Raw genomic sequence first — 72089 nt, 5'->3', positions numbered from 1 at the left:
TATGAAGCACAGAAATTGAATCGGTATTGTATACTACAGTCACCATGCGCACTTTCCTCCATAAAAGTAATGTCTCAAACAGTCTACGCTTTGATCGTTCCCTGGAAGACCAGTAGTAGTTTCCGATGCACATCTGTTGGCATTCTGTAATCTGTGGACTATCAGAGTGTTGATGAAACACAGAAATTGCATCGGGATTGAATACAACATTCACCATCCGCACTTTCCTCCATGGGAGTAATGTCTGAAACAGTCTACGCTTTGATCGTTCCCTGGAAGACCAGTAGTAGTTTCCAATGCACATCTGGTGGCATTCTGTAATCTGTGTACTATCAGAGTGTTGATGAAACACAGAAAATGCATCGGGATTGAATACAACAGTCACCATGCGCACTCTCCTCCATGGGAGTAATGTCTCAAAGAGTTTAAGCTTTGATCGTTCCCTGGAAGACCAGTTGTAGTTTCCGATGCACATCTGGAGGCATTCTGTAATCTGTGGATTATCAGAGTGTTGGTTAAACACAGAAATTGCATCGGGATAGAATTCAACAGTCACCATGCGCCATTTTCCTCCATAAAAGTAATGTCTCAAACAGTCTACGTTTTGATCGTTCCCTGTAAGACCAGTAGTAGTGTCCGATGCACATCTGGAGGCATTCTGTAATCTGTGGAGTATCAGAGTGTTGATGAAACTAAGAAATTGCATCGGGATTGAATACAACAGTCACCATGCGCACTTTCCCTCATGGGAGTAATGTCTCAAACAGTCTACGCTTTGATCGTTCCCTGGAAGGCCAGTAGTAGTTTCCGATGCACATCTGGTGCCATTATGTAATCTGTAGACTATCACAGTGTTGATGAAACACAGAATTTGCATCGGGATTGAATACAACAGTCTCCATGCCCACTTTCCTCCATGGGAGTAATGTCTCAAACAGTCTACGCTTTGATCGTTCCCTGGAAGACCAGTAGTAGTTTCCGATGCACATCTGGAGGCTTTCTTTAATCTGTGGACTAACTGAGTGTTGATGAAACACAGAAATTGCATCGGGATTGAATACAACAGTCACCATGCGCCCTTATCTCCATGGGTGTAATTCTCAATCAGTCTACGCTTCGATCGTTTCCTGGAAGACCAGTAGTAGATTCCGATGCACATCTGGTGGCATTCTGTAATCTGTGGACTATCAGAGTGTTGATGAAACGAAGAAAATGCATCTGGATTGAATACAACAGTCACCATGCACACTTTCCTCCATGGGAGTAATGTCTCAAAAAGTCTACGCTATGATCGTTCCCTGGAAGACCAGTACTAGTTTCCGATGAACATCTGGAGGCATTCTGTAATCTGTGGACTATCAAAGTGTTGATGAAACACAGAAATTGCATCGGGATTGAATACAACAGTCACCATGCGCACTTTTCTCCACGGGATGTATGTCTCAAACAGACTACGCTTTGATCGTTCAGTGGAAGACCAGTAGTAGTTTCCAATGCACATCTGGTGCATTCTGTAATCTGTGAACTATCAGAGTGTTGATGAAACACAGAAATAGCATTGGGATTGAATACCACAGTCACCATGAGCACTTTCCTCCATGTGGGTAATGTCAGAAACAGTCTACTCTTTCATCGTTCCCTGGAAGACCAGTAGTAGTTTCCGATTTACATCTCGTGGCATTCTATAATCTATGGACTATCAGAGTGTTGATGAAACACAGAAATTGCATCGGGATTGAATACAACAGTCACCATGAGCACTTTCCTCCATGGGAGGAATGTCTCTAAGAGTCTACGCTTTGATCGTTCCCTGGAAGACCAGTAGTAGTTTCCGATGCACATCTGGATGCTTTTGTAATCTGTGGACTATCAGTGTGTTGATGAAACACAGAAATTGCATCGGGATTGAATACAACAGTCACCATGCGCACTTTCCTCCATGGGAGTAATGTCTCAAACCGTCTACGCTTTGATCGATCCCTGGGAGACCAATAGTAGTTTCCGATGCATATCTGGTGGCATTCTGTAATCTGTAGACTATCAGAGTGTTGATAAAACAAAGATATTGCATCGGGATTGAATATAACAGTCACCATGCGCACTTTCCTCCATGGGAGTAATGTCTCTAACAGCCTACGCTTTGATCGTTCACTGGAAGACCAGTAGTAGTTTCCGATGCACATCTGGATGCTTTCTGTAATCTGTGGAATATCAGAGTGTTGATGAAACACAGAAATTGCATCGGGATTGAATACAACAGTCTCCATGAGCAGTTTCCTCCATGGGAGTAATGTCTCAAACAGTCTACGCTTTGATTGTTCCCTTGAACTCCAGTAGTAGTTTCCGATGCACATCTGGAGGCATTCTGTAATCTGTGGACTATCAGAGTGTTAATGAAACACAGAAATTGCATCGGGAATGAATACAACAATCACCATGCGCACTTTCCTCCATAAAAGTAATGTCTCAAACATTCTACGCTTTGATCGTTCCCTGGAAGACCAGTAGTAGTTTCCGATGCACATCTGGTAGCATTCTGTAATCTGTGGATTATCAGAGTGTTGATGAAACACAGAAATTGCATCGGGATTGAATACAACATTCACCATCCGCACTTTCCTCCATGGGAGTAATGTCTGAAGCAGTCTACGCTTTGATCGTTCCCTGGAAGACCAGTAGTAGTTTCCAATGCACATCCGGTGGCATTCTGTAATCTGTGGACTATCCGAGTGTTAATGAAACATAGAAAATGCATCGGGATTGAATACAACAGTCACCATGCGCACTTTCCTCCATGGGAGTAATGTCTCAAAGAGTTTACGCCTTGATCGTTCCCTGGAAGACCAGTAGTAGTTTCCGATGCACATCTGGAGGCATTCTGTAATCTGTGGACTATCATAGTGTTGATGAAACACAGAAATTGCATCGGGATTGAATACAACAGTCACCATGCGCACATTCCTCCATTAAACTAATGTCTCAAACAGTCTACGCTTTGATCGTTCCCTTGAAGACCAGTAGTAGTTTCCGATGCACATCTGGATACTTTCTGTAATCTGTGGACTATCAGAGTGTTGATGAAACACAAAAATTGCATCGGGATCGAATACAACAGTCACCTTGCGCACTTTCCTCCATAAAAGTAATGTATCAAACAGTCTACGCTTTGATCGTTCCCTGGAAGACCAGTAGTAGTTTCCGATGCACATCAGGTGGCATTCTGTAATATGAGGACTATCAGAGTGTCGATGAAACACAGAAATTGCATCGGGATTGAATACAACAGTCACCATCCACACTTTCCTCCATAGGAGTAATGTCTGAAACAGTCGACGCTTTGATCGTCCCTGGAAGACCAGTAGTAGTTTCCGACGCTCATCTGGTGGCATTCTGTAATGTGTGGACTATCAGAGTGTTGATGAAACACAGAATTTTTATCGGGATTGAATACAACAGTCACCATGCGCACTTTCCTCCACGGGAGTAATGTCTCAAACAGTCTACGCTTTGATCGTTCCCTTGAAGACCAGTAGTAGTTTCCGATGCACATCTGGATACTTTCTGTAATCTGTGGACCATCAGAGTGTTGATGAAACACAGAAATTGCATCGGGATTGAATAAAACAGTCACCATGCGCACTTTCCCTTATGGGAGTAATGTCTCAAACAGTCTACGCTTTGATCGTTCCCTGGAAGACCAGTTGTAGTTTCCGATGCACATCTGGAGGCATTCTGTAATCTGTGGACTATCAGAGTGTTGATGAAACACAGAAATTGCATCGGGATTGAATACAACAGTCACCAAGCACACATTCCTCCATAAAACTAATGTCTCAAACAGTCTACGCATTGATCGTTCCCTGGAAGACCAGTAGTAGTTTCCGATGAACATCTGGTTGCTTTCTGTAATCTGTGGACTATCAGAGTGTTGATGAAACACAAAAATTGCATCGGGATTGAATACAACAGTGTCCATGAACATTTTTATCCATGGGAGTAATGTCTCAAACAGTCTACGCTTTGATCGTTCCCTGGAAGACCAGTAGAAGTTTCCGATGCACAGCTGGAGGCATTTTGTAATCTGTGGACTATCAGAGTGTTGGTTAAACACAGAAATTGCATCGGGATAGAATTCAACAGTCACCATGCGCAATTTTCCTCCATAAAAGTAATGTCTCAAACAGTCTACGTTTTGATCGTTCCCTGTAAGACCAGTAGTAGTGTCCGATGCACATCTGGAGGCATTCTGTAATCTGTGGAGTATCAGAGTGTTGATGAAACTAAGAAATTGCATCGGGATTGAATACAACAGTCACCATGCGCACTTTCCCTCATGGGAGTAATGTCTCAAACAGTCTACGCTTTGATCGTTCCCTGGAAGGCCAGTAGTAGTTTCCGATGCACATCTGGTGCCATTATGTAATCTGTAGACTATCTCAGTGTTGATGAAACACAGAATTTGCATCGGGATTGAATACAACAGTCTCCATGCCCACTTTCCTCCATGGGAGTAATGTCTCAAACAGTCTACGCTTTGATCGTTCCCTGGAAGACCAGTAGTAGTTTCCGATGCACATCTGGAGGCTTTCTTTAATCTGTGGACTAACTGAGTGTTGATGAAACACAGAAATTGCATCGGGATTGAATACAACAGTCACCATGCGCCCTTATCTCCATGGGTGTAATTCTCAATCAGTCTACGCTTCGATCGTTTCCTGGAAGACCAGTAGTAGATTCCGATGCACATCTGGTGGCATTCTGTAATCTGTGGACTATCAGAGTGTTGATGAAACGAAGAAAATGCATCTGGATTGAATACAACAGTCACCATGCACACTTTCCTCCATGGGAGTAATGTCTCAAAAAGTCTACGCTATGATCGTTCCCTGGAAGACCAGTACTAGTTTCCGATGAACATCTGGAGGCATTCTGTAATCTGTGGACTATCAAAGTGTTGATGAAACACAGAAATTGCATCGGGATTGAATACAACAGTCACCATGCGCACTTTCCTCCATGGGAGTAATGTCTCTAACAGCCTACGCTTTGATCGTTCACTGGAAGACCAGTAGTAGTTTCCGATGCACATCTGGATGCTTTCTGTAATCTGTGGAATATCAGAGTGTTGATGAAACACAGAAATTGCATCGGGATTGAATACAACAGTCTCCATGAGCAGTTTCCTCCATGGGAGTAATGTCTCAAACAGTCTACGCTTTGATTGTTCCCTTGAACACCAGTAGTAGTTTCCGATGCACATCTGGAGGCAATCTGTAATCTGTGGACTATCAGAGTGTTAATGAAACACAGAAATTGCATCGGGAATTAATACAACAATCACCATGCGCACTTTCCTCCATAAAAGTAATGTCTCAAACAGTCTACGCTTTGATCGTTCCTTGGAAGACCAGTAGTAGTTTCCGATGCACATCTGGTAGCATTCTGTAATCTGTGGATTATCAGAGTGTTGATGAAACACAGAAATTGCATCGGGATTGAATACAACATTCACCATCCGCACTTTCCTCCATGGGAGTAATGTCTGAAGCAGTCTACGCTTTGATCGTTCCCTGGAAGACCAGTAGTAGTTTCCAATGCACATCCGGTGGCATTCTGTAATCTGTGGACTATCCGAGTGTTAATGAAACACAGAAAATGCATCGGGATTGAATACAACAGTCACCATGCGCACTTTCCTCCATCGGAGTAATGTCTCAAAGAGTTTACGCTTTGATCGTTCCCTGGAAGACCAGTAGTAGTTTCCGATGCACATCTGGAGGCATTCTGTAATCTGTGGACTATCATAGTGTTGATGAAACACAGAAATTGCATCGGGATTGAATACAACAGTCACCATGCGCACATTGCTCCATTAAACTAATGTCTCAAACAGTCTATGCTTTGATCGTTCTCTTGAAGACCAGTAGTAGTTTCCGATGCACATGTGGATACTTTCTGTAATCTGTGGACTATCAGAGTGTTGATGAAACACAAAAATTGCATCGGGATTGAATACAACAGTCACCTTGCGCACTTTCCTCCATAAAAGTAATGTATCAAACAGTCTACGCTTTGATCGTTCCCTGGAAGACCAGTAGTAGTTTCCGATGCACATCAGGTGGCATTCTGTAATATGAGGACTATCAGAGTGTTGATGAAACACAGAAATTGCATCGGGATTGAATACAACAGTCACCATCCACACTTTCCTCCATAGGAGTAATGTCTGAAACAGTCTACGCATTGATCGTCCCTGGAAGACCAGTAGTAGTTTCCGACGCTCATCTGGTGGCATTCTGTAATGTGTGGACTATCAGAGTGTTGATGAAACACAGAATTTTTATCGGGATTGAATACAACAGTCACCATGCGCACTTTCCTCCACGGGAGTAATGTCTCCAACAGTCTACGCTTTGATCGTTCCCTTGAAGACCAGTAGTAGTTTCCGATGCACATCTGGATACTTTCTGTAATCTGTGGACCATCAGAGTGTTGATGAAACACAGAAATTGCATCGGGATTGAATAAAACAGTCACCATGCGCACTTTCCCTTATGGGAGTAATGTCTCAAACAGTCTACGCTTTGATCGTTCCCTGGAAGGCCAGTAGTAGTTTCCGATGCACATCTGGTGACATTATGTAAACTGTAGACTATCAGAGTGTTGATGAAACACAGAATTTGCATCGGGAATGAATACAACAGTCTCCATGCGCACTTTCCTCCATGGGAGTAATGTCTCAAACAGTCTACGCTTTGATCGTTCCCTGGAAGACCAGTAGTAGTTTCCGATGCACATCTGGAAGCTTTCTTTAATCTGTGGACTAACTGAGTGTTGATGAAACACAGAAATTGCATCGGGATTGAATACAACAGTCACCATGCGCACTTATCTCCATGGGTGTAATTCTCAATCAGTCTACGCTTCGATCGTTTCCTGGAAGACCAGTAGTAGATTCCGATGCACATCTGGTGCATTCTGTAATCTGTGAACTATCAGAGTGTTGATGAAACACAGAAATTGCATTGGGATTGAATACAACAGTCACCATGAGCACTTTCCTCCATGTGGGTAATGTCAGAAACAGTCTACTCTTTCATCGTTCCCTGGAAGACCAGTAGTAGTTTCCGATTTACATCTCGTGGCATTCTATAATCTATGGACTATCAGAGTGTTGATGAAACACTGAAACTGCATCGGAATTGAATACAACAGTCACCATGAGCACTTTCCTCCATGGGAGTAATGTCTCTAAGAGTCTACGCTTTGATCGTTCCCTGGAAAACCAGTAGTAATTTCCGATGCACATCTGGATGCTTTTGTAATCTGTGGACTATCAGTGTGTTGATGAAACACAGAAATTGCATCGGGATTGAATACAACAGTCACCATGCGCACTTTCCTCCATGGGAGTAATGTCTCAAACCGTCTACGCTTTGATCGATCCCTGGGAGACCAATAGTAGTTTCCGATGCATATCTGGTGGCATTCTGTAATCTGTAGACTATCAGAGTGTTGATAAAACAAAGATATTGCATCGGGATTGAATATAACAGTCACCATGCGCACTTTCCTCCATGGGAGTAATGTCTCTAACAGCCTACGCTTTGATCGTTCCCTGGAAGACCAGTAGTAGTTTCCGATGCACATCTGGATGCTTTCTGTAATCTGTGGAATATCAAAGTGTTGATGAAACACAGAAATTGCATCGGGATTGAATACAACAGTCTCCATGAGCAGTTTCCTCCATGGGAGTAATGTCTCAAACAGTCTACGCTTTGATTGTTCCCTTGAACACCAGTAGTAGTTTCCGAAGCACATCTGGAGGCATTCTGTAATCTGTGGACTATCAGAGTGTTAATGAAACACAGAAATTGCATCGGGAATGAATACAACAATCACCATGCGCACTTTCCTCCATAAAAGTAATGTCTCAAACAGTCTACGCTTTGATCGTTCCCTGGAAGACCAGTAGTAGTTTCCGATGCACATCTGGTAGCATTCTGTAATCTGTGGATTATCAGAGTGTTGATGAAACACAGAAATTGCATCGGGATTGAATACAACATTCACCATCCGCACTTTCCTCCATGGGAGTAATGTCTGAAGCAGTCTACGCTTTGATCGTTCCCTGGAAGACCAGTAGTAGTTTCCAATACACATCCGGTGGCATTCTGTAATCTGTGGACTATCCGAGTGTTAATGAAACACATAAAATGCATCGGGATTGAATACAACAGTCACCATGCGCACTTTCCTCCATGGGAGTAATGTCTCAAAGAGTTTACGCTTTGATCGTTCCCTGGAAGACCAGTAGTAGTTTCCGATGCACATCTGGAGGCATTCTGTAACTGTGGACTATCATAGTGTTGATGAGACACAGAAATTGCATCGGGATTGAATACAACAGTCACCATGCGCTCATTCCTCCATTAAACTAATGTCTCAAACAGTCTACGCTTTGATCGTTCCCTTGAAGACCAGTAGTAGTTTCCGATGCACATCTGGATAATTTCTGTAATCTGTGGACTATCAGAGTGTTGATGAAACACAAAAATTGCATCGGGATTGAATACAACAGTCACCTTGCGCACTTTCCTCCATAAAAGTAATGTATCAAACAGTCTACGCTTTGATCGTTCCCTGGAAGACCAGTAGTAGTTTCCGATGCACATCAGGTGGCATTCTGTAATATGAGGACTATCAGAGTGTTGATGAAACACAGAAATTGCATCGGGATTGAATACAACAGTCACCATCCACACTTTCCTCCATAGGAGTAATGTCTGAAACAGTCTACGCTTTGATCGTCCCTGGAAGACCAGTAGTGGTTTCCGACGCTCATCTGGTGGCATTCTGTAATGTGTGGACTATCAGAGTGTTGATGAAACACAGAAATTTTTATCGGGATTGAATACAACAATCACCATGCGCACTTTCCTCCACGGGAGTAATGTCTCAAACAGTCTACGCTTTGATCGTTCCCTGGAAGACCAGTAGTAGTTTCCGTTGCACATCTGGTGGCATTCTGTAATCTGTAGACTATCAGAGTGTTGATGAAACACAGAAATTGCATCGGGATTGAATACAACAGTCACCATGCGCACTTATCTCCATGGGTGTAATTCTCAATCAGTCTACGCTTCGATCGTTTCCTGGAAGACCAGTAGTAGATTCCGGTGCACATCTGGTGGCATTCTGTAATCTGTGAACTATCAGAGTGTTGATGAAACACAGAAATTGCATTGGGATTGAATACAACAGTCACCATGAGCACTTTCCTCCATGTGGGTAATGTCAGAAACAGTCTACTCTTTCATCGTTCCCTGGAAGACCAGTAGTAGTTTCCGATTTACATCTCGTGGCATTCTATAATCTATGGACTATCAGAGTGTTGATGAAACACTGAAACTGCATCGGAATTGAATACAACAGTCTCCATGCACACTTTCCTCCATTGGAGTAATGTCTCAAACAGTCTACGCTTTGATCATTCTCTGGATGACCAGTAGTAGTTTCCGATGCACATCTGGTGGCATTCTGTAATCTGTAATCTATCAGAGTGTTGATGAAACACAGAAATTGCATCGGGATTGAATACAACAGTCACCATGCACACTTTCCTCCATTGGAGTAATGTCTCAAACAGTCTACGCTTTGATCGTTCCCTGGAAGACCAGTAGTAGTTTCCGTTGCACATCTGGTGGCTTTCTGTAATCTGTAGACTATCAGAGTGTTGATGAAACACAGAAATTGCATCGGGATTGAATACAACAGTCACCATGAGCACTTTCCTCCATGGGAGTAATGTCCCTAAGAGTCTACGCTTTGATCGTTCCCTGGAAGACCAGTAGTAGTTTCCGATGCACATCTGGATGCTTTTGTAATCTGTGGACTATCAGTGTGTTGATGAAACACAGAAATTGCATCGGGATTGAATACAACAGTCACCATGCGCACTTTCCTCCATGGGAGTAATGTCTCAAACAGTCTACGCTTTGATCGATCCCTGGGAGACCAATAGTAGTTTCCGATGCATATCTGGTGGCATTCTGTAATCTGTAGACTATCAGAGTGTTGATAAAACAAAGATATTGCATCGGGATTGAATATAACAGTCACCATGCGCACTTTCCTCCATGGGAGTAATGTCTCTAACAGCCTACGCTTTGATCGTTCCCTGGAAGACCAGTAGTAGTTTCCGATGCACATCTGGATGCTTTCTGTAATCTGTGGAATATCAGAGTGTTGATGTAACACAGAAATTGCATCGGGATTGAATACAACAGTCTCCATGAGCAGTTTCCTCCATGGGAGTAATGGCTCAAACAGTCTACGCTTTGATTGTTCCCTTGAACACCAGTAGTAGTTTCCGAAGCACATCTGGAGGCATTCTGTAATCTGTGGACTATCAGAGTGTTAATGAAACACAGAAATTGCATCGGGAATGAATACAACAATCACCATGCGCACTTTCCTCCATAAAAGTAATGTCTCAAACAGTCTACGCTTTGATCGTTCCCTGGAAGACCAGTAGTAGTTTCCGATGCACATCTGGTAGCATTCTGTAATCTGTGGATTATCAAAGTGTTGATGATACACAGAAATTGCATCGGGATTGAATACAACATTCACCATCCGCACTTTCCTCCAAGGGAGTAATGTCTGAAGCAGTCTACGCTTTGATCGTTCCCTGGAAGACCAGTAGTAGTTTCCAATGCACATCCGGTGGCATTCTGTAATCTGTGGACTATCCGAGTGTTAATGAAACACAGAAAATGCATCGGGATTGAATACAACAGTCTCCATGCACACTTTCCTCCATTGGAGTAATGTCTCAAACAGGCTACGCTTTGGTCATTCTCTGGAAGACCAGTAGTAGTTTCCGATGCACATCTGGTGGCATTCTGGAATCTGTAATCTATCAGAGTGTTGATGAAACACAGAAATTGCATCGGGATTGAATACAACAGTCACTATGCACACTTTCCTCCATTGGAGTAATGTCTCAAACAGTCTACGCTTTGATCGTTCCCTGGAAGACCAGTAGTAGTTTCCGTTGCACATCTGGTGGCATTCTGTAATCTGTAGACTATCAGAGTGTTGATGAAACACAGAAATTGCATCGGGATTGAATACAACAGTCACCATGAGCTCTTTCCTCCATGGGAGTAATGTCTCTAAGAGTCTACGCTTTGATCGTTCCCTGGAAGACCAGTAGTAGTTTCCGATGCACATCAGGTGGCATTCTGTAATATGAGGACTATCAGAGTGTTGATGAAACACAGAAATTGCATCGGGATTGAATACAACAGTCACCATCCACACTTTCCTCCATAGGAGAAATGTCTGAAACAGTCTACGCTTTGATCGTCCCTTGAAGACCAGTAGTAGTTTCCGACGCTCATCTGGTGGCATTCTGTAATGTGTGTCCATCAGAGTGTTGATGAAACACAGAAATTTTATCGGGATTGAATACAACAGTCACCATGCGCACTTTCCACCACGGGAGTAATGTCTCTAACAGTCTACGCTTTGATCGTTCCCTTGAAGACCAGTAGTAGTTTCCGATGCACATCTGGATACTTTCTGTAATCTGTGGACCATCAGAGTGTTGATGAAACACAGAAATTGCATTGGGATTGAATAAAACAGTCACCATGCGCACTTTCCCTCATGGGAGTAATGTCTCAAACAGTCTACGCTTTGATCGTTCCCTGGAAGGCCAGTAGTAGTTTCCGATGCACATCTGGTGACGTTATGTAAACTGTAGACTATCAGAGTGTTGATGAAACACAGACTTTGCATCGGGATTGAATACAACAGTCTCCATGCGCACTTTCCTCCATGGGAGTAATGTCTCAAACAGTCTACGCTTTGATCGTTCCCTGGAAGACCAGTAGTAGTTTCCGATGCACATCTGGAGGCTTTCTTTAATCTGTGGACTAACTGAGTGTTGATGAAACACAGAAATTGCATCGGGATTGAATACAACAGTCACCATGCGCACTTATCTCCATGGGTGTAATTCTCAATCAGTCTACGCTTTGATCGTTTGATGGAAGACCAGTAGTAGATTCCGATGCACATCTGGTGGCATTCTGTAATCTGTGGACTATCAGAGTGTTAATGAAACACAGAAATTGCATCGGGAATGAATACAACAATCACCATGCGCACTTTCCTCCATAAAACTAATGTCTCAAACAGTCTACGCTTTGATCGTTCCCTGGAAGACCAGTAGTAGTTTCCGATGCACATCTGGTAGCATTCTGTAATCTGTGGATTATCAAAGTGTTGATGAAACACAGAAATTGCATCGGGATTGAATACAACATTCACCATCCGCACTTTCCTCCAATTGAGTAATGTCTGAAGCAGTCTACGCTTTGATCGTTCCCTGGAAGACCAGTAGTAGTTTCCAATGCACATCCGGTGGCATTCTGTAATCTATGGACTATCCGAGTGTTAATGAAACACAGAAAATGCATCGGGATTGAATACAACAGTCTCCATGCACACTTTCCTCCATTGGAGTAATGTCTCAAACAGTCTACGCTTTGGTCATTCTCTGGAAGACCAGTAGTAGTTTCCGATGCACATCTGGTGGCATTCTGGAATCTGTAATCTATCAGAGTGTTGATGAAACACAGAAATTGCATCGGGATTGAATACAACAGTCACTATGCACACTTTCCTCCATTGGAGTAATGTCTCAAACAGTCTACGCTTTGATCGTTCCCTGGAAGACCAGTAGTAGTTTCCGTTGCACATCTGGTGGCATTCTGTAATCTGTAGACTATCAGAGTGTTGAAGAAACACAGAAATTGCATCGGGATTGAATACAACAGTCACCATGAGCTCTTTCCTCCATGGGAGTAATGTCTCTAAGAGTCTACGCTTTGATCGTTCCCTGGAAGACCAGTAGTAGTTTCCGATGCACATCAGGTGGCATTCTGTAATATGAGGACTATCAGAGTGTTGATGAAACACAGAAATTGCATCGGGATTGAATACAACAGTCACCATCCACACTTTCCTCCATAGGAGTAATGTCTGAAACAGTCTACGCTTTGATCGTCCCTGGAAGACCAGTAGTAGTTTCCGACGCTCATCTGGTGGCATTCTGTAATGTGTGTCTATCAGAGTGTTGATGAAACACAGAAATTTTATCGGGATTGAATACAACAGTCACCATGCGCACTTTCCAACACGGGAGTAATGTCTCTAACAGTCTACGCTTTGATCGTTCCCTTGAAGACCAGTAGTAGTTTCCGATGCACATCTGGATACTTTCTGTAATCTGTGGACCATCAGAGTGTTGATGAAACACAGAAATTGCATTGGGATTGAATAAAACAGTCACCATGCGCACTTTCCCTCATGGGAGTAATGTCTCAAACAGTCTACGCTTTGATCGTTCCCTGGAAGGCCAGTAGTAGTTTCCGATGCACATCTGGTGACGTTATGGAAACTGTAGACTATCAGAGTGTTGATGAAACACAGACTTTGCATCGGGATTGAATACAACAGTCTCCATGCGCACTTTCCTCCATGGGAGTAATGTCTCAAACAGTCTACGCTTTGATCGTTCCCTGGAAGACCAGTAGTAGTTTCCGATGCACATCTGGAGGCTTTCTTTAATCTGTGGACTAACTGAGTGTTGATGAAACACAGAAATTGCATCGGGATTGAATACAACAGTCACCATGCGCACTTATCTCCATGGGTGTAATTCTCAATCAGTCTACGCTTTGATCGTTTGATGGAAGACCAGTAGTAGATTCCGATGCACATCTGGTGGCATTCTTTAATCTGTGGACTATCAGAGTGTTGATGAAACAAAGAAAATGCATCTGGATTGAATACAACAGTCACCATGCACACTTTCCTCCATGGGAGTAATGTCTCAAACAGTCTACGCTATGATCGTTCCCTGGAAGACCAGTACTAGTTTCCGATGAACATCTGGAGGCATTCTGTAATCTGTGGACTATCAAAGTGTTGATGAAACACAGAAATTGCATCGGGATTGAATACAACAGTCACCATGCGCACTTTCCTCCGCGGGATGTATGTCTCAAACAGACTACGCTTTGATCGTTCAGTGGAAGACCAGTAGTAGTTTCCGATGCACATCTGGTGCATTCTGTAATCTGTGAACTATCAGAGTGTTGATGAAACACAGAAATTGCATTGGGATTGAATACAACAGTCACCATGAGCACTTTCCTCCATGTGGGTAATGTCAGAAACAGTCTACTCTTTCATCGTTCCCTGGAAGACCAGTAGTAGTTTCCGATTTACATCTCGTGGCATTCTATAATCTGTAGACCATCAGAGTGTTGATGAAACACTGAAACTGCATCGGAATTGAATACAACAGTCTCCATGCACACTTTCCTCCATTGGAGTAAAGTCTCAAACAGTCTACGCTTTGGTCATTCTCTGGAAGACCAGTAGTAGTTTCCGATGCACATCTGGTGGCATTCTGTAATCTGTAATCTATCAGAGTGTTGATGAAACACAGAAATTGCATCGGGATTGAATACAACAGTCACTATGCACACTTTCCTCCATTGGAGTAATGTCTCAAACAGTCTACGATTTGATCGTTCCCTGGAAGACCAGTAGTAGTTTCCGTTGCACATCTGGTGGCATTCTGTAATCTGTAGACTATCAGAGTGTTGATGAAACACAGAAATTGCATCGGGATTGAATACAACATTCACCATGAGCACTTTCCTCCATGGGAGTAATGTCTCTAAGAGTCTACGCTTTGATCGTTCCCTGGAAGACCAGTAGTAGTTTCCGATGCACATCTGGATGCTTTTGTAATCTGTGGACTATCAGTGTGTTGATGAAACACAGAAATTGCATCGGGATTGAATACAACAGTCACCATGCGCACTTTCCTCCATGGGAGTAATGTCTCAAACCGTCTACGCTTTGATCGATACCTGGGAGACCAATAGTAGTTTCCGATGCATATCTGGTGGCATTCTGTAATCTGTAGACTATCAGAGTGTTGATAAAACAAAGATATTGCATCGGGATTGAATATAACAGTCACCATGCGCACTTTCCTCCATGGGAGTAATGTCTCTAACAGCCTACGCTTTGATCGTTCCCTGGAAGACCAGTAGTAGTTTCCGATGCACATCTGGATGCTCTCTGTAATCTGTGGAATATCAGAGTGTTGATGAAACACAGAAATTGCATCGGGATTGAATACAACAGTCTCCATGAGCAGTTTCCTCCATAGGAGTAATGTCTCAAACAGTCTACGCTTTGATTGTTCCCTTGAACACCAGTAGTAGTTTCCGATGCACATCTGGAGGCATTCTGTAATCTGTGGACTATCAGAGTGTTAATGAAACACAGAAATTGCATCGGGAATGAATTCAACAGTCACAATGCGCACTTTCCTCCATAAAAGTAATGTCTCAAACAGTCTACGCTTTGATCGTTCCCTGGAAGACCAGTAGTAGTTTCCGATGCACATCTGGTAGCATTCTGTAATCTGTGGATTATCAGAGTGTTGATGAAACACAGAAATTGCATCGGGATTGAATACAACATTCACCATCCGCACTTTCCTCCATGGGAGTAATGTCTGAAGCAGTCTACGCTTTGATCGTTCCCTGGAAGACCAGTAGTAGTTTCCAATGCACATCCGGTGGCATTCTGTAATCTGTGGACAATCAGAGTGTTAATGAAACACAGAAAATGCATCGGCATTGAATACAACAGTCACCATGCGCACTTTCCTCCATAAAAGTAATGTATCAGACAGTCTACGCTTTGATCGTTCCCTGGAAGACCAGTAGTAGTTTCCGATGCACATCAGGTGGCATTCTGTAATATGAGGACTATCAGACTGTTGATGAAACACAGAAATTGCATCGGGATTGAATACAACAGTCACCATCCACACTTTCCTCCATAGGAGTAATGTCTGAAACTGTCTACGCTTTGATCGTCCCTGGAAGACCAGTAGTAGTTTCCGACGCTCATCTGGTGGCATTCTGTAATGTGTGGACTATCAGAGTGTTGATGAAACACAGAAATTTTATCGGGATTGAATACAACAGTCACCATGCGCACTTTCCTCCACGTGAGTAATGCCTCAAACAGTCTATGCTTTGATCGTTCCCTTGAAGACCAGTAGTAGATTCCGATGCACATCTGGATACTTTCTGTAATCTGTGGACCATCAGAGTGTTGATGAAACACAGAAATTGCATCGGGATTCAATAAAACAGTCACCATGCGCACTTTCCCTCATGGGAGTAATGTCTCAAACAGTCTACGCTTTGATTGTTCCCTTGAACACCAGTAGTAGTTTCCGATGCACATCTGGAGGCATTCTGTAATCTGTGGACTATCAGAGTGTTAATGAAACACAGAAATTGCATCGGGATTGAATACAACAGTCACCATGCGCACTTTCCTCCATAAAAGTAATGTCTCAAACACTCTACGCTTTGATCGTTCCCTGGAAGACCAGTAGTAGTTTCCGATGCACATCTGGTGACATTATGTAAACTGTAGACTATCAGAGTGTTGATGAAACACAGAATTTGCATCGGGATTGAATACAACAGTCTCCATGCGCACTTTCCTCCATGGGAGTAATGTCTCAAACAGTCTACGCTTTGATCGTTCCCTGGAAGACCAGTAGTAGTTTCCGATGCACATCTGGAGGCTTTCTTTAATCTGTGGACTAACTGAGTGTTGATGAAACACAGAAATTGCATCGGGATTGAATACAACAGTCACCATGCGCACTTATCTCCATGGGTGTAATTCTCAATCAGTCTACGGTTTGATCGTTTCCTGGAAGACCAGTAGTAGATTCCGATGCACATCTGGAGGCATTCTGTAATCTGTGGACTATCAAAGTGTTGATGAAACACAGAAATTGCATCGGGATTGAATACAACAGTCTCCATGAGCAGTTTCCTCCATAGGAGTAATGTCTCAAACAGTCTACGCTTTGATTGTTCCCTTGAACACCAGTAGTAGTTTCCGATGCACATCTGGAGGCATTCTGTAATCTGTGGACTATCAGAGTGTTAATGAAACACAGAAATTGCATCGGGAATGAATTCAACAGTCACAATGCGCACTTTCCTCCATAAAAGTAATGTCTCAAACAGTCTACGCTTTGGTCATTCTCTGGAAGACCAGTAGTAGTTTCCGATGCACATCTGGTGGCATTCTGGAATCTGTAATCTATCAGAGTGTTGATGAAACACAGAAATTGCATCGGGATTGAATACAACAGTCACTATGCACACTTTCCTCCATTGGAGTAATGTCTCAAACAGTCTACGCTTTGATCGTTCCCTGGAAGACCAGTAGTAGTTTCCGTTGCACATCTGGTGGCATTCTGTAATCTGTAGACTATCAGAGTGTTGAAGAAACACAGAAATTGCATCGGGATTGAAACAACAGTCACCATGAGCTCTTTCCTCCATGGGAGTAATGTCTCTAAGAGTCTACGCTTTGATCGTTCCCTGGAAGACCAGTAGTAGTTTCCGATGCACATCAGGTGGCATTCTGTAATATGAGGACTATCAGAGTGTTGATGAAACACAGAAATTGCATCGGGATTGAATACAACAGTCACCATCCACACTTTCCTCCATAGGAGTAATGTCTGAAACAGTCTACGCTTTGATCGTCCCTGGAAGACCAGTAGTAGTTTCCGACGCTCATCTGGTGGCATTCTGTAATGTGTGTCTATCAGAGTGTTGATGAAACACAGAAATTTTATCGGGATTGAATACAACAGTCACCATGCGCACTTTCCAACACGGGAGTAATGTCTCTAACAGTCTACGCTTTGATCGTTCCCTTGAAGACCAGTAGTAGTTTCCGATGCACATCTGGATACTTTCTGTAATCTGTGGACCATCAGAGTGTTGATGAAACACAGAAATTGCATTGGGATTGAATAAAACAGTCACCATGCGCACTTTCCTCATGGGAGTAATGTCTCAAACAGTCTACGCTTTGATCGTTCCCTGGAAGGCCAGTAGTAGTTTCCGATGCACATCTGGTGACGTTATGTAAACTGTAGACTATCAGAGTGTTGATGAAACACAGACTTTGCATCGGGATTGAATACAACAGTCTCCATGCGCACTTTCCTCCATGGGAGTAATGTCTCAAACAGTCTACGCTTTGATCGTTCCCTGGAAGACCAGTAGTAGTTTCCGATGCACATCTGGAGGCTTTCTTTAATCTGTGGACTAACTGAGTGTTGATGAAACACAGAAATTGCATCGGGATTGAATACAACAGTCACAATGCGCACTTATCTCCATGGGTGTAATTCTCAATCAGTCTACGCTTTGATCGTTTGATGGAAGACCAGTAGTAGATTCCGATGCACATCTGGTGGCATTCTTTAATCTGTGGACTATCAGAGTGTTGATGAAACAAAGAAAATGCATCTGGATTGAATACAACAGTCACTATGCACACTTTCCTCCATTGGAGTAATGTCTCAAACAGTCTACGATTTGATCGTTCCCTGGAAGACCAGTAGTAGTTTCCGTTGCACATCTGGTGGCATTCTGTAATCTGTAGACTATCAGAGTGTTGATGAAACACAGAAATTGCATCGGGATTGAATACAACATTCACCATGAGCACTTTCCTCCATGGGAGTAATGTCTCTAAGAGTCTACGCTTTGATCGTTCCCTGGAAGACCAGTAGTAGTTTCCGATGCACATCTGGATGCTTTTGTAATCTGTGGACTATCAGTGTGTTGATGAAACACAGAAATTGCATCGGGATTGAATACAACAGTCACCATGCGCACTTTCCTCCATGGGAGTAATGTCTCAAACCGTCTACGCTTTGATCGATACCTGGGAGACCAATAGTAGTTTCCGATGCATATCTGGTGGCATTCTGTAATCTGTAGACTATCAGAGTGTTGATAAAACAAAGATATTGCATCGGGATTGAATATAACAGTCACCATGCGCACTTTCCTCCATGGGAGTAATGTCTCTAACAGCCTACGCTTTGATCGTTCCCTGGAAGACCAGTAGTAGTTTCCGATGCACATCTGGATGCTCTCTGTAATCTGTGGAATATCAGAGTGTTGATGAAACACAAAAATTGCATCGGGATTGAATACAACAGTCTCCATGAGCAGTTTCCTCCATAGGAGTAATGTCTCAAACAGTCTACGCTTTGATTGTTCCCTTGAACACCAGTAGTAGTTTCCATTGCACATCTGGAGGCATTCTGTAATCTGTGGACTATCAGAGTGTTAATGAAACACAGAAATTGCATCGGGAATGAATTCAACAGTCACAATGCGCACTTTCCTCCATAAAAGTAATGTCTCAAACAGTCTACGCTTTGATCGTTCCCTGGAAGACCAGTAGTAGTTTCCGATGCACATCTGGTAGCATTCTGTAATCTGTGGATTATCAGAGTGTTGATGAAACACAGAAATTGCATCGGGATTGAATACAACATTCACCATCCGCACTTTCCTCCATGGGAGTAATGTCTGAAGCAGTCTACGCTTTGATCGTTCCCTGGAAGACCAGTAGTAGTTTCCAATGCACATCCGGTGGCATTCTGTAATCTGTGGACAATCAGAGTGTTAATGAAACACAGAAAATGCATCGGCATTGAATACAACAGTCACCATGCGCACTTTCCTCCATAAAAGTAATGTATCAGACAGTCTACGCTTTGATCGTTCCCTGGAAGACCAGTAGTAGTTTCCGATGCACATCAGGTGGCATTCTGTAATATGAGGACTATCAGAGTGTTGATGAAACACAGAAATTGCATCGGGATTGAATACAACAGTCACCATCCACACTTTCCTCCATAGGAGTAATGTCTGAAACTGTCTACGCTTTGATCGTCCCTGGAAGACCAGTAGTAGTTTCCGACGCTCATCTGGTGGCATTCTGTAATGTGTGGACTATCAGAGTGTTGATGAAACACAGAAATTTTATCGGGATTGAATACAACAGTCACCATGCGCACTTTCCTCCACGTGAGTAATGCCTCAAACAGTCTATCCTTTGATCGTTCCCTTGAAGACCAGTAGTAGATTCCGATGCACATCTGGATACTTTCTGTAATCTGTGGACCATCAGAGTGTTGATGAAACACAGAAATTGCATCGGGATTCAATAAAACAGTCACCATGCGCACTTTCCCTCATGGGAGTAATGTCTCAAACAGTCTACGCTTTGATTGTTCCCTTGAACACCAGTAGTAGTTTCCGATGCACATCTGGAGGCATTCTGTAATCTGTGGACTATCAGAGTGTTAATGAAACACAGAAATTGCATCGGGATTGAATACAACAGTCACCATGCGCACTTTCCTCCATAAAAGTAATGTCTCAAACACTCTACGCTTTGATCGTTCCCTGGAAGACCAGTAGTAGTTTCCGATGCACATCTGGTGACATTATGTAAACTGTAGACTATCAGAGTGTTGATGAAACACAGAATTTGCATCGGGATTGAATACAACAGTCTCCATGCGCACTTTCCTCCATGGGAGTAATGTCTCAAACAGTCTACGCTTTGATCGTTCCCTGGAAGACCAGTAGTAGTTTCCGATGCACATCTGGAGGCTTTCTTTAATCTGTGGACTAACTGAGTGTTGATGAAACACAGAAATTGCATCGGGATTGAATACAACAGTCACCATGCGCACTTATCTCCATGGGTGTAATTCTCAATCAGTCTACGGTTTGATCGTTTCCTGGAAGACCAGTAGTAGATTCCGATGCACATCTGGAGGCATTCTGTAATCTGTGGACTATCAAAGTGTTGATGAAACACAGAAATTGCATCGGGATTGAATACAACAGTCACCATGCGCACTTACCTCCACGGGATGTATGTCTGAAAAAGACTACGCTTTGATCGTTCAGTGGAAGACCAGTAGTAGTTTCCGATGCACATCTGGTGCATTCTGTAATCTGTGAACTATCAGAGTTTTGATGAAACACAGAAATTGCATCGGGATTGAATACAACATTCACCATGAGCACTTTCCTCCATGGGAGTAATGTCTCTAAGAGTCTACGCTTTGATCGTTCCCTATAAGACCAGTAGTAGTTTCCGATGCACATCTGGATGCTTTTGTAATCTGTGGACTATCAGTGTGTTGATGAAACACCGAAATTGCATCGGGATTGAATACAACAGTCTCCATGAGCAGTTTCCTCCATGGGAGGAATGTCTCAAACAGTCTACGCTTTGATTGTTCCCTTGAACACCAGTAGTAGTTTCCGATGCACATCTGGAGGCATTCTGTAATCTGTGGACTATCAGAGTGTTAATGAAACACAGAAATTGCATCGGGATTGAATACAACAGTCACCATGCGCACATTCCTCCAATAAACTAATGTCTCAAACAGTCTACGCTTTGATCGTTCCCTTGAAGACCAGTAGTAGTTTCCGATGCACATCTGGATACTTTCTGTAATCTGTGGACTATCAGAGTGTTGATGAAACACAAAAATTGCATCGGGATTGAATACAACAGTCACCATGCGCACTTTCCTCCATATAAGTAATGTATCAAACAGTCTACGCTTTGATCGTTCCCTGGAAGACCAGTAGTAGTATCCGATGCACATCAGGTGGCATTCTGTAATCTGAGGACTATCAGAGTGTTGATGAAACACAGAAATTGCATCGGGATTGAATACAACAGTCACCATTTGCACTTTCCTCCATGGGAGTAATGTCTCAAAGAGTTTACGCTTTGATAGTTCCCTGGAAGACCAGTAGTAGTTTCCGATTCACATCTGGAGGCATTCTGTAATCTGTGGACTATCAGAGTGTTGATGAAACACAGAAATTGCATCGGGATAGAATACAACAGTCACCATGCGCACATTCCTCCATAAGAGTAAAGTCTCAAACAGTCTACGCTTTGATCGTTCCCTGGAAGACCAGTAGTAGTTTCCGATGCACATCTGGAGGCATTCTGTAACATGTGGAGTATCAGAGTGTTGATGAAACTAAGAAACTGCATCGGGATTGAATACAACAGTCACCATACGCACTTTCCTCCATAGGAGTAATGTCTCAAACAGTCTACGCTTTGATCGTTCCCTGGAAGGCCAGTAGTAGTTTCCGATGCACATCTGGTGACATTCTGTAATCTGTAGACTATCAAAGTGTTGATGAAACACAGAAATTGCATCGGGATTGAATACAACATTCTCCATGCGCACTTTCCTCCATGGGAGTAATGTCTCAAACAGTCTACCCTTTGATCGTTCCCTGGAAGACCAGTAGTAGTTTCCAATGCACATCTGGATTCATTCTAATATCTGTGGTCTAACTGAGTGTCGATGAAACACAGAAATTGCATCGGGATTGAATACAACAGTCACCATGCGCACTTATCTCCATGGGTGTAATTCTCAAACAGTCTACGCTTTGATCGTTCCCTGGAAGACCAGTAGCAGATTCCGATGCACATCTGGTGGCATTCTGTAATCTGTAGACTATCGGAGTGTTGATGAAACACAGAAATTGCATCGGGATTGAATATAACAGTCACCATGAGCACTTTCCCCCATGGGAGTAAAGTCTCTAAGAGTCTACGCTTTGATCGTTCCCTGGAAGACCAGTAGTAGTTTCCGATGCACATCTGGTGGCATTCAGTAATCTGTAGACTATCAGAGTGTTGATGAGACACAGAAAATGCATCGGGATTAAATACAACAGACTCATTGCGCAGTTTCCTATATGGGAGTAATGTCTCAAACAGTATACACTTTGATCGTTCCCTGGAAGACCAGTAGTAGTTTCCGATGCATATCTGGATGCTTTCTGTAATCTGTGGACTATCAAAGTGTTGATGAAACACAGAAATTGCATCGGGATTGAATACAACAGTCACCATGCGCACTTACCTCCACGGGATGTATGTCTCAAACAGACTACGCTTTGATCGTTCAGTGGAAGACCAGTAGTAGTTTCCGATGCACATCTGGTGCATTCTGTAATCTGTGAACTATCAGAGTGTTGATGAAACACCGAAATTGCATCGGGATTGAATACAACAGTCTCCATGCGCACTTTCCTCCATGGGAGTAATGTCTCAAACCGTCTACGCTTTGATCGATCCCTGGGAGACCAGTAGTAGTTTCCGATGCATATCTGGTGGCAGTCTGTAATCTGTAGACTATCAGAATGTTGATGAAACAAAGATATTGCATCGGGAATGAATATAACAGATACCATGCGCACTTTCCTCCATGGGAGTAATGTCTCTAACAGCCTACGCTTTGATCGTTCCCTGGAAGACCAGTAGTAGTTTCCGATGCACATCTGGATGCTTTCTGTAATCTGTGGACTATCAGAGTGTTGATGAAACACGGAAATTGCATCGGGATTGAATACAACAGTCTCCATGAGCAGTTTCCTCCATGGGAGTAATGTCTCAAACAGTCTACGCTTTGATTGTTCCCTTGAACACCAGTAGTAGTTTCCGATGCACATCTGGTGCATTCTGTAATCTGCGGACTATCAGAGTGTTGATGAAACACAAAAATTGCATTGGGATTGAATACAACGGTCACCATGAGCACTTTCCTCCATGGGGGTAATATCTGAAACAGTGTACGCTTTCATCGTTTCCTGGAAGACCAGTAGTAGTTTCCGATGCACATCTGGTGGCATTCTGTAATCTGTGGACTATCAGAGTGTTGATGAAACACAGAAATTGCATCGGGATAGAATACAACAGTCACCATGCGCACATTCCTCCATAAGAGTAAAGTCTCAAACAGTCTACGCTTTGATCGTTCCCTGGAAGACCAGTAGTAGTTTCCGATGCACATCTGGTAGCATTCTGTAATCTGTGGATTATCAGAGTGTTGATGAAACACAGAAATTGCATCGGGATTGAATACAACATTCACCATCCGCACTTTCCTCCATGGGAGTAATGTCTGAAGCAGTCTACGCTTTGATCGTTCCCTGGAAGACCAGTAGTAGTTTCCAATGCACATCCGGTGGCATTCTGTAATCTGTGGACTATCAGAGTGTTGATGAAACACAGAAATTGCATCGGGATTGAATACAACAGTCACCATGCGCACATTCCTCCATTAAACTAATGTCTCAAACAGTCTACGCTTTGATCGTTCCCTTAAAGACCAGTAGTAGTTTCCGATGCACATCTGGATACTTTCTGTATTCTGTGGACTATCAGAGTGTTGATGAAACACAAAAATTGCATCGGGATTGAATACAACAGTTACCATGCGCACTTTCCTCCATAAAAGTAATGTATCAACCAGTCTACGCTTTGATCGTTCCCTGGAAGACCAGTAGTAGTATCCGATGCACATCAGGTGGCATTCTGTAGTCTGAGGACTATCAGAGTGTTGATGAAACACAGAAATTGCATCGGGATTGAATACAACAGTCACCATCCACACTTTCCTCCATGGGAGTAATGTCTGAAACAGTCTACGCTTTGATCGTTCCCTGGAAGACCAGCAGTAGTTTCCGACCCACATCTGGTGGCATTCTGTAATGTGTGGACTATCAGAGTGTTGATAAAACACAGAAATTTTATCGGGATTGAATACAACAGTCACCATGCGCACTTTCCTCCATGGGAGTAATGTCTCAAAGAGTTTACGCTTTGATCGTTCCCTGGAAGACCAGTAGTAGATTCCGATGCACATCTGGAGGCATTCTGTACTCTGTGGACTATCAGAGTGTTGATGAAACACAGAAATTGCATCGGGATAGAATACAACAGTCACCATGCGCACATTCCTCCATAAGAGTAAAGTCTCAAACAGTCTACGCTTTGATCGTTCCCTGGAAGACCAGTAGTAGTTTCCGATGCACATCTGGAGGCATTCTGTAACATGTGGAGTATCAGAGTGTTGATGAAACTAAGAAACTGAATCGGGATTGAATACAACAGTCACCATGCGCACTTTCCTCCATAGGACTAATGTCTCAAACAGTCTACGCTTTGATCGTTCCCTGGAAGGCCAGTAGTAGTTTCCGATGCACATCTGGTGACATTCTGTAATCTGTAGACTATCAAAGTGTTGTTGAAACACAGAAATTGCATCGGGATTGAATACAACATTCTCCATGCGCACTTTCCTCCATGGGAGTAATGTCTCAAACAGTCTAACCTTTGATCATTCCCTGGAAGACCAGTAGTAGTTTCCAATGAACATCTGGAGGCATTCTGATATCTGTGGTCTAACTGAGTGTTGATGAAACAGAGAAATTGCATCGGGATTGAATACAACAGTCACCATGCGCACTTACCTCCATGGGTGTAATTCTCAAAGAGTCTACGCTTTGATCGTTCCCTGGAGGACCAGTAGCAGATTCCGATGCACATCTGGTGGCATTCTGTAATCTGTAGACTATCGGAGTGTTGATGAAACACAGAAATTGCATCGGGATTGAATATAACAGTCACCATGAGCACTTTCCCCCATGGGAGAAAAGTCTCTAAGAGTCTACGCTTTGATCGTTCCCTGGAAGACCAGTAGTAGTTTCCGATGCACATCTGGAGGCATTCTGTGATCTGTAGACTATCAGAGTGTTGATGAAACACAGAAATTGCATCGGGATTGAATACAACAGACTCCATGCGCAGTTTCCTATATGGGAGTAATGTCTCAAACAGTATACACTTTGATCGTTCCCTGGAAGACCAGTAGTAGTTTCCGATGCATATCTGGATGCTTTCTGTAATCTGTGGACTATCAGAGTGTTGATGAGACACAGATATTGCATCGGGATTGAATACAACAGTCTCCATGAGCAGTTTCCTCCATGGGAGTAATGTCTCAAACAGTATACACTTTGATCGTTCCCTGGAACCCCAGTAGTTGTTTCCGATGCACACCTGGTGCATTCTGTAATCTGCGGACTATCAGAGTGTTGATGAAACACAGAAATTGCATTGGGATTGAATACAACGGTCACCATGAGCACTTTCCTCCATGGGGGTAATATCTGAAACAGTGTACGCTTTCATCGTTTCCTGGAAGACCAGTAGTAGTTTCCGATGCACATCTGGTGGCATTCTGTAATCTGTAGACTATCAGAGTGTTGATGAAACACAGAAATTGCATCGGGATTGAATATAACAGTCACCATGAGCACTTTCCCCCATGTGAGTAATGTCTCTAAGAGTCTACGCTTTGATCGTTCCCTGGAAGACCAGTAGTAGTTAACGATGCACATCTGGATGCCTTCTGAAATCTGTGGACTATCAGAGTGTTGATGAAACACAGAAAATGCATCGGGATTGAATACAACAGTCTCCATGCGCAGTTTCCTCCATGGGAGTAATGTCTCAGACAGTATACACTTTGATCATTCCCTGGAAGACCAGTAGTAGTTTCCGATGCACATCTGGATGCTTTCTGTAATCTGTGGACTAACTGAGTGTTGATGAAACACAGAAATTGCATCGGGATTGAATACAACAGTCTCCATGAGCAGTTTCCTCCATGGGAGTAATGTCTCAAACAGTCCACGCTTTGATCGTTCCCTGGAAGACCAGTAGTAGTTTCCGATGCACATCTGGAGGCATTCTGTAATAAAAGCGTAGACTGTTTCAGACATTACTCCCATGGAGGAAAGTGCGGATGGTGACTGTTGCATTCAATCCCGATGCAATTTCTGTGTTTCATCAACACTCTGATAGTCCACAGATTACCAAATGCCACCAGATGTGCAGCGGAAACTTCTACTGGTCTTCCAGGGAACGATCAAAGCGTAGACTGTTTGAGACATTACTTTTATTGAGGAAAGTGTGCATTGTGACTGTTGTATTCAATCCCGATGCAATTTATGTGTTTCATTAACACTCTGATAGTCCACAGATTACAGAATGCCTCCAGATGTGCATCGGAAACTACTACTGGTCTTCCAGGGAACGATCAAAGCGTGTACTGTTTGAGACATTACTCCCATGGAGGAATCTGCTCATGGAGACTGTTGTATTCAATCCCGATCCAATTTCTGTGTTTCATCAACACTCTGATAGTCCACAGATTACAGAAAGCATCCAGATGTGCATCGGAAACTACTACTGGTCTTCAGGGAACGATCAAAGTGTATACTGTTTGAGACATTACTCCCATGGAGGAAACTGCGCATGGAGACTGTTGCATTCAATCTCGATGCATTTTCTGTGTTTCATCAACACTCTGATAGTCCACAGATTTCAGAAAGCATCCAGATGTGCATCGGAAACTACTACTGGTCTTCCAGGGAACGATCAAAGTGTATCTGGTGGCATTCAGTAATCTGTAGACTATCAGAGTGTTGATGAGACACAGAAAATGCATCGGGATTAAATACAACAGACTCATTGCGCAGTTTCCTATATGGGAGTAATGTCTCAAACAGTATACACTTTGATCGTTCCCTGGAAGACCAGTAGTAGTTTCCGATGCATATCTGGATGCTTTCTGTAATCTGTGGACTATCAAAGTGTTGATGAAACACAGAAATTGCATCGGGATTGAATACAACAGTCACCATGCGCACTTACCTCCACGGGATGTATGTCTCAAACAGACTACGCTTTGATCGTTCAGTGGAAGACCAGTAGTAGTTTCCGATGCACATCTGGTGCATTCTGTAATCTGTGAACTATCAGAGTGTTGATGAAACACCGAAATTGCATCGGGATTGAATACAACAGTCTCCATGCGCACTTTCCTCCATGGGAGTAATGTCTCAAACCGTCTACGCTTTGATCGATCCCTGGGATACCAGTAGTAGTTTCCGATGCATATCTGGTGGCAGTCTGTAATCTGTAGACTATCAGAATGTTGATAAAACAAAGATATTGCATCGGGAATGAATATAACAGATACCATGCGCACTTTCCTCCATGGGAGTAATGTCTCTAACAGCCTACGCTTTGATCGTTCCCTGGAAGACCAGTAGTAGTTTCCGATGCACATCTGGATGCTTTCTGTAATCTGTGGACTATCAGAGTGTTGATGAAACACAGAAATTGCATCGGGATTGAATACAACAGTCTCCATGAGCAGTTTCCTCCATGGGAGTAATGTCTCAAACAGTCTACGCTTTGATTGTTCCCTTGAACACCAGTAGTAGTTTCCGATGCACATCTGGTGCATTCTGTAATCTGCGGACTATCAGAGTGTTGATGAAACACAGAAATTGCATTGGGATTGAATACAACGGTCACCATGAGCACTTTCCTCCATGGGGGTAATATCTAAAACAGTGTACGCTTTCATCGTTTCCTGGAAGACCAGTAGTAGTTTCCGATGCACATCTGGTGGCATTCTGTAATCTGTGGACTATCAGAGTGTTGATGAAACACAGAAATTGCATCGGGATAGAATACAACAGTCACCATGCGCACATTCCTCCATAAGAGTAAAGTCTCAAACAGTCTACGCTTTGATCGTTCCCTGGAAGACCAGTAGTAGTTTCCGATGCACATCTGGTAGCATTCTGTAATCTGTGGATTATCAGAGTGTTGATGAAACACAGAAATTGCATCGGGATTGAATGCAACAGTCACCATCCGCACTTTCCTGGATGGGAGTAATGTCTGAAACAGTCTACACTTTGATCGTTCCCTGGAAGACCAGTAGTAGCTTCCGATGCACATCTGGAGGCATTCTGATATCTGTGGTCTAACTGAGTGTTGATGAAACACTGAAATTGCATCGGGATTGAATACAACAGTCACCATGCGCACTTACCTCCATGGGTGTAATTCTCAAACGGTCTACTCTTTGATCGTTCCCTGGAAGACCAGTAGCAGATTCCGATGCACATCTGGTGGCATTCTGTAATCTGTGGACTATTAGAGTGTTGATGAAACACAGAAAATGCATCTGGATTGAATACAACAGTCACCATACACACTTTCCTTCATGGGAGTAATATCTCTAAGAGTCTACGCTTTGATCGTTCCCTGGAAGACCAGTAGTAGTTTCCGATGCACAATTGGTGGCATTCTGTAATCTGTAGACTATCAGAGTGTTGATGAAACACAGAAAATGCATCGGGATTGAATACAACAGTCTCCATGCGCAGTTTCCTCCATGGGAGTAATGTCTCAAACAGTATACACTTTGATCGTTCCCTGGAAGTCCAGTAGTAGTTTCCGATGCACATCTGGAAGCTTTCTGAAATCTGTGGAATATCAGAGTGTTGATGAAACACAGAAAATGCATCGGGATTGAATACAACAGTCTCCATGCGCAGTTTCCTCCATGGGAGTAATGTCTCAAACAATATACACTTTGATCGTTCCCTGGAAGACCAGTAGTAGTTTCCGATGCACATCTGGATGCTTTCTGAAATCTGTGGACTATCAGAGTGTTGATGAAACACAGAAAATGCATCGAGATTGAATGCAACAGTCTCCATGCGCAGTTTCCTCCATGGGAGTAATGTCTCAAACAGTATACACTTTGATCGTTCCCTGAAGACCAGTAGTAGTTTCCGATGCACATCTGGATGCTTTCTGTAATCTGTGGACTATCAGAGTGTTGATGAAACACAGAAATTGGATCGGGATTGAATACAACAGTCTCCATGAGCAGATTCCTCCATGGGAGTAATGTCTCAAACAGTACACGCTTTGATCGTTCCCTGGAAGACCAGTAGTAGTTTCCGATGCACATCTGGAGGCATTCTGTAATCTGTGGACTATCAGAGTGTTAATGAAACACATAAATTGCATCGGGATTGAATACAACAGTCACAATGCACACTTTCCTCAATAAAAGTAATGTCTCAAACAGTCTACGCTTTGATCGTTCCCTGGAAGACCAGTAGAAGTTTCCGCTGCACATCTGGTGGCATTTGGTAATCTGTGGACTATCAGAGTGTTGATGAAACACAGAAATTGCATCGGGATTGAATGCAACAGTCACCATCCGCACTTTCCTCCATGGGAGTAATGTCTGAAACAGTCTACGCTTTTATTACAGAATGCCTCCATGGGAGAAAAGTCTCTAAGAGTCTACGCTTTGATCGTTCAATGGAAGACCAGTAGTAGTTTCCGATGCACATCTGGAGGCATTCTGTAATCTGTAGACTATCAGAGTGTTGATGAAACACAGAAATTGCATCGGGATTGAATACAACAGACTCCATGCGCAGTTTCCTATATGGGAGTAATGTCTCAAACAGTATACACTTTGATCGTTCCCTGGAAGACCAGTAGTAGTTTCCGATGCATATCTGGATGCTTTCTGTAATCTGTGGACTATCAGAGTGTTGATGAAACACAGAAATTGCATCGGGATTGAATACAACAGTCTCCATGAGCAGTTTCCTCCATGGGAGTAATGTCTCAAACAGTATACACTTTGATCGTTCCCTGGAAGACCAGTAGTTGTTTCCGATGCACACCTGGTGCATTCTGTAATCTGCGGACTATCAGAGTGTTGATGAAACACAGAAATTGCATTGGGATTGAATACAACGGTCACCATGAGCACTTTCCTCCATGGGGGTAATATCTGAAACAGTGTACGCTTTCATCGTTTCCTGGAAGACCAGTAGTAGTTTCCGATGCACATCTGGTGGCATTCTGTAATCTGTAGACTATCAGAGTGTTGATGAAACACAGAAATTGCATCGGGATTGAATATAACAGTCACCATGAGCACTTTCCCCCATGTGAGTAATGTCTCTAAGAGTCTACGCTTTGATCGTTCCCTGGAAGACCAGTAGTAGTTAACGATGCACATCTGGATGCCTTCTGAAATCTGTGGACTATCAGAGTGTTGATGAAACACAGAAAATGCATCGGGATTGAATACAACAGTCTCCATGCGCAGTTTCCTCCATGGGAGTAATGTCTCAGACAGTATACACTTTGATCATTCCCTGGAAGACCAGTAGTAGTTTCCGATGCACATCTGGATGCTTTCTGTAATCTGTGGACTATCAGAGTGTTGATGAAACACAGAAATTGCATCGGGATTGAATACAACAGTCTCCATGAGCAGTTTCCTCCATGGGAGTAATGTCTCAAACAGTCCACGCTTTGATCGTTCCCTGGAAGACCAGTAGTAGTTTCCGATGCACATCTGGAGGCATTCTGTAATCTGTGGACTATCAGAGTGTTAATGAAACACAGAAATTGCATCGGGATTGAATACAACAGTCACCATGCACTCTTTCCTCCATAAAAGTAATGTCTCAAACAGTTTACGCTTTGATCGTTCCCTGGAAGACCAGTAGTAGTTTCCGCTGCACATCTGGTGGCATTTGGTAATCTGTGGACTATCAGAGTGTTGATGAAACACAGAAATTGCATCGGGATTGAATGCAACAGTCACCATCCGCACTTTCCTGGATGGGAGTAATGTCTGAAACAGTCTACACTTTGATCGTTCCCTGGAAGACCAGTAGTAGCTTCCGATGCACATCTGGAGGCATTCTGATATCTGTGGTCTAACTGAGTGTTGATGAAACACTGAAATTGCATCGGGATTGAATACAACAGTCACCATGCGCACTTACCTCCATGGGTGTAATTCTCAAACGGTCTACTCTTTGATCGTTCCCTGGAAGACCAGTAGCAGATTCCGATGCACATCTGGTGGCATTCTGTAATCTGTGGACTATTAGAGTGTTGATGAAACACAGAAAATGCATCTGGATTGAATACAACAGTCACCATACACACTTTCCTTCATGGGAGTAATATCTCTAAGAGTCTACGCTTTGATCGTTCCCTGGAAGACCAGTAGTAGTTTCCGATGCACAATTGGTGGCATTCTGTAATCTGTAGACTATCAGAGTGTTGATGAAACACAGAAAATGCATCGGGATTGAATACAACAGTCTCCATGCGCAGTTTCCTCCATGGGAGTAATGTCTCAAACAGTATACACTTTGATCGTTCCCTGGAGGTCCAGTAGTAGTTTCCGATGCACATCTGGAAGCTTTCTGAAATCTGTGGAATATCAGAGTGTTGATGAAACACAGAAAATGCATCGGGATTGAATACAACAGTCTCCATGCGCAGTTTCCTCCATGGGAGTAATGTCTCAAACAATATACACTTTGATCGTTCCCTGGAAGACCAGTAGTAGTTTCCGATGCACATCTGGATGCTTTCTGAAATCTGTGGACTATCAGAGTGTTGATGAAACACAGAAAATGCATCGAGATTGAATGCAACAGTCTCCATGCGCAGTTTCCTCCATGGGAGTAATGTCTCAAACAGTATACACTTTGATCGTTCCCTGAAGACCAGTAGTAGTTTCCGATGCACATCTGGATGCTTTCTGTAATCTGTGGACTATCAGAGTGTTGATGAAACACAGAAATTGGATCGGGATTGAATACAACAGTCTCCATGAGCAGATTCCTCCATGGGAGTAATGTCTCAAACAGTACACGCTTTGATCGTTCCCTGGAAGACCAGTAGTAGTTTCCGATGCACATCTGGAGGCATTCTGTAATCTGTGGACTATCAGAGTGTTAATGAAACACATAAATTGCATCGGGATTGAATACAACAGTCACAATGCACACTTTCCTCCATAAAAGTAATGTCTCAAACAGTCTACGCTTTGATCGTTCCCTGGAAGACCAGTAGAAGTTTCCGCTGCACATCTGGTGGCATTTGGTAATCTGTGGACTATCAGAGTGTTGATGAAACACAGAAATTGCATCGGGATTGAATGCAACAGTCACCATCCGCACTTTCCTCCATGGGAGTAATGTCTGAAACAGTCTACGCTTTGATCGTTCCCTGGAAGACCAGTAGTAGTTTCCAATGCACATCTGGTGGCATTCTGTAATCTGTATACTATCAGAGTGTTGATGAAACACAGAAAATGCATCGGGATTGAATACAACAGTCACCATGCGCACTTTCCTCCATGGGAGTAATGTCTCAAAGAGTTTACGCTTTTATCGTTCCCTGGAAGACCAGTAGTAGTTTCCGATGCACATCTGGAGTCATTCAGTAATCTGTGGACTATCAGAGTGTTGATGAAACACAGAATTTGCATCGGGATTGAATACAACAGTCACCATGTGCACATTCCTCCATAAAACTATAGTCTCAAGCATTCTACGCTTTGATCGTTCCCTGGAAGACCAGTAGTAGTTTCCGATGCACATCTGGACGCTTTCTGTAATCCGTGGACTATCAGAGTGTTGATGAAACACAAAAATTGCATCGGGATTGAATACAACAGACTCCATAAACAGTTTCCTCCATGGGAGTAAAGTCTCAAACAGTCTACACTTTGACCGTTCCCTGGAAGACCAGTAGTAGTTTCCCATGCACATCTGGAGGCATTCTGTAATCTGTGGACTATCAGAGTGTTGGTGAAACACAGAAATTGCATCGGGATTGAATACAACAGTCACCATGCGCACTTTCCTCCATAAAAGTAATGTCTCAAACAGTCTACGCTTTAATCGTTCCCTGGAAGACCAGTAGTAGTTTCCGATGCACATCTGGTGGCATTCTGTAATCTGTGGACTATCAGAGTGTTGATGAAACACAGAAATTGCATCTGGATTGAATACAATAGTCACCATCCGCACTTTCCTCCATGGGAGTTATGTCTGAAACAGTCTACGCATTGATCGGTCCCTGGAAGACCAGTAGTAGTTTCCGATGCACATCTGGTGGCATTCTGTAATCTGTGGACTATCAGAGTGTTGATGAATAAAAAAAATGCAGCGGGATTGAATACAACAGTCACCATGCGCACTTTCCTCCATGTGAGTAATGTCTCAAAGAGTTTACGCTATGATCGTTCCCTGGAAGACCAGTAGTAATTTCCGATGAACATCGGGAGGCATTCTGTAATCTGTGGACTATCAAAGTGTTGATGAAACACAGTAATTGCATCTGGATTGATACAACAGTCACCATGCGCACTTTCCTCCACGGGAGGTATGTCTCAAACAGTCTACGCTTTGATCGTTCCCTGGAAGACCAGTAGTAGTTTCCGATGCACATCTGGACGCTTTCTGTAATCTGTGGACTATCAGAGTGTTGATGAAACACAAAAATTGCATCGGGATTGAATACAACAGACTCCATCAACAGTTTCCTCCATGGGAGTAATTTCTCTAAGAGTCTACGCTTTGATCGTTCCCTGGAAGACCAGTAGTAGTTTCCGATGCACATCTGGATGCTTTCTGTAATCTGTGGACTATCAGAGTGTTGATGAAACACAGAAATTGCATCGGGATTGAATACAACAGTCTCCATGAGCAGTTTCCTCCATGGGAGTAATGTCTCAAACGGTCCACGCTTTGATCGTTCCCTGGAAGACCAGTAGTAGTTTCCGATGCACATCTGGAGGCATTCTGTAATCTGTGGACTATCAGAGTGTTAATGAAACACAGAAATTGCATCGGGATTGAATACAACAGTCACCATGCACACTTTCCTCCATAAAAGTAATGTCTCAAACAGTCTACGCTTTGATCGTTCCCTGGGAGACCAGTAGTAGTTTCCGCTGCACATCTGGTGGCATTTGGTAATCTGTGGACTATCAGAGTGTTGATGAAACACAGAAATTGCATCGGGATTGAATGCAACATTCACCATCCGAACTTTCCTCCATGGGAGTAATGTCTGAAACAGTCTACGCTTTGATCGTTCCCTGGAAGACCAGTAGTAGTTTCCAATGCACATCTGGAGTCATTCAGTAATCTGTGGACTATCAGAGTGTTGATGAAACACAGAAATTGCATCGGGATTGAATACAACAGTCACCATGTGCACATTCCTCCATAAAACTATAGTCTCAAGCAGTCTACGCTTTGATCGTTCCCTGGAAGACCAGTAGTAGTTTCCCATGCACATCTGGACGCTTTCTGTAATCTGTGGACTATCAGAGTGTTGATGAAACACAAAAATTGCATCGGGATAGAATACAACAGACTCCATCAACAGTTTCCTCCATGGGAGTAATGTCTAAACAGTCTACACTTTGATCGTTCCCTGGAAGACCAGTAGTAGTTTCCCATGCACATCTGGAGGCATTCTGTAATCTGTGGACTATCAGAGTGTTGGTGAAACACAGAAATTGCATCGGGATTGAATACAACAGTCACCATGCGCACTTTCCTCCATAAAAGTTATGTCTCAAACAGTCTACGCTTTGATCGTTCCCTGGAAGACCAGTAGTAGTTTCCGATGCACATCTGGTGGCATTCTGTAATCTGTGGACTATCAGAGTGTTGATGAAACACAGAAGTTGCATCTGGATTGAATACAATAGTCACCATCCGCACTTTCCTCCATGGGAGTAATGTCTGAAACAGTCTACGCATTGATCGGTCCCTGGAAGACCAGTAGTAGTTTCCTATGCACATCTGGTGGCATTCTGTAATCTGTGGACTATCAGAGTGTTGATGAATAAAAAAAATGCAGCGGGATTGAATACAACAGTCACCATGCGCACTTTCCTCCATGTGAGTAATGTCTCAAAGAGTTTACGCTATGATCGTTCCCTGGAAGACCAGTAGTAATTTCCGATGAACATCGGGAGGCATTCTGTAATCTGTGGACTATCAAAGTGTTGATGAAACACAGAATTTGCATCTGGATTGAATACAACAGTCACCATGCGCACTTTCCTCCACGGGAGGTATGTCTCAAACAGTCTACGCTTTGATCGTTCCCTGGAAGACCAGTAGTAGTTTCCGATGCACATCTGGTGCATTCTGTAATCTGTGGACTATCAGAGTGTTGATGAAACACATACATTGCATTGGGATGGAATACAACAGTCACCATGAGCACTTTCCTCCATGTGGGTATTGTCTGAAACAGTCTTCGCTTTCATCGTTTCCTGGAAGACCAGTAGTAGTTTCCGATTTACATCTCATGGCATTCTGTAAACTGTGGACTATCAGAGTGTTGATGAAACACAAAAATTGCATCGGGATTGAATACAACAGACTCCATTAACAGTTTCCTCCATGGAAGTAATGTCTCAAACAGTCTACGCTTTGATCGTTACCTGGAGGACCAGTAGTAGTTTCCCATGCACATCTGGAGGCATTCTGTAATCTGTGGACTATCAGAGTGTTGATAAAACACAGAAATTTTATCGGGATTGAATACAACAGTCACCATGCGCACTTTCCTCCATGGGAGTAATGTCTCAAAGAGTTTACGCTTTGATAGTTCCCTGGAAGACCAGTAGTAGTTTCCGATGCACATCTGGAGGCATTCTGTAATCTGTGGACTATCAGAGTGTTGATGAAACACAGAAATTGCATCGGGATAGAATACAACAGTCACCATGCGCACATTCCTCCATAAGAGTAAAGTCTCAAACAGTCTACGCTTTGATCGTTCCCTGGAAGCCCAGTAGTAGTTTCCGATGCACATCTGGAGGCATTCTGTAACATGTGGAGTATCAGAGTGTTGATGAAACTAAGAAACTGCATCGGGATTGAATACAACAGTCACCATGCGCACTTTCCTCCATAGGAGTAAAGTCTCAAACAGTCTACGCTTTGATCGTTCCCTGGAAGGCCAGTAGTAGTTTCCGATGCACATCTGGTGACATTCTGTAATCTGTAGACTATCAAAGTGTTGATGAAACACAGAAATTGCATCGGGATTGAATACAACATTCTCCATGCGCACTTTCCTCCATGGGAGTAATGTCTCAAACAGTCTACGCTTTGATCGTTCCCTGGAAGACCAGTAGTAGTTTCCAATGCACATCTGGATTCATTCTGATATCTGTGGTCTAACTGTGTGTCGATGAAACACAGAAATTGCATCGGGATTGAATACAACAGTCACCATGCGCAATTATCTCCATGGGTGTAATTCTCAAACAGTCTACGCTTTGATCGTTCCCTGGAAGACCAGTAGCTGATTCCGATGCACATCTGGTGGCATTCTGTAATCTGTAGACTATCGGAGTGTTGATGAAACACAGAAATTGCATCGGGATTGAATATAACAGTCACCATGAGCACTTTCCCCCATGGGAGTAAAGTCTCTAAGAGTCTACGCTTTGATCGTTCCCTGGAAGACCAGTAGTAGTTTCCGATGCACATCTGGTGGCATTCAGTAATCTGTAGACTATCAGAGTGTTAATGAGACACAGAAAATGCATCGGGATTAAATACAACAGACTCATTGCGCAGTTTCCTATATGGGAGTAATGTCTCAAACAGTATACACTTTGATCGTTCCCTGGAAGACCAGTAGTAGTTTCCGATGCATATCTGGATGCTTTCTGTAATCTGTGGACTATCAAAGTGTTGATGAAACACAGAAATTGCATCGGGATTGAATACAACAGTCACCATGCGCACTTACCTCCACGGGATGTATGTCTCAAACAGACTACGCTTTGATCGTTCAGTGGAAGACCAGTAGTAGTTTCCGATGCACATCTGGTGCATTCTGTAATCTGTGAACTATCAGAGTGTTGATGAAACACCGAAATTGCATCGGGATTGAATACAACAGTCTCCATGCGCACTTTCCTCCATGGGAGTAATGTCTCAAACCGTCTACGCTTTGATCGATCCCTGGGAGACCAGTAGTAGTTTCCGATGCATATCTGGTGGCAGTCTGTAATCTGTAGACTATCAGAATGTTGATAAAACAGAGATATTGCATCGGGAATGAATATAACAGATACCATGCGCACTTTCCTCCATGGGAGTAATGTCTCTAACAGCCTACGCTTTGATCGTTCCCTGGAAGACCAGTAGTAGTTTCCGATGCACATCTGGATGCTTTCTGTAATCTGTGGACTATCAGAGTGTTGATGAAACACAGAAATTGCATCGGGATTGAATACAACAGTCTCCATGAGCAGTTTCCTCCATGGGAGTAATGTCTCAAACAGTCTACGCTTTGATTGTTCCCTTGAACACAAGTAGTAGTTTCCGATGCACATCTGGTGCATTCTGTAATCTGCGGACTATCAGAGTGTTGATGAAACACAGAAATTGCATTGGGATTGAATACAACGGTCACCATGAGCACTTTCCTCCATGTGGGTAATATCTGAAACAGTGTACGCTTTCATCGTTTCCTGGAAGACCAGTAGTAGTTTCCGATGCACATCTGGTGGCATACTGTAATCTGTGGACTATCAGAGTGTTGATGAAACACAGAAATTGCATCGGGATAGAATACAACAGTCACCATGCGCACATTCCTCCATAAGAGTAAAGTCTCAAACAGTCTATGCTTTGATCGTTCCCTGGAAGACCAGTAGTAGTTTCCGATGCACATCTGGTAGCATTCTGTAATCTGTGGATTATCAGAGTGTTGATGAAACACAGAAATTGCATCGGGATTGAATACAACATTCACCATCCGCACTTTCCTCCATGGGAGTAATGTCTGAAGCAGTCTACGCTTTGATCGTTCCCTGGAAGACCAGTAGTAGTTTCCAATGCACATCCGGTGGCATTCTGTAATCTGTGGACTATCAGAGTGTTAATGAAACACAGAAAATGCATCGGGATTGAATACAACAGTCACCATGCGCACTTTCCTCCATGGGAGTAATGTCTCAAAGAGTTTACGCTTTGATCGTTCCCTGGACGACCAGTAGTAGTTTCCGATGCACATCTGGAGGCATTCTGTAATCTGTGGACTGTCATAGTGATGATGAAACACAGAAATTTCATCGGGATTGAATACAACAGTCACCATGAGCACATTCCTCCATTAAACTAATGTCTCAAACAGTCTACGCTTTGATCGTTCCCTTGAAGACCAGTAGTAGTTTCCAATGCACATCTGGATACTTTCTGTATTCTGTGGACTATCAGAGTGTTGATGAAACACAAAAATTGCATCGGGATTGAATACAACAGTTACCATGCGCACTTTCCTCCATAAAAGTAATGTATCAACCAGTCTACGCTTTTATCGTTCCCTGGAAGACCAGTAGTAGTATCCGATGCACATCAGGTGGCATTCTGTAGTCTGAGGACTATCAGAGTGTTGATGAAACACAGAAATTGCATCGGGATTGAATACAACAGTCACCATCCACACTTTCCTCCATGGGAGTAATGTCTGAAACAGTCTACGCTTTGATCGTTCCCTGGAAGACCAGCAGTAGTTTCCGACCCACATCTGGTGGCATTCTGTAATGTGTGGACTATCAGAGTGTTGATAAAACACAGAAATTTTATCGGGATTGAATACAACAGTCACCATGCGCACTTTCCTCCATGGGAGTAATGTCTCAAACAGTCTACGCTTTGATCGTTCCCTGGAAGACCAGTAGTAGTTTCCAATGCACATCTGGATTCATTCTGATATCTGTGGTCTAACTGTGTGTCGATGAAACACAGAAATTGCATCGGGATTGAATACAACAGTCACCATGCGCAATTATCTCCATGGGTGTAATTCTCAAACAGTCTACGCTTTGATCGTTCCCTGGAAGACCAGTAGCTGATTCCGATGCACATCTGGTGGCATTCTGTAATCTGTAGACTATCGGAGTGTTGATGAAACACAGAAATTGCATCGGGATTGAATATAACAGTCACCATGAGCACTTTCCCCCATGGGAGTAAAGTCTCTAAGAGTCTACGCTTTGATCGTTCCCTGGAAGACCAGTAGTAGTTTCCGATGCACATCTGGTGGCATTCAGTAATCTGTAGACTATCAGAGTGTTAATGAGACACAGAAAATGCATCGGGATTAAATACAACAGACTCATTGCGCAGTTTCCTATATGGGAGTAATGTCTCAAACAGTATACACTTTGATCGTTCCCTGGAAGACCAGTAGTAGTTTCCGATGCATATCTGGATGCTTTCTGTAATCTGTGGACTATCAAAGTGTTGATGAAACACAGAAATTGCATCGGGATTGAATACAACAGTCACCATGCGCACTTACCTCCACGGGATGTATGTCTCAAACAGACTACGCTTTGATCGTTCAGTGGAAGACCAGTAGTAGTTTCCGATGCACATCTGGTGCATTCTGTAATCTGTGAACTATCAGAGTGTTGATGAAACACCGAAATTGCATCGGGATTGAATACAACAGTCTCCATGCGCACTTTCCTCCATGGGAGTAATGTCTCAAACCGTCTACGCTTTGATCGATCCCTGGGAGACCAGTAGTAGTTTCCGATGCATATCTGGTGGCAGTCTGTAATCTGTAGACTATCAGAATGTTGATAAAACAGAGATATTGCATCGGGAATGAATATAACAGATACCATGCGCACTTTCCTCCATGGGAGTAATGTCTCTAACAGCCTACGCTTTGATCGTTCCCTGGAAGACCAGTAGTAGTTTCCGATGCACATCTGGATGCTTTCTGTAATCTGTGGACTATCAGAGTGTTGATGAAACACAGAAATTGCATCGGGATTGAATACAACAGTCTCCATGAGCAGTTTCCTCCATGGGAGTAATGTCTCAAACAGTCTACGCTTTGATTGTTCCCTTGAACACAAGTAGTAGTTTCCGATGCACATCTGGTGCATTCTGTAATCTGCGGACTATCAGAGTGTTGATGAAACACAGAAATTGCATTGGGATTGAATACAACGGTCACCATGAGCACTTTCCTCCATGTGGGTAATATCTGAAACAGTGTACGCTTTCATCGTTTCCTGGAAGACCAGTAGTAGTTTCCGATGCACATCTGGTGGCATACTGTAATCTGTGGACTATCAGAGTGTTGATGAAACACAGAAATTGCATCGGGATAGAATACAACAGTCACCATGCGCACATTCCTCCATAAGAGTAAAGTCTCAAACAGTCTATGCTTTGATCGTTCCCTGGAAGACCAGTAGTAGTTTCCGATGCACATCTGGTAGCATTCTGTAATCTGTGGATTATCAGAGTGTTGATGAAACACAGAAATTGCATCGGGATTGAATACAACATTCACCATCCGCACTTTCCTCCATGGGAGTAATGTCTGAAGCAGTCTACGCTTTGATCGTTCCCTGGAAGACCAGTAGTAGTTTCCAATGCACATCCGGTGGCATTCTGTAATCTGTGGACTATCAGAGTGTTAATGAAACACAGAAAATGCATCGGGATTGAATACAACAGTCACCATGCGCACTTTCCTCCATGGGAGTAATGTCTCAAAGAGTTTACGCTTTGATCGTTCCCTGGACGACCAGTAGTAGTTTCCGATGCACATCTGGAGGCATTCTGTAATCTGTGGACTGTCATAGTGATGATGAAACACAGAAATTTCATCGGGATTGAATACAACAGTCACCATGAGCACATTCCTCCATTAAACTAATGTCTCAAACAGTCTACGCTTTGATCGTTCCCTTGAAGACCAGTAGTAGTTTCCAATGCACATCTGGATACTTTCTGTATTCTGTGGACTATCAGAGTGTTGATGAAACACAAAAATTGCATCGGGATTGAATACAACAGTTACCATGCGCACTTTCCTCCATAAAAGTAATGTATCAACCAGTCTACGCTTTTATCGTTCCCTGGAAGACCAGTAGTAGTATCCGATGCACATCAGGTGGCATTCTGTAGTCTGAGGACTATCAGAGTGTTGATGAAACACAGAAATTGCATCGGGATTGAATACAACAGTCACCATCCACACTTTCCTCCATGGGAGTAATGTCTGAAACAGTCTACGCTTTGATCGTTCCCTGGAAGACCAGCAGTAGTTTCCGACCCACATCTGGTGGCATTCTGTAATGTGTGGACTATCAGAGTGTTGATAAAACACAGAAATTTTATCGGGATTGAATACAACAGTCACCATGCGCACTTTCCTCCATGGGAGTAATGTCTCAAAGAGTTTACGCTTTGATCGTTCCCTGGAAGACCAGTAGTAGATTCCGATGCACATCTGGAGGCATTCTGTACTCTGTGGACTATCAGAGTGTTGATGAAACACAGAAATTGCATCGGGATAGAATACAACAGTCACCATGCGCACATTCCTCCATAAGAGTAAAGTCTCAAACAGTCTACGCTTTGATCGTTCCCTGGAAGACCAGTAGTAGTTTCCGATGCACATCTGGAGGCATTCTGTAACATGTGGAGTATCAGAGTGTTGATGAAACTAAGAAACTGAATCGGGATTGAATACAACAGTCACCATGCGCACTTTCCTCCATAGGACTAATGTCTCAAACAGTCTACGCTTTGATCGTTCCCTGGAAGGCCAGTAGTAGTTTTCGATGCACATCTGGTGACATTCTGTAATCTGTAGACTATCAAAGTGTTGTTGAAACACAGAAATTGCATCGGGATTGAATACAACATTCTCCATGCGCACTTTCCTCCATGGGAGTAATGTCTCAAACAGTCTAACCTTTGATCGTTCCCTGGAAGACCAGTAGTAGTTTCCAATGAACATCTGGAGGCATTCTGATATCTGTGGTCTAACTGAGTGTTGATGAAACACAGAAATTGCATCGGGATTGAATACAACAGTCACCATGCGCACTTATCTCCATGGGTGTAATTCTCAAAGAGTCTACGCTTTGATCGTTCCCTGGAGGACCAGTAGCAGATTCCGATGCACATCTGGTGGCATTCTGTAATCTGTAGACTATCGGAGTGTTGATGAAACACAGAAATTGCATCGGGATTGAATATAACAGTCACCATGAGCACTTTCCCCCATGGGAGAAATGTCTCTAAGAGTCTACGCTTTGATCGTTCCCTGGAAGACCAGTAGTAGTTTCCGATGCACATCTGGAGGCATTCTGTAATCTGTAGACTATCAGAGTGTTGATGAAACACAGAAAATGCATCGGGATTGAATACAACAGACTCCATGCGCAGTTTCCTATATGGGAGTAATGTCTCAAACAGTATACACTTTGATCGTTCCCTGGAAGACCAGTAGTAGTTTCCGATGCATATCTGGATGCTTTCTGTAATCTGTGGACTATCAGAGTGTTGATGAAACACAGAAATTGCATCGGGATTGAATACAACAGTCTCCATGAGCAGTTTCCTCCATGGGAGTAATGTCTCAAACAGTATACACTTTGATCGTTCCCTGGAAGACCAGTAGTTGTTTCCGATGCACACCTGGTGCATTCTGTAATCTGCGGACTATCAGAGTGTTGATGAAACACAGAAATTGCATTGGGATTGAATACAACGGTCACCATGAGCACTTTCCTCCATGGGGGTAATATCTGAAACAGTGTACGCTTTCATCGTTTCCTGGAAGACCAGTAGTAGTTTCCGATGCACATCTGGTGGCATTCTGTAATCTGTAGACTATCAGAGTGTTGATGAAACACAGAAATTGCATCGGGATTGAATATAACAGTCACCATGAGCACTTTCCCCCATGTGAGTAATGTCTCTAAGAGGCTACGCTTTGATCGTTCCCTGGAAGACCAGTAGTAGTTAACGATGCACATCTGGATGCTTTCTGAAATCTGTGGACTATCAGAGTGTTGATGAATCACAGAAAATGCATCGGGATTGAATACAACAGTCTCCATGTGCAGTTTCCTCCATGGGAGTAATGTCTCAAACAGTATACACTTTGATCGTTCCCTGGAAGACCAGTAGTAGTTTCCGATGCACATCTGGATGCCTTCTGAAATCTGTGGACTATCAGAGTGTTGATGAAACACAGAAAATGCATCGGGATTGAATACAACAGTCTCCATGCGCAGTTTCCTCCATGGGAGTAATGTCTCAAACAGTATACACTTTGATCATTCCCTGGAAGACCAGTAGTAGTTTCCGATGCACATCTGGATGCTTTCTGTAATCTGTGGACTATCAGAGTGTTGATGAAACACAGAAATTGCATCGGGATTGAATACAACAGTCTCCATGAGCAGTTTCCTCTATGGGAGTAATGTCTCAAACAGTCCACGCTTTGATCGTTCCCTGGAAGACCAGTAGTAGTTTCCGATGCACATCTGGAGGCATTCTGTAATCTGTGGACTATCAGAGTGTTAATGAAACACAGAAATTGCATCGGGATTGAATACAACAGTCACCATGCACTCTTTCCTCCATAAAAGTAATGTCTCAAACAGTTTACGCTTTGATCGTTCCCTGGAAGACCAGTAGTAGTTTCCGCTGCACATCTGGTGGCATTTGGTAATCTGTGGACTATCAGAGTGTTGATGAAACACAGAAATTGCATCGGGATTGAATGCAACAGTCACCATCCGCACTTTCCTGGATGGGAGTAATGTCTGAAACAGTCTACCCTTTGATCGTTCCCTGGAAGACCAGTAGTAGCTTCCGATGCACATCTGGAGGCATTCTGATATCTGTGGTCTAACTGAGTGTTGATGAAACACAGAAATTGCATCGGGATTGAATACAACAGTCACCATGCGCACTTACCTCCATGGGTGTAATTCTCAAACGGTCTACGCTTTGATCGTTCCCTGGAAGACCAGTAGCAGATTCCGATGCACATCTGGTGGCATTCTGTAATCTGTGGACTATTAGAGTGTTGATGAAACACAGAAAATGCATCTGGATTGAATACAACAGTCACCATACACACTTTCCTTCATGGGAGTAATATCTCTAAGAGTCTACGCTTTGATCGTTCCCTGGAAGACCAGTAGTAGTTTCCGATGCACAATTGGTGGCATTCTGTAATCTGTAGACTATCAGAGTGTTGATGAAACACAGAAAATGCATCGGGATTGAATACAACAGTCTCCATGCGCAGTTCCCTCCATGGGAGTAATGTCTCAAACAGTATACACTTTGATCGTTCCCTGGAAGTCCAGTAGTAGTTTCCGATGCACATCTGGAAGCTTTCTGAAATCTGTGGAATATCAGAGTGTTGATGAAACACAGAAATTGCATCGGGATTCAATGCAACAGTCACCATCCGCTCTTTCCTCCATGGGAGTAATGTCTGAAACAGTCTACGCTTTAATTGTTCCCTGGAAGACCAGTAGTAGTTTCCAATGCACATCTGGTGGCATTCTGTAATCTGTATACTATCAGAGTGTTGATGAAACACAGAAAATGCATCGGGATTGAATACAACAGTCACCATGCGCACTTTCCTCCATGGGAGTAATGTCTCAAAGAGTTTACGCTTTTATCGTTCCCTGGAAGACCAGTAGTAGTTTCCGATGCACATCTGGAGTCATTCAGTAATCTGTGGACTATCAGAGTGTTGATGAAACACAGAATTTGCATCGGGATTGAATACAACAGTCACCATGTGCACATTCCTCCATAAAACTATAGTCTCAAGCATTCTACGCTTTGATCGTTCCCTGGAAGACCAGTAGTAGTTTCCGATGCACATCTGGACGCTTTCTGTAATCCGTGGACTATCAGAGTGTTGATGAAACACAAAAATTGCATCGGGATTGAATACAACAGACTCCATAAACAGTTTCCTCCATGGGAGTAACGTCTCAAACAGTCTACACTTTGACCGTTCCCTGGAAGACCAGTAGTAGTTTCCCATGCACATCTGGAGGCATTCTGTAATCTGTGGACTATCAGAGTGTTGGTGAAACACAGAAATTGCATCGGGATTGAATACAACAGTCACCATGCGCACTTTCCTCCATAAAAGTAATGTCTCAAACAGTCTACGCTTTAATCGTTCCCTGGAAGACCAGTAGTAGTTTCCGATGCACATCTGGTGGCATTCTGTAATCTGTGGACTATCAGAGTGTTGATGAAACACAGAAATTGCATCTGGATTGAATACAATAGTCACCATCCGCACTTTCCTCCATGGGAGTTATGTCTGAAACAGTCTACGCATTGATCGGTCCCTGGAAGACCAGTAGTAGTTTCCGATGCACATCTGGTGGCATTCTGTAATCTGTGGACTATCAGAGTGTTGATGAATAAAAAAAATGCAGCGGGATTGAATACAACAGTCACCATGCGCACTTTCCTCCATGTGAGTAATGTCTCAAAGAGTTTACGCTATGATCGTTCCGTGGAAGACCAGTAGTAATTTCCGATGAACATCGGGAGGCATTCTGTAATCTGTGGACTATCAAAGTGTTGATGAAACACAGTAATTGCATCTGGATTGATACAACAGTCACCATGCGCACTTTCCTCCACGGGAGGTATGTCTCAAACAGTCTACGCTTTGATCGTTCCCTGGAAGACCAGTAGTAGTTTCCGATGCACATCTGGATGCTTTCTGTAATCTGTGGACTATCAGAGTGTTGATGAAACACAGAAATTGCATCGGGATTGAATACAACAGTCTCCATGAGCAGTTTCCTCCATGGGAGTAATGTCTCAAACGGTCCACGCTTTGATCGTTCCCTGGAAGACCAGTAGTAGTTTCCGATGCACATCTGGAGGCATTCTGTAATCTGTGGACTATCAGAGTGTTAATGAAACACAGAAATTGCATCGGGATTGAATACAACAGTCACCATGCACACTTTCCTCCATAAAAGTAATGTCTCAAACAGTCTACGCTTTGATCGTTCCCTGGGAGACCAGTAGTAGTTTCCGCTGCACATCTGGTGGCATTTGGTAATCTGTGGACTATCAGCGTGTTGATGAAACACAGAAATTGCATCGGGATTGAATGCAACATTCACCATCCGCACTTTCCTCCATGGGAGTAATGTCTGAAACAGTCTACGCTTTGATCGTTCCCTGGAAGACCAGTAGTAGTTTCCAATGCACATCTGGAGTCATTCAGTAATCTGTGGACTATCAGAGTGTTGATGAAACACAGAAATTGCATCGGGATTGAATACAACAGTCACCATGTGCACATTCCTCCATAAAACTATAGTCTCAAGCAGTCTACGCTTTGATCGTTCCCTGGAAGACCAGTAGTAGTTTCCGATGCACATCTGGACGCTTTCTGTAATCTGTGGACTATCAGAGTGTTGATGAAACACAAAAATTGCATCGGGATAGAATACAACAGACTCCATCAACAGTTTCCTCCATGGGAGTAATGTCTCAAACAGTCTACACTTTGATCGTTCCCTGGAAGACCAGTAGTAGTTTCCCATGCACATCTGGAGGCATTCTGTAATCTGTGGACTATCAGAGTGTTGGTGAAACACAGAAATTGCATCGGGATTGAATACAACAGTCACCATGCGCACTTTCCTCCATAAAAGTAATGTCACAAACAGTCTACGCTTTGATCGTTCCCTGGAAGACCAGTAGTAGTTTGCGATGCACATCTGGTGGCATTCTGTAATCTGTGGACTATCAGAGTGTTGATGAAACACAGAAATTGCATCTGGATTGAATACAATAGTCACCATCCGCACTTTCCTCCATGGGAGTAATGTCTGAAACAGTCTACGCATTGATCGGTCCCTGGAAGACCAGTAGTAGTTTCCTATGCACATCTGGTGGCATTCTGTAATCTGTGGACTATCAGAGTGTTGATGAATAAAAAAAATGCAGCGGGATTGAATACAACAGTCACCATGCGCACTTTCCTCCATGTGAGTAATGTCTCAAAGAGTTTACGCTATGATCGTTCCCTGGAAGACCAGTAGTAATTTCCGATGAACATCGGGAGGCATTCTGTAATCTGTGGACTATCAAAGTGTTGATGAAACACAGAATTTGCATCTGGATTGAATACAACAGTCACCATGCGCACTTTCCTCCACGGGAGGTATGTCTCAAACAGTCTACGTTTTGATCGTTCCCTGGAAGACCAGTAGTAGTTTCCGATGCACATCTGGTGCATTCTGTAATCTGTGGACTATCAGAGTGTTGATGAAACACATACATTGCATTGGGATGGAATACAACAGTCACCATGAGCACTTTCCTCCATGGGGGTATTGTCTGAAACAGTCTTCGCTTTCATCGTTTCCTGGAAGACCAGTAGTAGTTTCCGATTTACATCTCATGGCATTCCGTAAATTGTGGACTATCAGAGTGTTGATGAAACACAAAAATTGCATCGGGATTGAATACAACAGACTCCATTAACAGTTTCCTCCATGGAAGTAATGTCTCAAACAGTCTACGCTTTGATCGTTCCCTGGAGGACCAGTAGTAGTTTCCCATGCACATCTGGAGGCATTCTGTAATCTGTGGACTATCAGAGTGTTGGTGAAACACAGAAATTGCATCGGGATTGAATACAACAGGCACCATGCGCACTTTCCTCCATAAAAGTAATGTCTCAAACAGTCTACGCTTTGATCGTTCCATGGAAGACCAGTAGTAGTTTCCGATGCACATCTAGTGGCATTCTGTAATCTGTGGACTATCAGAGTGTTGATGAAACACAGAAATTGCATCGGGATTGAATACAACAGTCACCATCCGCACTTTCCTCCATGGGAGTAATGTCTGAAACAGTCTACGCATTGATCGTTCCCTGGAAGACCAGTAGTAGTTTCCGATGCACATCTGGTGGCATTCTGTAATCTGTGGACTATCAGAGTGTTGATGAAACACAGAAAATGCATCGGGATTGAATACAACAGTCACCATGCGCACTTTCCTCCATAAAAGTAATGTCTCAAACAGTCTACGCTTTGATCGTTCCCTGGAAGACCAGTAGTAGTTTCCAATGCACATCTGGATGCTTTCTGAAATCTGTGGACTATCAGAGTGTTGATGAAACACAAATATTGCATCGGGATTGAATACAACAGACTCCATCAACAGTTTCCTCCATGGGAGTAATGTCTCAAACAGTCTACACTTTGATCGTTCCCTGGAAGACCAGTAGTAGTTTCCGATGCACATCTGGAGGCATTCTGTAATCTGTGGACTATCAGAGTGTTAATGAAACACAGAAATTGCATCGGGATTGAATACAACAGTCACCATGCGCACTTTCCTCCATAAAAGTAATGTCTCAAACAGTCTACGATTTGATCGTTCCCTGGAAGACCAGTAGTAGTTTCCGCTGCACATCTGGTGGCATTCGCTAATCTGTGGACTATCAGAGTGTTGATGAAACACAGAAATTGCATCGGGATTGAATGCAACAGTCACCATCCGCACTTTCCTCCATGGGAGTAATGTCTGAAACAGTCTACGCTTTGATCGTTCCCTGGAAGACCAGTAGTAGTTTCCAATGCACATCTGGTGGCATTCTGTAATCTGTGGACTATCAGAGTGTTGATGAAACACAGAAAATGCATCGGGATTGAATACAACAGTCACCATGCGCACTTTCCTCCATGGGAGTAATGTCTCAAAGAGTTTACGCTTTGATCGTTCCCTGGAAGACCAGTAGTAGTTTCCGATGCACATCTGGAGGCATTCAGTAATCTGTGGACTATCAGAGTGTTGATGAAACACAGAAATTGCATCGGGATTGAATACAACAGTCACCATGCGCACATTCCTCCAAAAAAGTAATGTCTCAAACAGTCTACGCTTTGATCGTTCCCTGGAAGACCAGTAGTAGTTTCCGATGCACATCTGGACGCTTTCTGTAATCTGTGGACTATCAGAGTGTTGATGAAACACAAATATTGCATCGGGATTGAATACAACAGACTCCATCAGCAGTTTCCTCCATGGGAGTAATGTCTCAAACAGTCTACACTTTGATCCTTCCCTGGAAGACCAGTAGGAGTTTCCCATTCACATCTGGAGGCATTCTGTATTCTGTGGACTATCAGAGTGTTGGTGAAACACAGAAATTGCATCGGGATTGAATACAACAGTCACCATGCGCACTTTCCTCCATAAAAGTAATGTCTCAAACAGTCTACGCTTTGATCGTTCCCTGGAAGACCAGTAGTAGTTTCCGATGCACATCTGGTGGCATTCTGTAATCTGTGGACTATCAGTGTGTTGATGAAACACAGAAATTGCATCGGGATTGAATACAACAGTCACCGTCCGCACTTTCCTCCATGGGAGTATTGTATGAAACAGCCTACGCATTGATCGTTCCCTGGAAGACCAGTAGTAGTTTCCGATCCACATCTGGTGGCATTCTGTAATCTGTGGACTATCAGAGTGTTGATGAAACACAGAAAATGCAGCGGGATTGAATACAACAGTCACCATGCGCACTTTCCTCCATGGGAGTAATGTCTCAAAGAGTTTACGCTATGATCGTTCCCTGGAAGACCAGTAGTAGTTTCCGATGAACATCTGGAGGCATTCTGTAATCTGTGGACTATCAAAGTGTTGATGAAACACAGAAGTTGCATCTGGATTGAATACAACAGTCACCATGCGCACTTTCCTCCAGGGGAGGTATTTCTCAAACAGTCTACGCTTTGATCTTTCCCTGGAAGACCAGTAGTAGTTTCCGATGCACATCTGGTGCATTCTGTAATCTGTCTACTATCAGAGTGTTGATGAAACACAGAAATTGCATTGGGATTGAATACAACAGTCACCATGAGCACTTTCCTCCATTGGGGTAATGTCTGAAGCAGTCTACGCTTTCATCGTTTCCTGGAAGACCAGTAGTAGTTTCCGATTTACATCTCGTGGCATTCTGTAATCTGTGGACTATCAGAGTGTTGATGAAACACAGAAATTGCATCGGGATTGAATACAACAGTCACCATGCGCACATTCCTCCATAAAAGTAATGTCTCAAACAGTCTACGCTTTGATCGTTCCCTGGAAGACCAGTAGTAGTTTCCGATGCACATCTGGACGCTTTCTGTAATCTGTGGACTATCAGAGTGTTGATGAAACACAAAAATTGCATCGGGATTGAATACAACAGACTCTATTAACAGTTTCCTCCATGGAAGTAATGTCTCAAACAGTCTACGCTTTGATCGTTCCCTGGAGGACCAGTAGTAGTTTCCCATGCACATCTGGAGGCATTCTGTAATCTGTGGACTATCAGAGTGTTGGTGAAACACAGAAATTGCATCGGGATTGAATATAACAGTCACCATGCGCACTTTCCTCCATAAAAGTAATTTCTCAAACAGTCTACGCTTTGATCGTTCCCTGGAAGACCAGTAGTAGTTTCCGATGCACATCTAGTGGCATTCTGTAATCTGTGGACTATCAGAGTGTTGATGAAACACAGAAATTGCATCGGGATTGAATACAACGGTCACCATCCGCACTTTCCTCCATGGGAGTAATGTCTGAAACAGTCTACGCATTGATCGTTCCCTGGAAGACCAGTAGTAGTTTCCGATGCACATCTGGTGGCAGTCTGTAATCTGTGGACTATCAGAATGTTGATGAAACACAGAAAATGCATCGGGATTGAATACAACAGTCACCATGCGCACTTTCCTCCATCGGAGTAATGTCTCAAAGAGTTTACGCTTTGATCGTTCCCTGGAAGACCATTAGTAGTTTCCGATGCACATCTGGAGGCATTCTGTAATCTGTGGACTATCAGAGTGTTGATGAAACACAGAAATTGCATCGGGATTGAATACAACAGTCACCATGCGCACATTCCTCCATAAAAGTAATGTCTCAAACAGTCTACGCTGTGATCGTTCCCTGGAAGACCAGTAGTAGTTTCCGATGCACATCTGGAAGCTTTCTTTAATCTGTGGACTATCAGAGTGTTGATGAAACACAGAAATTGCATCGGGATTGAATACAACAGTCACCATGCGCACATTCCACCATGGGAGTAATATCTCAAACAGTCTACGCTTTGATCGTTCCCTGTAAGACCAGTAGTAGTTTCCGATGCACATCTGGAGGCATTCTGTAATCTGTGGAATAACAGAGTGTTGATGAAACTAAGAAATTGCATCGGGATAAAATACAACAGTCACCATAAACACTTTCCCCCATGGGAGTAATGTCTCTAAGAGTCTACGCTTTGATCGTTCACTGGAAGACCAGTAGTAGTTTTCGATGCACATCTGGATGCTTTCTGTAATCTGTGGATTATCAGAGTGTTGATGAAACACACAAAATGCATCGGGATTGAATACAACAATCTCGATGCGCAGTTTCCTCCATGGGAGTTATGTCTCAAACAGTCTACGCTTTAATCTTTCCGTGGAAGACCAGTAGTAGTTTCCGATGCACATCTGGATGCTTTGTGTAATCTGTGGACTATCAGAGTGTTGATGAAACACAGAAATTCCATCGGGATTGAATACAACAGTCCCCATGAGCAGTTTCCTCCATGGGAGTAATGTCTCAAACAGTCTACGCTTTGATCGTTCCATGGAAGACCAGTAGTAGTTTCCGATGCACATCTGGAGACATTCTGTAATGTGTGGACTATCAGAGTGTTGATGAAACACAGAAATTGCATCGGGATTGAATACAACAGTCATTATGCGCACTTTCCTCCATAAAAGTAATGTCTCAAACAGTCTACGCTTGGTCGTTCCCTGGAAGACCAGTAGTAGTTTCCGATGAACATCTGGAGGCATTCTGTATTCTGTGGACTATCAAAGTGTTGATGAAACACAGAAATTGCATCTGGATTGAATAAAACAGTCACCATGCGCACTTTCCTCATCGGGAGGTATGTCTCAAAAAGTCTACGCTTTGATCGTTCCCTGGAAGACCAGTAGTAGTTTCCGATGCACATCTGGTGCATTCTGTAATCTGTGGACTATCAGAGTGTTGATGAAACACAGAAATTGCATCGGGATTGAATACAACGGTCTCCATGAGCACTTTCCTCCATGGGGGTAATGTCTGAAACAGTCTACGCTTTCATCGTTTCCTGGAAGACCAGTAGTAGTTTCCGATTTACATCTCGTGGCATTCCGTAATCTGTGGACTATCAGAGTGTTGATGAAACACAAAAATTGCATCGGGATAGAATACAACAGACTCCATTAACAGTTTCCTCCATGGAAGTAATGTCTCAAACAGTCTACGCTTTGATCGTTCTCTGGAGGACCAGTAGTAGTTTCACATGCACATCTGGAGGCATTCTGTAATCTGTGGACTATCAGAGTGTTGGTGAAACACAGAGATTGCATCGGGATTGAATACAACAGTCACCATGCGCACTTTCCTCCATAAAAGTAATGTCTCAAACAGTCTACGCTTTGATCGTTCCCTGGAAGACCAGTAGTAGTTTCCGATGCACATCTGGAAGCTTTCTTTAATCTGTGGACTATCAGAGTGTTGATGAAACACAGAAAATGCATCGGGATTGAATACAACAGTCACCATGCGCACTTTCCTCCATGGGAGTAATGTCTCAAAGAGTTTACGCTTTGATCGTTCCCTGGAAGACCAGTACTAGTTTCCGATGCACATCTGGAGGCAATCACTAAACTGTGGACTATCAGAGTGTTGATGAAACACAGAAATTGCATCGGGATTGAATACAACAGTCACCATGCTCACATTCCTCCATAAAACTAATGTCTCAAACAGTCTACGCTTTGAAGGTTCCCTGGAAGACCAGTAGTAGTTTCCGATGCACATCTGGACGCTTTCTGTAATCTGTGGACTGTCAGAGTGTTGGTGAAACACAAAAATTGCTTCGGGATTGAATACTACAGTCACCATGCGCCCTTTCCTCCATGGGAGTAATGTCTCAAACAGTCTACGCTTTGATCGTTCCCTGTAGAACCAGTAGTAGTTTCCGATGCACATCTGGATGCTTTCTGTAATCTGTGGACTATCAGAGTGTTGATGAAACACAGAAATTGCATCGGGATTGAATACAACAGTCTCCATGAGCAGTTTCCTCCATGGGAGTAATGTCTCAAACAGTCTACGCTTTGATCGTTCCATGGAAGACCAGTAGTAGTTTCCGATGCACATCTGGAGACATTCTGTAATGTGTGGACTATCAGAGTGTTGTTGAAACACAGATATTGCATCGGGATTGAATACAACAGTCACCATGCTCACTTTCCCCCATGGGAGTAATGTCTCAAAGAGTTTACGCTATGATCGTTCCCTGGAAGACCAGTAGTAGTTTCCGATGCACATCTGGTGCATTCTGTAATCTGTGGACTATCAGAGTGTTGATGAAACACAGAAATTGCATTGGGATTGAATACAACAGTCACCATGAGCAGTTTCCTCCATGGGGGTAATGTCTGAAACAGTCTACGATTTCATCGTTTCCTGGAAGACCAGTAGTAGTTTCCGATTTACATTTCGTGGCATTCTGTAATCTGTGGACTATCAGAGTGTTGATGAAACACAGAAGTTGCATCGGGATTGAATACAACAGTCACCATGCGCACATTCCTCCATAAAACTAATGTCTCAAACAGTCTACGCTTTGATCGTTCCCTGGAAGACCAGTAGTAGTTTCCGATGCACATCTGGACGCTTTCTGTAATCTGTGGACTATCAGAGTGTTGATGAAACACAAAAATTGCATCGGGATTGAATACAACAGACTCCATTAACAGTTTCCTCCATGGAAGTAATGCCTCAAACAGTCTATGCTTTGATCGTTCCCTGGAGGACCAGTAGTAGTTTCCCATGCACATCTGGAGGCATTCTGTAATCTGTGGACTATCAGAGTGTTGGTGAAACACAGAAATTGCATCGGGATTGAATACAACAGTCACCATGCGCACTTTCCTCCATAAAAGTAATGTCTCAAACAGTCTACGCTTCGATCGTTCCCTGGAAGACCAGTAGTAGTTTCCAATGCACATCTAGTGGCATTCTGTAATCTGTGGACTATCAGAGTGTTGATGAAACACAGAAATTGCATCGGGATTGAATACAACAGTCACCATCCGCACTTTCCTCCATGGGAGTAATGTCTGAAACAGTCTACGCATTGATCGTTCCCTGGAAGACCAGTAGTTGTTTACGATGCACATCTGGTGGCATTCTGTAATCTGTGGACTATCAGAGTGTTGATGAAACACAGAAAATGCATCGGGATGGAATACAACAGTCACCATGCGCACATTCCTCCATAAAAGTAATGTCTCAAACAGTCTACGCTTTGATCGTTCCCTGGAAGACCAGTAGTAGTTTCCGATGCACATCTGGAGGCATTCTGTAATCTGTGGACTATCAGAGTGTTGATGTAACACAGAAATTGCATCGGGATTGAATACAACAGTCACCATGCGCACATTCCTCCATAAAAGTAATGTCTCAAACAGTCTACGCTTTGATCGTTCCCTGGAAGACCAGTAGTGGTTTCCGATGCACATCTGGAAGCTTTCGTTAATCTGTGGACTATCAGAGTGTTGATGAAACAAAGATATTGCATTGGGATTGAATACAACAGTCACCATGCGCACATTCCACCATGGGAGTAATGTCTCAAACAGTCTACGCTTTGATCGTTCCCGGTAAGACCAGTAGTAGTTTCAGATGCACATCTGGAGGCATTCTGTAATCTGTGGACTATCAGAGTGTTGGTGAAACACAGAAATTGCATCGGGATTGAATACAACAGTCACCATGCGCACTTTCCTCCATAAAAGTAATGTCTCAAACAGTCTACGCTTTGATCGTTCCCTGGAAGACCAGTAGTAGTTTCCGATTCACATCTGGTGGCATTCTGTAATCTGTGGACTATCAGTGTGTTGATGAAACACAGAAATTGCATCGGGATTGAATACAACAGTCACTGTCCGCACTTTCTCCCATTGGAGTATTGTATGAAACAGCCTACGCATTGATCGTTCCCTGGAGACCAGTAGTAGTTTCCGATCCACATCTGGTGGCATTCTGTAATCTGTGGACTATCAGAGTGTTGATGAAACACAGAAAATGCAGCGGGATTGAATACAACAGTCACCATGAGCACTTTCCTCCATGGGGGTAATGTCTGAAACAGTCTACGCTTTCATCATTTCCTGGAAGACCAGTAGTAGTTTCCGATTTACATCTCGTGGCATTCTGTAATCTGTGGACTATCAGAGTGTTGATGAAACACAGAAGTTGCATCGGGATTGAATACAACAGTCACCATGCGCACATTCCTCCATAAAACTAATGTCTCAAACAGTCTACGCTTCGATCGTTCCCTGGAAGACCAGTAGTAGTTTCCGATGCACATCTGGACGCTTTCTGTAATCTGTGGACTATCAGAGTGTTGATGAAACACAAAAATTGCATCGGTATTGAATACAACATACTCTATTAACAGTTTCCTCCATGGAAGTAATGTCTCAAACAGTCTACGCTTTGATCGTTCCCTGGAGGACCAGTAGTAGTTTCCCATGCACATCTGGAGGCATTCTGTAATCTGTGGAATATCAGAGTGTTGGTGAAACACAGAAATTGCATCGGGATTGAATATAACAGTCACCATGCGCACTTTCCTCCATAAAAGTAATGTCTGAAACAGTCTACGCTTTGATCGTTCCCTGGAAGACCAGTAGTAGTTTCCGATGCACATCTAGTGGCATTCTGTAATCTGTGGACTATCAGAGTGTTGATGAAAAACAGAAATTGCATCGGGATTGAATACAACGGTCACCATCCGCACTTTCCTCCATGGGAGTAATGTCTGAAACAGTCTAAGCATTGATCGTTCCCTGGAAGACCCGTAGTAGTTTCCGATGCACATCTGGTGGCAGTCTGTAATCTGTGGACTATCAGAATGTTGATGAAACACAGAAAATGCATCGGGATTGAATACAACAGTCACCATGCGCACATTCCACCATGGGAGTAATGTCTCAAACAGTCTACGCTTTGATCGTTCCCTGTAAAACCAGTAGTAGTTTCCGATGCACATCTGGAGGCATTCTGTAATCTGTGGAATATCAGAGTGTTGATGAAACTAAGAAATTGCATCGGGATTGAATACAACAGTCACCATGCGCACTTTCCTCCATGGGAGTAATGTCTCAAACAGTCTACGCTTTGATCGTTCCCTGGAAGGGCAGTAGTAGTTTCCGATGCACATCTGGTGGCGTTCTGTAATCTGTGGACTATCAGAGTGTTGATGAAACACAGAAATTGCATCGGCATTGAATGCAACAGTCACCACCCGCGCTTTCCTCCATGGGAGTAATGTCTGAAACAGTCTACGCTTTGATTGTTCCCTGGAAGACCAGTAGTAGTTTCCAATGCATATCTGGTGGCATTCTGTAATCTGTGGACTATCAGAGTGTTGATGAAACACAGAAAATGCATCGGGATTGAATACAACAGTCACCATGCGCACTTTCCTCCATGGGAGTAATGTCTCAAAGAGTTTACGCTTTGATCGTTCCCTGGAAGACCAGTAGTAGTTTCCGATGCACATCTGGAGGCATTCAGTAATCTGTGGACTATCAGAGTGTTGATGAAACACAGAAATTGCATCAGGATTGAATACAACAGTCACCATGCGCACTTTCCTCCATAAAACTAATGTCTCAAAGAGTCTACGCTTTGATCGTTCCCTGGAAGACCAGTAGTAGTTTCCGATGCACATCTGGTGCATTCTGTAATCTGTGGACTATCAGAGTGTTGATGTAACACAGAAATTGCATTGGGATTGAATTCAACAGTCACCATGAGCACTTTCCTCCGTGGGGGTAATGTCTGAAACAGTCTACGCTCTCATCGTTTCCTGGAAGACCAGTAGTAGTTTCCGATTCACATCTCGTGGCATTCTGTAATCTGTGGACTATCAGAGTGTTGATGAAACACAGAAACTGCATCGGAATTGAATACAACAGGCACCATGCACACTTTCCTCCATTGGAGTAATGTCTCAAACAGTCTACGCTTTGATCGTTCCCTGGAGGTCCAGTAGTAGTTTACGATGCACATCTGGTGGCATTCTGTAATCTGTAGACTATCAGAGTGTTGATGAAACACAGAAATTGCATCGGGATTGAATACAACAGTCACCATGAGCACTTTCCCCCATGGGAGTAATGTCTCTAAGAGTCTACGCTTTGATCGATCCCTGGAAGACCAGTAGTAGTTTTCGATGCACATCTGGATGCTCTCTGTAATCTGTGGATTATCAGAGTGTTGATGAAACACACAAAATGCATCGGGATTGAATACAACAATCTAGATGCGCAGTTTCCTCCATGGGAGTTATGTCTCAAACAGTCTACGCTTTGATCGTTCCCTGGAAGACCAGTAGTAGTTTCCGATGCACATCTGGATGCTTTGTGTAATCTGTGGACTATCAGAGTGTTGATGAAACACAGAAATTCCATCGGGATTGAATACAACAGTCTCCATGAGCAGTTTCCTCCATGGGAGTAATGTCTCAAACAGTCTACGCTTTGATCGTTCCATGGAAGACCAGTAGTAGTTTCCGATGCACATCTGGAGACATTCTGTAATGTGTGGACTATCAGAGTGTTGATGAAACACAGTAATTGCATCGGGATTGAATACAACAGTCATTATGCGCACTTTCCTCCATAAAAGTAATGTCTCAAACAGTCTACGCTTGGTCGTTCCCTGGAAGACCAGTAGTAGTTTCCGATGAACATCTGGAGGCATTCTGTAATCTGTGGACTATCAAAGTGTTGATGAAACGCAGATATTGCATCTGGATAGAATACAACAGTCACCATGCGCACTTTCCTCATCGGGAGGTATGTCTCAAAAAGTCTACGCTTTGATCGTTCCCTGGAAGACCAGTAGTAGTTTCCGATGCACATCTGGTGCATTCTGTAATCTGTGGACTATCAGAGTGTTGATGAAACACAGAAATTGCATTGGGATTGAATACAACAGTCACCATGAGCACTTTCCTCCATGGGGGTAATGTCTGGAGCAGTCTACACTTTCATCGTTTCCTGGAAGACCAGTAGTAATTTCCGATTTACATCTCGTGGCATTCTGTAATCTGTGGACTATCAGAGTGTTGATGAAACACAGAAGTTGCATCGGGATTGAATGCAACAGTCACCATGCGCACATTCCTCCATAAAACTAATGTCTCAAACAGTCTACGCTTTGATCGTTCCCTGGAAGACCAGTAGTAGTTTCCGATGCACATCTGGACACTTTCTGTAATCTGTGGACTATCAGAGTGTTGATGAAACACAAAAATTGCATCGGGATTGAATACAACAGACTCCATTAACAGTTTCCTCCATGGAAGTAATGTCTCAAACAGTCTACGCTTTGATCGTTCCCTGGAGGACCAGTAGTATTTTCCCATGCACATCTGGAGGCATTCTGTAATCTGTGGACTATCAGAGTGTTGGTGAAACACAGAGATTGCATCGGGATTGAATACAACAGTCACCATGCGCACTTTCCTCCATAAAAGTAATGTCTCAAACAGTCTACGCTTTGATCGTTCCCTGGAAGACCAGTAGTAGTTTCCGATGCACATCTGGAAGCTTTCTTTAATCTGTGGACTATCAGAGTGTTGATGAAACACAGAAAATGCATCGGGATTGAATACAACAGTCACCATGCGCACTTTCCTCCATGGGAGTAATGTCTCAAAGAGTTTACGCTTTGATCGTTCCCTGGAAGACCAGTACTAGTTTCCGATGCACATCTGGAGGCAATCACTAAACTGTGGACTATCAGAGTGTTGATGAAACACAGAAATTGCATCGGGATTGAATACAACAGTCACCATGCTCACATTCCTCCATAAAACTAATGTCTCAAACAGTCTACGCTTTGAAGGTTCCCTGGAAGACCAGTAGTAGTTTCCGATGCACATCTGGACGCTTTCTGTAATCTGTGGACTGTCAGAGTGTTGGTGAAACACAAAAATTGCTTCGGGATTGAATACTACAGTCACCATGCGCCCTTTCCTCCATGGGAGTAATGTCTCAAACAGTCTACGCTTTGATCGTTCCCTGTAGAACCAGTAGTAGTTTCCGATGCACATCTGGATGCTTTCTGTAATCTGTGGACTATCAGAGTGTTGATGAAACACAGAAATTGCATCGGGATTGAATACAACAGTCTCCATGAGCAGTTTCCTCCATGGGAGTAATGTCTCAAACAGTCTACGCTTTGATCGTTCCATGGAAGACCAGTAGTAGTTTCCGATGCACATCTGGAGACATTCTGTAATGTGTGGACTATCAGAGTGTTGTTGAAACACAGATATTGCATCGGGATTGAATACAACAGTCACCATGCTCACTTTCCTCCATGGGAGTAATGTCTCAAAGAGTTTATGCTATGATCGTTCCCTGGAAGACCAGTAGTAGTTTCCGATGCACATCTGGTGCATTCTGTAATCTGTGGACTATCAGAGTGTTGATGAAACACAGAAATTGCATTGGGATTGAATACAACAGTCACCATGAGCAGTTTCCTCCATGGGGGTAATGTCTGAAACAGTCTACGCTTTCATCGTTTCCTGGAAGACCAGTAGTAGTTTCCGATTTACATTTCGTGGCATTCTGTAATCTGTGGACTATCAGAGTGTTGGTGAAACACAGAAATTGCATCGGGATTGAATACAACAGTCACCATGCGCACTTTCCTCCATAAAAGTAATGTCTCAAACAGTCTACGCTTCGATCGTTCCCTGGAAGACCAGTAGTAGTTTCCAATGCACATCTAGTGGCATTCTGTAATCTGTGGACTATCAGAGTGTTGATGAAACACAGAAATTGCATCGGGATTGAATACAACAGTCACCATCCGCACTTTCCTCCATGGGAGTAATGTCTGAAACAGTCTACGCATTGATCGTTCCCTGGAAGACCAGTAGTTGTTTACGATGCACATCTGGTGGCATTCTGTAATCTGTGGACTATCAGAGTGTTGATGAAATACAGAAAATGCATCGGGATGGAATACAACAGTCACCATGCGCACATTCCTCCATAAAAGTAATGTCTCAAACAGTCTACGCTTTGATCGTTCCCTGGAAGACCAGTAGTAGTTTCCGATGCACATCTGGAGGCATTCTGTAATCTGTGGACTATCAGAGTGTTGATGAAACACAGAAATTGCATCGGGATTGAATACAACAGTCACCATGCGCACATTCCTCCATAAAAGTAATGTCTCAAACAGTCTACGCTTTGATCGTTCCCTGGAAGACCAGTAGTAGTTTCCGATGCACATCTGGAAGCTTTCGTTAATCTGTGGACTATCAGAGTGTTGATGAAACAAAGATATTGCATTGGGATTGAATACAACAGTCACCATGCGCACATTCCACCATGGGAGTAATGTCTCAAACAGTCTACGCTTTGATCGTTCCCTGTAAGACCAGTAGTAGTTTCAGATGCACATCTGGAGGCATTCTGTAATCTGTGGACTATCAGAGTGTTGGTGAAACACAGAAATTGCATCGGGATTGAATACAACAGTCACCATGCGCACTTTCCTCCATAAAAGTAATGTCTCAAACAGTCTACGCTTTGATCGTTCCCTGGAAGACCAGTAGTAGTTTCCGATGCACATCTGGTGGCATTCTGTAATCTGTGGACTATCAGTGTGTTGATGAAACACAGAAATTGCATCGGGATTGAATACAACAGTCACCGTCCGCACTTTCCTCCATGGGAGTATTGTATGAAACAGCCTACGCATTGATCGTTCCCTGGAGACCAGTAGTAGTTTCCGATCCACATCTGGTGGCATTCTGTAATCTGTGGACTATCAGAGTGTTGATGAAACACAGAAAATGCAGCGGGATTGAATACAACAGTCACCATGAGCACTTTCCTCCATGGGGGTAATGTCTGAAACAGTCTACGCTTTCATCGTTTCCTGGAAGACCAGTAGTAGTTTCCGATTTACATCTCGTGGCATTCTGTAATCTGTGGACTATCAGAGTGTTGATGAAACACAGAAGTTGCATCGGGATTGAATACAACAATCACCATGCGCACATTCCTCCATAAAACTAATGTCTCAAACAGTCTACGCTTCGATCGTTCCCTGGAAGACCAGTAGTAGTTTCCGATGCACATCTGGACGCTTTCTGTAATCTGTGGACTATCAGAGTGTTGATGAAACACAAAAATTGCATCGGTATTGAATACAACATACTCTATTAACAGTTTCCTCCATGGAAGTAATGTCTCAAACAGTCTACGCTTTGATCGTTCCCTGGAGGACCAGTAGTAGTTTCCCATGCACATCTGGAGGCATTCTGTAATCTGTGGAATATCAGAGTGTTGGTGAAACACAGAAATTGCATCGGGATTGAATATAACAGTCACCATGCGCACTTTCCTCCATAAAAGTAATGTCTCAAACAGTCTACGCTTTGATCGTTCCCTGGAAGACCAGTAGTAGTTTCCGATGCACATCTAGTGGCATTCTGTAATCTGTGGACTATCAGAGTGTTGATGAAAAACAGAAATTGCATCGGGATTGAATACAACGGTCACCATCCGCACTTTCCTCCATGGGAGTAATGTCTGAAAAAGTCTAAGCATTGATCGTTCCCTGGAAGACCCGTAGTAGTTTCCGATGCACATCTGGTGGCAGTCTGTAATCTGTGGACTATCAGAATGTTGATGAAACACAGAAAATGCATCGGGATTGAATACAACAGTCACCATGCGCACATTCCACCATGGGAGTAATGTCTCAAACAGTCTACGCTTTGATCGTTCCCTGTAAAACCAGTAGTAGTTTCCGATGCACATCTGGAGGCATTCTGTAATCTGTGGAATATCAGAGTGTTGATGAGACTAAGAAATTGCATCGGGATTGAATACAACAGTCACCATGCGCACTTTCCTCCATGGGAGTAATGTCTCAAACAGTCTACGCTTTGATCGTTCCCTGGAAAGGCAGTAGTAGTTTCCGATGCACATCTGGTGGCGTTCTGTAATCTGTGGACTATCAGAGTGTTGATGAAACACAGAAATTGCATCGGCATTGAATGCAACAGTCACCATCCGCGCTTTCCTCCATGGGAGTAATGTCTGAAACAGTCTACGCTTTGATCGTTCCCTGGAAGACCAGTAGTAGTTTCCAATGCATATCTGGTGGCATTCTGTAATCTGTGGACTATCAGAGTGTTGATGAAACACAGAAAATGCATCGGGATTGAATACAACAGTCACCATGCGCACTTTCCTCCATGGGAGTAATGTCTCAAAGAGTTTACGCTTTGATCGTTCCCTGGAAGACCAGTAGTAGTTTCCGATGCACATCTGGAGGCATTCAGTAATCTGTGGACTATCAGAGTGTTGATGAAACACAGAAATTGCATCAGGATTGAATACAACAGTCACCATGGGCACTTTCCTCCATAAAACTAATGTCTCAAAGAGTCTACGATTTGATCGTTCCCTGGAAGACCAGTAGTAGTTTCCGATTCACATCTCGTGGCATTCTGTAATCTGTGGACTATCAGAGTGTTGATGAAACACAGAAACTGCATCGGAATTGAATACAACAGGCACCATGAGCACTTTCCCCCATGGGAGTAATGTCTCTAAGAGTCTACGCTTTGATCGATCCCTGGAAGACCAGTAGTAGTTTTCGATGCACATCTGGATGCTCTCTGTAATCTGTGGATTATCAGAGTGTTGATGAAACACACAAAATGCATCGGGATTGAATACAACAATCTAGATGCGCAGTTTCCTCCATGGGAGTTATGTCTCAAACAGTCTACGCTTTGATCGTTCCCTGGAAGACCAGTAGTAGTTTCCGATGCACATCTGGATGCTTTGTGTAATCTGTGGACTATCAGAGTGTTGATGAAACACAGAAATTCCATCGGGATTGAATACAACAGTCTCCATGAGCAGTTTCCTCCATGGGAGTAATGTCTCAAACAGTCTACGCTTTGATCGTTCCATGGAAGACCAGTAGTAGTTTCCGATGCACATCTGGAGACATTCTGTAATGTGTGGACTATCAGAGTGTTGATGAAACACAGAAATTGCATCGGGATTGAATACAACAGTCATTATGCGCACTTTCCTCCATAAAAGTAATGTCTCAAACAGTCTACGCTTGGTCGTTCCCTGGAAGACCAGTAGTAGTTTCCGATGAACATCTGGAGGCATTCTGTAATCTGTGGACTATCAAAGTGTTGATGAAACGCAGATATTGCATCTGGATAGAATACAACAGTCACCATGCGCACTTTCCTCATCGGGAGGTATGTCTCAAAAAGTCTACGCTTTGATCGTTCCCTGGAAGACCAGTAGTAGTTTCCGATGCACATCTGGTGCATTCTGTAATCTGTGGACTATCAGAGTGTTGATGAAACACAGAAATTGCATTGGGATTGAATACAACAGTCACCATGAGCACTTTCCTCCATGGGGGTAATGTCTGGAGCAGTCTACACTTTCATCGTTTCCTGGAAGACCAGTAGTAATTTCCGATTTACATCTCGTGGCATTCTGTAATCTGTGGACTATCAGAGTGTTGATGAAACACAGAAGTTGCATCGGGATTGAATGCAACAGTCACCATGCGCACATTCCTCCATAAAACTAATGTCTCAAACAGTCTACGCTTTGATCGTTCCCTGGAAGACCAGTAGTAGTTTCCGATGCACATCTGGAAGCTTTCTTTAATCTGTGGACTATCAGAGTGTTGATGAAACACAGAAAATGCATCGGGATTGAATACAACAGTCACCATGCGCACTTTCCTCCATGGGAGTAATGTCTCAAAGAGTTTACGCTTTGATCGTTCCCTGGAAGACCAGTACTAGTTTCCGATGCACATCTGGAGGCAATCACTAAACTGTGGACTATCAGAGTGTTGATGAAACACAGAAATTGCATCGGGATTGAATACAACAGTCACCATGCTCACATTCCTCCATAAAACTAATGTCTCAAACAGTCTACGCTTTGAAGGTTCCCTGGAAGACCAGTAGTAGTTTCCGATGCACATCTGGACGCTTTCTGTAATCTGTGGACTGTCAGAGTGTTGGTGAAACACAAAAATTGCTTCGGGATTGAATACTACAGTCACCATGCGCCCTTTCCTCCATGGGAGTAATGTCTCAAACAGTCTACGCTTTGATCGTTCCCTGTAGAACCAGTAGTAGTTTCCGATGCACATCTGGATGCTTTCTGTAATCTGTGGACTATCAGAGTGTTGATGAAACACAGAAATTGCATCGGGATTGAATACAACAGTCTCCATGAGCAGTTTCCTCCATGGGAGTAATGTCTCAAACAGTCTACGCTTTGATCGTTCCATGGAAGACCAGTAGTAGTTTCCGATGCACATCTGGAGACATTCTGTAATGTGTGGACTATCAGAGTGTTGTTGAAACACAGATATTGCATCGGGATTGAATACAACAGTCACCATGCTCACTTTCCTCCATGGGAGTAATGTCTCAAAGAGTTTACGCTATGATCGTTCCCTGGAAGACCAGTAGTAGTTTCCGATGCACATCTGGTGCATTCTGTAATCTGTGGACTATCAGAGTGTTGATGAAACACAGAAATTGCATTGGGATTGAATACAACAGTCACCATGAGCAGTTTCCTCCATGGGGGTAATATCTGAAACAGTCTACGCTTTCATCGTTTCCTGGAAGACCAGTAGTAGTTTCCGATTTACATTTCGTGGCATTCTGTAATCTGTGGACTATCAGAGTGTTGATGAAACACAGAAGTTGCATCGGGATTGAATACAACAGTCACCATGCGCACATTCCTCCATAAAACTAATGTCTCAAACAGTCTACGTTTTGATCGTTACCTGGAAGACCAGTAGTAGTTTCCGATGCACATCTGGACGCTTTCTGTAATCTGTGGACTATCAGAGTGTTGATGAAACACAAAAATTGCATCGGGATTGAATACAACAGACTCCATTAACAGTTTCCACCATGGAAGTAATGCCTCAAACAGTCTACGCTTTGATCGTTCCCTGGAGGACCAGTAGTAGTTTCCCATGCACATCTGGAGGCATTCTGTAATCTGTGGACTATCAGAGTGTTGGTGAAACACAGAAATTGCATCGGGATTGAATACAACAGTCACCATGCGCACTTTCCTCCATAAAAGTAATGTCTCAAACAGTCTACGCTTCGATCGTTCCCTGGAAGACCAGTAGTAGTTTCCGATGCACATCTGGAGGCATTCAGTAATCTGTGGACTATCAGAGTGTTGATGAAACACAGAAATTGCATCGGGAATGAATACAACAGTCACCATGCTCACATTCCTCCATAAAACTAATGTCTCAAAGAGTCTACGCTTTCATCGTTCCCTGGAAGACCAGTAGTAGTTTCCGATGCACATCTGGTGCATTCTGTAATCTGTAGACTATCAGAGTGTTGATGAAACACAGAAATTGCATCGGGATTGAATACAACAGTCACCATGAGCACTTTCCCCCATGGGAGTAATGTCTCTAAGAGTCTACGATTTGATCGTTCCCTGGAAGACCAGTAGTAGTTTTCGATGCACATCTGGATGCTTTCTGTAATCTGTGGATTATCAGAGTGTTGATGAAACACACAAAATGCATCGGGATTGAATACAACAATCTCGATGCGCAGTTTCCTCCATGGGAGTTATGTCTCAAACAGTCTACGCTTTGATCGTTCCCTGGAAGACCAGTAGTAGTCTCCAATGCACATCTGGATGCTTTGTGTAATCTGTGGACTATCAGAGTGTTGATGAAACACAGAAATTCCATCGGGATTGAATACAACAGTCTCCATGAGCAGTTTCCTCCGTGGGAGTAATGTCTCAAACAGTCTACGCTTTGATCGTTCCATGGAAGACCAGTAGTAGTTTCCGATGCACATCTGGAGACATTCTGTAATGTGTGGACTATCAGAGTGTTGATGAAACACAGAAATTGCATCGGGATTGAATACAACAGTCACCATGCGCACTTTCCTCCATGGGAGTAATGTCTCAAAGAGTTTACGCTTTGATCGTTCCCTGGAAGACCAGTACTAGTTTCCGATGCACATCTGGAGGCATTCACTAAACTGTGGACTATCAGAGTGTTGATGAAACACAGAAATTGCATCGGGATTGAATACAACAGTCACCATGCTCACATTCCTCCATAAAACTAATGTCTCAAACAGTCTACGCTTTGAAGGTTCCCTGGAAGACCAGTAGTAGTTTCCGATGCACATCTGGACGCTTTCTGTAATCTGTGGACTGTCAGAGTGTTGGTGAAACACAAAAATTGCATCGGGATTGAATACTAGAGTCACCATGCGCACATTCCTCCATAAAAGTAATGTCTCAAATATTCTACGCTTTGATCGTTCCCTGTAGGACCAGTAGTAGTTTCCGATGCACATCTGGATGCTTTCTGTAATCTGTGGACTATCATGGTGTTGATGAAACACAGAAATTGCATCGGGATTGAATACAACAGTCTCCATGAGCAGTTTCCTCCATGGGAGTAATGTCTCAAACGGTGTACGCTTTGATCGTTCCATGGAAGACCAGTAGTAGTTTCCGATGCACATCTGGAGACATTCTGTAATGTGTGGACAATCAGAGTGTTGTTGAAACACAGAAATTGCATCGGGATTGAATACAACAGTCACCATGCCCACTTTCCTCCATGGGAGTAATGTCTCAAAGAGTTTACGCTATGATCGTTCCCTGGAAGACCAGTAGTAGTTTCCGATGCAAATCTGGTGCATTCTGTAATCTGTGGACTATCAGAGTGTTGATGAAACACAGAAATTGCATTGGGATTGAATACAACAGTCACCATGAGCAGTTTCCTCCATGGGGGTAATGTCTGAAACAGTCTACGCTTTCATCGTTTCCTGGAAGACCAGTAGTAGTTTCCGATTTACATCTCGTGGCATTCTGTAATCTGTGGACTATCAGAGTGTTGAAACACAGAAGTTGCATCGGGATTGAATACAACAGTCACCATGCGCACATTCCTCCATAAAACTAATGTCTCAAACAGTCTACGCTTTGATCGTTCCCTGGAAGACCAGTAGTAGTTTCCGATGCACATCTGGACGCTTTCTGTAATCTGTGGACTATCAGAGTGTTGATGAAACACAAAAATTGCATCGGGATTGAATACAACAGACTCCATTAACAGTTTCCTCCATGGAAGTAATGCCTCAAACAGTCTACGCTTTGATCGCTCCCTGGAGGACCAGTAGTAGTTTCCCATGCACATCTGGAGGCATTCTGTAATCTGTGGACTATCAGAGTGTTGGTGAAACACAGAAATTGCATCGGGATTGAATACAACAGTCACCATGCGCACTTTCCTCCATAAAAGTAATGTCTCAAACAGTCTACGCTTTGATCGTTCCCTGGAAGACCAGTAGTAGTTTCCGATGCACATCTAGTGGCATTCTGTAATCTGTGGACTATCAGAGTGTTGATGAAACACAGAAATTGCATCGGGATTGAATACAACAGTCACCATCCGCACTTTCCTCCATGGGAGTAATGTCTGAAACAGCCTACGCATTGATCGTTCCCTGGAAGACCAGTAGTTGTTTACGATGCACATCTGGTGGCATTCTGTAATCTGTGGACTATCAGAGTGTTGATGAAACACAGAAAATGCATCGTAATGGAATACAACAGTCACCATGCGCACATTCCTCCATAAAAGTAATGTCTCAAACAGACTACGCTTTGATCGTTCCCTGGAAGACCAGTAGTAGTTTCCGATGCACATCTGGAGGCATTCTGTAATCTGTGGACTATCAGAGTGCTGATGAAACACAGAAATTGCATCGGGATTGAATACAACAGTCACCATGCGCACATTCCTCCATAAAAGTAATGTCTCAAACAGTCTACGCTTTGATCGTTCCCTGGAAGACCAGTAGTAGTTTCCGATGCACATCTGGAGGCATTCTGTAATCTGTGGAACATCAGATTGTTGAAGAAACACAGAATATGCATCGGGATTCAATGCAACAGTCACCATGAGCACATTCCTCCATAAAAGTAATGTCTCAAACAGTCTACGCTTTGATCGTTCCCTGGAAGACCAGTTGTAGTTTCCGATGCACATCTGGTGGCATTCTGTAATCTGTGGACTATCAGAGTGTTGATGAAACACAGAAATTATATTGGGATTGAATACAACAGTCACCATCCGCACTTTCCTCCATGGGAGTAATGTCTGAAACAGTCTACGCATTGATCGTTCCCTGGAATACCAGTAGTAGTTTCCGATGCACATCTGGTGGCATTCTGTAATCTGTGGACTATCAGAGTGTTGATGAAACACAGAAATTGCATCGGGATTGAATGCAACAGTCACCATCCGCACTTTCCCCCATGGGAGTAATGTCTCTAAGAGTCTACGCTTTGATCGTTCCCTGGAAGACCAGTAGTAGTTTGCGATGCACATCTGGATGCTTTCTGTAATCTGTGGACTATCAGAGTGTTGATGAAACACACAAAATGCATCGGGATTGAATACAACATTCTCCATGCGCAGTTTCCTCCATGGGAGTAATGTCTTAAACAGTCTACGCTTTGATCGTTCCCTGGAAGACCAGTAGTAATTTCCGATGCACATCTGGATGCTTTCTGTAATCTGTGGATTATCAGAGTGTTGATGAAACACAGAAATTGCATCGGGATTGAATACAACAGTCTCCATGAGCTGTTTCCTCCATGGGCGTAATGTCTCAAACAGTCTACGCTTTGATCGTTCCATGGAAGACCAGTAGTAGTTTCCGATGCACATCTGGAGGCATTCTGTAATGTGTGGACTATCAGAGAGTTGATGAAACACAGAAATTGCATCAGGATTGAATACAACAGTCACCATGCGCACTTTCCTCCATAACAGTAATGTCTCAAACAGTCTACGCTTGGTCGTTCCCTGGAAGACCGTTTGTAGTTTCCGCTGCACATCTGGTGGTATTCTGTAATCTGTGGACTATCAGAATGTTGATGAAACACAGAAATTGCATCGGGATTGAATGCAACAGTCACCATCCGCACTTTCCTCCATGGGAGTAATGTCTGAAACAGTCTACGCTTTGATCGTTCCCTGGAAGACCAGTAGTAGTTTCCGATGCACATCTGGTGGCATTCTGTAATCTGTGGACAATCAGAGTGTTGATGAAACACAGAAAATGCATCGGGATTGAATACAACAGTCACCATGCGCACTTTCCTCCATGGTAGTAATGTCTCAAAGAGTTTACGCTTTGATCGTTCCCTGGAAGACCAGTATTAGTTTCCGATGCACATCTGGAGGCATTCAGTAATCTGTGGACTATCAGAGTGTTGATGAAACACACAAAATGCATCGGGATTGAATACAACAATCTCGATGCGCAGTTTCCTCCATGGGAGTTATGTCTCAAACAGTCTACGCTTTGATCGTTCCCTGGAAGACCAGTAGTAGTTTCCGATGCACATCTGGATGCTTTGTGTAATCTGTGGACTATCAGAGTGTTGATGAAACACAGAAAATGCATCGGGATTGAATAAAACAGTCACCATGCGCACTTTCCTCCATGGGAGTAATGTCTCAAAGAGTTTACGCTTTGATCGTTCCCTGGAAGACCAGTAGTAGTTTCCGATGCACATCTGGAGGCATTCAGTAATCTGTGGACTATCAGAGTGTTGATGAAACACAGAAATTGCATCGGGATTGAATACAACAGTCACCATGCTCACATTCCTCCATAAAACTAATGTCTCAAAGAGTCTACGCTTTCATCGTTCCCTGGAAGACCAGTAGTAGTTTCCGATGCACATCTGGTGCATTCTGTAATCTGTGGACTATCAGAGTGTTGATGTAACACAGAAATTGCATTGGGATTGAATACAACAGTCACCATGAGCACTTTCCTCCGTGGGGGTAATGTCTGAAACAGTCTACGCTTTCATCGTTTCCTGGAAGACCAGTAGTAGTTTCCGATTCACATCTCGTGGCATTCTGTAATCTGTGGACTATCAGAGTGTTGATGAAACACAGAAATTGCATCGGGATTGAATACAACAGTCACCATGAGCACTTTCCCCCATGGGAGTAATGTCTCTAAAAGTCTACGCTTTGATCGTTCCCTGGAAGACCAGTAGTAGTTTTCGATGCACATCTGGATGCTTTCTGTAATCTGTCGATTATCAGAGTGTTGATGAAACACTCAAAATGCATCGGGATTGAATACAACAATCTCGATGCGCAGTTTCCTCCATGGGAGTTATGTCTCAAACAGTCTACGCTTTGATCGTTCCCTGGAAGACCAGTAGTAGTTTCCAATGCACATCTGGATGCTTTGTGTAATCTGTGTACTATCAGAGTGTTGATGAAACACAGAAATTCCATCGGGATTGAATACAACAGTCTCCATGTGCAGTTTCCTCCATGGGAATAATGTCTCAAACAGTCTACGCTTTGATAGTTCCATGGAAGACCAGTAGTAGATTCCGATGCACATCTGGAGACATTCTGTAATGTGTGGACTATCAGAGAGTTGATGAAACACAGAAATTGCATCGGGATTGAATACAACAGTCATTATGCGCACTTTCCTCCATAAAAGTAATGTCTCAAACAGTCTACGCTTGGTCGTTCCCTGGAAGACCAGTAGTAGTTTCCGATGAACATCTGGAGACATTCTGTAATCTGTGGACTATCAAAGTGTTGATGAAACACAGAAATTGCATCTGGATTGAATACAACAGTCACCATGCGCACTTTCCTCATCGGGAGGTATGTCTCAAAAAGTCTACGCTTTGATCGTTCCCTGGAAGACCAGTAGTAGTTTACGATGCACATCTGGAAGCTTTCTTTAATCTGTGGACTATCAGAGTGTTGATGAAACACAGAAAATGCATCGGGATTGAATACAACAGTCACCATGCGCACTTTCCTCCATGGGAGTAATGTCTCAAAGAGTTTACGCTTTGATCGTTCCCTGGAAGACCAGTACTAGTTTCCGATGCACATCTGGAGGCATTCACTAAACTGAGGACTATCAGAGTGTTGATGAAACACAGAAATTGCATCGGGATTGAATACAACAGTCACCATGCTCACATTCCTCCATAAAACTAATGTCTCAAACAGTCTACGCTTTGAAGGTTCCCTGGAAGACCAGTAGTAGTTTCCGATGCACATCTGGACGCTTTCTGTAATCTGTGGACTGTCAGAGTGTTGGTGAAACACAAAAATTGCATCGGGATTGAATACTACAGTCACCATGCGCACTTTCCTCCATAAAAGTAATGTCTCAAACATTCTACGCTTTGATCGTTCCCTGTAGGACCAGTAGTAGTTTCCGATGCACATCTGGATGCTTTCTGTAATCTGTGGACTATCAAGGTGTTGATGAAACACAGAGATTGCATCGGGATTGAATACAACAGTCTCCATGAGCAGTTTCCTCCATGGGAGTAATGTCTCAAACAGTCTACGCTTTGATCGTTCCAT

Source organism: Schistocerca gregaria, unplaced genomic scaffold (genome assembly GCF_023897955.1).
Source record: "Schistocerca gregaria isolate iqSchGreg1 unplaced genomic scaffold, iqSchGreg1.2 ptg000066l, whole genome shotgun sequence".
Taxonomy (NCBI): Eukaryota; Metazoa; Arthropoda; class Insecta; order Orthoptera; family Acrididae; genus Schistocerca; species Schistocerca gregaria.
This window is presented reverse-complemented; position numbering follows the sequence as displayed.